The 72,089-nt window shown below is 39.6% G+C and overlaps 1 long non-coding RNA gene across 1 annotated transcript; it reads right to left on the minus strand.

Moving 5' to 3' along the window:
* Positions 1–29,139: 29,139 nt before the first annotated feature.
* Positions 29,140–36,008, minus strand: LOC116795781. Its single transcript, XR_004360156.1, has 3 exons — positions 35,968–36,008; positions 32,226–32,378; positions 29,140–29,488 (listed from the first exon to the last, which is right to left on the minus strand). It is a non-coding gene; the product is annotated as an uncharacterized LOC116795781 (long non-coding RNA).
* Between the last annotated feature and the right edge of the window lie 36,081 nt (positions 36,009–72,089).

Consider the following 72,089-nt stretch of genomic DNA (forward strand, 5'->3'; position numbering starts at 1 on the left):
TGAGCCACAAAGCCTTTGAGTCAACTCACAATAGCACCTGCTGCTCCAAAACATCTTTCCAGGTACTCTGAGTCCCTCTCATGAATAGCCGGGCACTCATGCACTTTATTTTCCTGTTGTGTTGTTGGGTACTATCTTCTCACAGAGCTAAGGCTAAAATTTGTTCCATGCTGGGGAAGCCCAGTCACTGAGCTAGAAATGCTGGTTAAGAAGGGACAGTGCACTTTGTTTGCATGGGCTTTCTGCTATTGCCAAAAGGGACAAGTTTTCAGAAATGACAAACATAATTTGCTTTGTTGCCTGAGCCTTTCAGAAAGTCCTTACTCTAAGAACTCCAAACTCTCTACTGTCTAAAAATAAAAGCCAGCTTTTGGCTCAGTTGCTTCTGAATCTTGCATATCTGAAATCAAACATTAGGCACCTCATGTTAACTACCATGTAAAACCACCATGATCTGGAAACCCAAGTAATGTCAGACACACCGGGAGATCCAGTTGGCCAAATGTCACATCTGTGCAGAGGCCAAGCTCCCAGAAAACCAGGCACACATTTCCATGGTTCATAAAGCTCAGTTTGAGAGTCTGTGTGATAGCAGATCTGGGCTTGCAGCTCCAAAAGATACAAATAAGTGGAAACTGGATTTAAAAGAAAAGCTTCCAAATTATCCCATGAAGCATTTGTCATATCCCAATGGCTGGAGCCACGAATTTTTCTCAGTAGCATATTGGAATCTATCTAGTAAATGACAATGACAGACTAATAATAATAATAAAACTAAAGAAAACCTTGTGCCCTATGAAGAAGTGACAACCAATTAAAGCAGATAGTTTTGCAGATGTCTGAGGAACACAGTTTTAATTTAAGAAAGAACTAATACTTTTAGTTACAAGATTCCACATAGATGCATTTGGAGCAATATTTCTTGATGCCCAGAACAACAGATTGTCCTCTGGTGCACTTCCAGCATGGTTCCATTCAAGGGACATAAGGCAATTCAGAGCACACTTGCAGTACTGAACAGGCAGTCAGAAGTTAACAGCAGATAAATCACTATTGGTAAATACCAATTTGTGCTCTCAGTTGCTGGCTGCAGGTGTTTTTCCTAACCCCCCTTCCATTCACATAAGAAAGAACAGATTTGATCCTTTTAATTCCAATAGAACTGCAATTTACTGGGAGTGGAGGGCACACAACACTTCTCAGCAGGGCCTCCCTTTTTCATCACATCAATACCTTTGTCTGCATCATCTTGTCTGGGAAGCATATAAGGCTCAGCTAACCTTGCTGGCAACATTTGCAGGATAACTGTACGGCTCTAGGGTTTGTCAGACATGTACTGAAACATTGCAAAATGTGGCACATTGAAAAATGCTTTCCTAAATATGCAATTGTAGTGATGACAGCTTCCTAGAGACATATTTTACAACATTATGATGTCTTTCTGCTGTGTACCAATCTTTTATGTGCACTAAACAAATTGTGATGGAAGAGTTTTAAGTATTCTTTGGAGAATAGGTCATTATAAGTACATCCATATTTATGACCAAGATCTATAGGACTGCATTGTTTCTGGCTGCATAGCTATTATTCATCTGTAATTGCAAAAATAAAGCCTGCCAGTTTTGAATTTCAGTTACAAACTGTAATGGAGCAACTCATCTGATTTACCTTTTAACAGCTGGGAACTCTGGAGTTGCATTAAATACTTTCTGTTAAATCCTTTTCTATTGGAAACATTTTTTCATGACAGTGACTTTTTCTGTAGATCACTGACAGAATATGAATTTTGAATAGTTTATTCAAACACCATTTATGCTCAGTGTGCTGTCCAAAAGTTTCTCTTTAAAATCTTCTGATTGACTGCGTAAATAAGTGTCCAATATGACTAGAAAACATATCTAATTATTTGTAACCCGATGACCTGTATATTATTCAAAATACTTCAGTAGTTAAGCTGAAAAGTAGAAATATAAATTTTACTTTAGGTCTTAAATTCATGATCTATTTCTATTTTCTTCAGGTATACAGTACCTTATAACCATAGACTAAGCTGTTTCTGAGTCCTGGAGAGATCTAACAACTCAAGTGTTTAGGTTTATATCAGCTAATTTTGACATTAGGAGTATGTACTCTCAAATAGTTGAGAACACATAAGTTTGTGTTTTCTGAGAATTCTAGTTGATTTAACTTTCTACTTTAAATGTCAGAAATAAATCTGGAGGGAACTGATAAATGTAATATAAAAGCTTTATCATCATGCTCAACCCTTCCTTTCACATTAAACTCTTAGATATAATGAAGCTGTATGCCTCTTAACATCCAGAGAGCTAAGGAACTTGGATCACATATAATATTTCTGCTGCTTATTTCATGTGCCGAGTGGTGAAATAAGTGGAAGGCATCTGTGTATATATGTACATATAGGCTATTAATGTATATATGTGTATCAGTAGTCATTAGACTTGAATGCTATTTCAAATAATATCTGTGTAATATAACTGGTAGTATTTGTTAATGTTAACTAAAGGCCAGCTTTATGAAACACTGAGATGCAGATCATGTGGTGCCTTTAAAAATGCATGACTGCAATTAATTGCTGTATGTACATGTGGTGTTAAATCTATGGGGGTGACAAAAGCAGCACTATTGAGAAAATTCTTGAAAACTTCAGTGTTTAGTTGGTGGAGTAGTCATTTTCTAACTAGAAATTATGACACTTCCTGACAGAATAGAAACATCCCAATGTTTTATTTGGAAGTACTGAATAATAGAGCAGAGGGTTATCCTATGTAGGCTGTTTCACGGCTGCTAATCTTTTAGAGGGGACATTGAATCTTCAAAAACATCTAAAGCAGACAATGTAATTGAGAGGAAATGGCAACCAGCTCCCCAAAGCCTGTGATCCTGGGCTAAGTTTCATCTGGCATGCAATTGAAGAGGACTTTCTTTGGGTCACTGAGCTTGTGAGACAAGCACTGATACTTGGAATCAGTCAGAAAACGTCAACAGTATCCTGGAAAACATGGCAGATGACTGGTTTTAAGTGGTATCAAAGAAAAGGCCACTCCCTCACCTTCTTTTGAAATCTTGCAAGATACCCTTTCAAGAGTACTGTTCTCTTCAGGAGTAACTGTGCTTTACAATGAATAAAATCCAGAAAAAAAGGGAAACCACTTGCCATATCACAGCTATCTCATATTTCCTCTGAAAGTCCCATGAGAGCAACTTCTGCAACGATATAGACTCATACAAAAGAAATTTCCATAGAGAAAGGGAAAATCTACCAGTTCTCCTCTGCCAAGTTTGAGCAATTACTGTTTGGAAGCTCCCACAGGTTGTGCAATAAAAAAACCCTGAGAAAGAGACCCTTAAGGCTGGAGCCAGAGGAATTCCTCATATTGAAAAAAAAATTGTGTGGAAAGTCCCTCCAGTGATGGGACTGGAAAGACTGATCTTTAGTTGAGAACTGGGGCTGAATTGCACTGAGATGGTAAAACCCTTCCCATTTATTCAAGTTCAAACAAGTTCCCAGATGGAGTCCATCAAATTGGAAAGTGGATACAGTTCAGAAGAAGGTGAGGAGTTATGGGACTTATAATTTTCTTTCCTGAAACTTCTGAAGTCTATTTTTTCCCCAAGGAACTCGTTTACTGCCTGTTGTTGGTTGATAAAGTTTGAAACAAAAGTGTGCCAGAGAAAAATAATGGGAGAATGGTAAACTGGAAAAAAAAAAAAAAATTAATCTCAAACTACATCTACTGATTTCCTCTTTTTCAGTCTTCCAGAGTGGTGTTGGGATGAGTTTGGGATTTGCTTATTCTACCTGTGTGATCACTTGCATATCTTTGAAAAGAGATTTGCACATGTTCTTGGAAAAGCCACTTCTCAAAACAATAATCAACAACTGTTTCCTCCATGGTATTGCTATTGCATGTGTGTACACACAACACACAGTCCCTGAGTAATCTCTATTGCCCATCTGTTTGGAAGATGACTGTCTGCCACTATGATACTGTCTACCTGTGTGCTTTGCTCCATGTTTGTGCTTGTGGAAAATGCTCAGCACTGATGGACACAGTGTTCTGTTTATCTGCACGACATAACACAAGCAAGAAGATGGGATTCCTCATTTTCCTAGGAAAACCTGGGAAAAACTGACTTAATGTAAAGACTAACCCCCAAATTGACAAGCAGTCTAGAATCTCCCATGACAGCTCAGAGCAGTGTCACCTACAGTGCAGTGTGTATACTATTATAAAGGGGTGTACATGTCTGTGTATGTAAACAGATAAAGGTGTGTGTAACCATCCATCCACAACTAGGGATTACCTACTGGATGCCAGGATTGAGATTTGAATGCCTCAGTACAGGCATTTAGTCTAATCTGAAATACTCTGCAATATCCTGATGTGATTGGCAGAAGGACAAATGTCCTCTGGACACTCAGTACCCCTCTGGGCCAGCAGCTAGAGGTCAGGTAGGAATCCTGTGGCCATATAAACCAGCATGATTAGTTGACTGAATTCTTCAGACTGTGACTGTAAAAAAGCCTGAGGTCTAATTATGACACTACTGAGGTAAAACTCCTAAACTCAGTGATATATCTCTAGCAAGTACAGATTTTTGTCTTCCGCCTCCTAATTTATGACATTGCATTCTCTGTCACTGCGCACTGCATTCAAAAGAACAAACACACCAACTTGGATTTAAATACTATTTCTGCCAAAATCCCTGTAGAGGACTAAGAGGAATAATGAAGGCTTGTCTACAATTGATTGTTTTTTACAAGACAATCCCAAATCCAAAGAGAAAATGAAAGCGAATAATAGTAGGAGAAATTCCTTGGGACAAAGGTTTTACCCATTTACCAACAATAAAAAACCCAAGTAAAGAAATACAAGAGTTCAGATCAGAATGTTTTCAAATAAGTATTCAATGACAGACCTGCAGCTTACTGGTAAATTACCATATCCATCAACATTGGGGTGGCTTGGAGATGTTTAAATTTCAAAATGATTGTGCCATGGAAGCCTATCAGAATGAGGGATGTGTAGTTGTTGCTACTGAGTATGAAGGGCCAATGTGTGATCTCAGCCCTGCCACCTTTGCTCCAGTAAAGGCAACTGTTGAGAATTCCACTTGCCAGGGCTATGTGAAGGTGAGGAACTCCCTCTGTGACTCACCTACTTACCAGTTATTACTTTACAAGTACTAATTAAGGCTTTGTGACCTGAGATTTATTCAGAAGTGCTTAGCTAAGGAAATAAGATCTCAGTGAGCATGCAAGTTGAGCTACAGCTGTGGTGACAGCTATGTAATTCGTAATGTTCTTTATTCTGTCAGCAATGTGCAGACATTTCTATTCACATAGCTACTGCCATTGTAATGCAATACAAGTTGCAAAAGCAAATAAAGCTTTTAAAGTGCTCCAGAGCCTGAAGAATTGTCCAGGAGAATTGAATCGTAATTCTGTTTCTCTGAGAAGAGTTTGCCACCCTCTATTTATTCAGAATAGTTTCAGGAGCCACAGCGTCTGTCACTCCCAAATCTGCAGTGTTCATGGAGTCCAAATGTCTGCTAACAACTTTCACAAGTTTGTGTTGGTGACGCCAGTGAAGTGGGCAACACTGATTATTCACCCCACAGAAACAGCCGTTGGTTTATCACTCATGCAAACTGTGGCAATGCGGAATGAGGAAGGGATACCATGTGTAGTCTTATGATGCTGTTGATATCTTTAAAAGTCATTACAGCTGTGATGGGAAGCCCTAGAAGAAGTACAGCATGTCATCAGAGAGGAGGAGTCACTGTAAGTGCGACATGCCAGACAATTCCACATTTCCTTCCCAACTGTTCAAGCCACCTGGGTGTTTCCATGCAGAATAACAAGATTTACTGGAAGTCTGTGGTCACACCACCCAAGAAAATTATAGTTTTTCATCTCTGAAAAAAATCCCATGTATAAGTTTTAGGGAATCTCGATTCTCAGATCTTCTTTTCCTACAGTGTTATAAGATTATATCTGAAAATTTATCACTTAGCAGACAGAAGATAAAAGAGAATTCCAGCCACCACTTTAACATCATCTGTTTAAGTTCATGAGTTGTGATCATTAACTCCTGTCGCTCCCAATAGGGTAACTCACTTTCAGAATTCCCAAGCTCTGATGGACTTCTAAGAGAAATTTGTTTTTTCTTTACCGAGATATCTTTAAATTTGACCTTCTTTTAAAGCCAACTGTAACAGGACCTGGTGCTGAGAGATGTCAGAAACTGACCACCTGCTCCCCATCTTTCTGTGTGGGAACTGGAAAAAAAATGAGTCTATCTACCAGAGCTGTAGAGTTTAGGATATGGTAAACTGGACACATCAAAGAGTAGTGCTTTTGCTTTCAGCTCTGAATAACAAAAAGGTGCTTAAAATTAAGATTCAAAGTCTTAAGACCTACAGAGATTATGACATTGCAGAACTAGGTGCTACTGCATCTTGACAGTGTGTGAAGATCAAAGCCAATTACTTCAGCAACCAAACAGGGATTTAGAAGTCCAGCTTTTGGCGTGTACTTCTGAAAAATCTTGGCCTGTGTTAAGTATAATTGAAAGGAATGTGGTTTTGTAACACAGAAGTCCTTGCACATGGGAATATTGTTTTCCACATGCAAACAATATGTGTACACAGACTGGTGCTTATATGTCTCATTACTTGATCAATGCAGGGATTTATTTTTTTTTTTTTTTTTTTTTTTTTTTTTGGTCAGAGCATCAGTAAATTTCATCCCAGCATTTATTAACCTAAGTATTATGTATTAGACACCAAAGGTAATTTTTTTCACTCTTTTTTGCACTAGTCATCTCTCAATTAAAGTTCTATATCCAATTTCCAAGCCCACGCTTCTATGAAGTGGACATATTGTAGACAATACACAGAAGAGGAGCAAAAATTATAACAGTCTTGAAAACCATGACCTTTGAAGGAAGGTTTAACTGGCGGAGTTTGTTTAGTCTAGAGGAGCAGAGCCTACAGGTGACATGATAACTGCTCTCTGATACGTATAAAGTTATTATGAAGAGGTGAGTGACAAATTGTTCTGTGAACATTTGGCAGCTGGACAAGAAACAACTGACCTTTCAGCAAAGAAGATTCAGGTGAGATTTTAGGAAAATATGTTTTATAAGCACAATTAAGCATTGCAACATGCTACTGAAAGAGACAATGAAATCTCCTCATGCAGATTTCATGACAAACAGCTGTTGGGAATGGTCTTGGCAAGCAGGAAACTTGGCATCCAAGTGAGGGGATTGTCTAAACGGCCTTTGAAGTCCTGTTCCGGTTTACTTTCCTGTGACTGTAAATTTTCTTTCTGCATGTCTTTTGTTGCACACTGTAAGAAATATGATGATATTAAAGCTGCTGATTTGAAGGTGTGTCTTTGGATAGCTTCAGTTTTGATGTGCTCAAAGTGTGCCGTGTTTCCTCATCTGGTTTTGAAGTCATTGGTGGACAAAGTGACCTAGCAGGAGTGTCTTAGTGTCCTAACAAGCCCCAGAGCATTTCTTGAAGGCCCCTGAGCCACCAGAGCCCTTAAGGCTAGGTGCTGACAAGACTTTTAAGGTAGTTTAAAGAAGTTTTTAAAGCCATCCTCTGCTTTCTTGTGTGCTCCCTATAACCTAGTGCAACAGATTGCAGGGTCTCTGGAGTGTGATTCCTACATAAAACCAACAGAAGTACTGCAGGATTTGCTATATCGAAAGAAAGCCCAAAAGTTTCATTTCTTCTTGTGGGAGAGTGTGATTTGAGAAAGATGGGGGGGGGGCTCAAATGCATAATGCTGTGGGGTTTTTTACCCTCTGTTAGGTTTCAATGGCTCTGTGACTTGCTAGCAACAAAGTACTAATGCAAATTGTTGCTTCCTGCTTTTTAGTTTGCTGAGGGGAATAGTGGAGGAAGATCAGCACTTATGTTGCTTTGACATTGTAAATGATTCTCTGAGGCTCTGAAAAGGTCAGTGACAAACAAATGCTGCTGGTTTGGTTTCACTTGAAGCTTCTGCAGAATTTGAATGGCGTAAGTCAGCAAAACAGCATATGTTTTTCATGAAAAATATGTTGTTCCTAATGTTTTCTTTTTAAGAAGAAAAATGACCCATTCAGGAAAATTTTCTGACATTTCTATGTCTTTGAAAATTTTACTGGAAAAAAATTCTAATTTTCTCAGTTTATTGTTCTGTAAGTGTTACTTTATCATTCTCTCCTTCTGTTTCCCTTTTCCCTCATGTTGTCATAGGCTTTTCGGACTCTGTGGTGATATGGGAATGGCTGGTGTGAGAGCACATGTGCACATAGGTGGTGCTTATAAGGATGTCACTTAATCCACTGAGTCCTTTAACTGGTGGGTTGTGGGTTTTTTTTTTTTAACCTTTGAAAACCTCTCTTGATTCTATTACTCCTCCTGATGTAGAACTCGATCATGTTGTTCTGTTGGAGGATGACTAGCCAAGGAAAACGTATCTTTTGCTCCAGTGGATTTTAGTTCCTTTAATGAGAGCACCTCTGTCTCAGTCCTCCCGGATCTGATCTTGGCTTTTTCATTCTCTGATTGTCCAACAACTGTGTTCATGTTTACCTCCATTAAGTCTGCAGTTATTTTGAATGACACGTGACAGTTGCACCTTGCCATTTCTCTGTAGCTGTATGAGGCAAGACTCAGAAACAGAAGCTGTGTGTCTGAGTCTACTCAGACATGAGTCACCTACATCATCCTAACTTTTGATAGACAATGCAGTAACTGGTCACAGCCAGCATACCTTCATGAGAGGAAAGTCCTGTTTATCAAACATGATTTCCTTTTATGACAAGGTAACCCACCCACTTAATCAAGGGAATCCAGCTGATGTAATCTTTTTGGATTTCAGTACAGGTTTCCATATTGTCTTACAGGATCCTTCCGGACAAAGTGTCCAGCTCACAGCTGGATAAACACATCATGCTGTGGATGATCAATTGGCTCCTGGGTTGAGCACAGAGGGTAATCGTGACTGGAGAAACATCAGAGTGGTGACCTGCCACTAGTGGGGTTCCACAGCGCTCCGTCTTGGGCCCTCTGCTCTTCAACATCTTCATAGATGACTTGGATGTAGGACTGGAAGGGATGTTGAGCAAGTTTGCAGATGACACAAAACTCGGAAGAGCTGTTGACTCCCTTGAAGGCAGGGAGGCCCTGCAAAGAGACCTCCACAAATTAGAGGGCTGGACAATCACCAACTGTATGAAGTGTCAGATTCTGCACCTGGAATTGGGCAACCCTGGATGTTTTTAGAGACTGGGGAATGAGATGCTGGAAAGAAGTGCCACGGAAAGGGACCTGGGGGTCTTGGTCAATGGCAAGTTGAATATGAGTCAGCAGTGCCCTGGCAGCCAGGAGAGCCAACTATGTCCTGGGGAGCATCAGGCAAAGCATCGCCAGCTGAGCGAGGGAGGAGATTGTTCCACTCTGTTCTGTACTGGGGCAGCCTCAACTTGAATATTGTGGCAGTTTTGGGCACCACAATATAAGAAAGATATTAAGCTCTTAGAGACTGTCCAAAGGAGTGCAACAAAGATGGTGAAGGGCCTTGAGGGGAAGCCATGTGAGGAGCACCTGGTCTGTTCAGCCTGGAGAAGAGGAGACTGAGGGGAGACCTCCCTGCAGTTACAACTTCCTCATGAGGGGAAGAAAAGGGGTAGACACTGATCTCTTCTCTGTGGTGACCAGTGACAGATCCCAAGGGAATGGCCTGAAGTTGTGTCAGGGCATGTTCAGATTAGATACTAGAAAAAGGTTCTTCACCCAGAGGGTGGTTGGATGCTGGAACAGGCTCCCCAGGGAAGTAGTCAGAGCACCAAGCCTGACAGAGCTCAAGAAGCATTTGGACTATACTCTCGGGCACATGGTGTCACTGTTGAGGAGGGTCCTGTGCAGGGCCAGGAGCTGAACGCAATGATCCTTGTGGGTCCCTTCCAACTCAGCATATTCTGTGATTCTGTGATATCTACTGTCGGTCATGGCTCTTTGAAACCTCACTGTCAGGTACTTAGGAGAGTGCATAGCAATACAAACCAGCTTTTTGTTTGTTTGTTTGTTTTGTAGTTTGTCTTTGCTGTTAGACTTTTTTTACTATGGTTTCTTCTTTCCACTAGCTTTGTTAGCCTTCTTTTGAGCTGAAATTCCCACTTGGCACTAGTGAGTTTAGTTTTTCTGTGTTGTTTTGTGGCCTCTTGCTGTTACAAAATAAGGTTACGAAGCTTGCTCTCAGTTTCCTGGCCACAGCTGATTCCTGCACACTGCCAACAGACCACTTTTCTGAATTAGAGCTGTAATCCACTGTAGCAATATTGCTCACGGACACAGAGAGAGAGTATTCAAATTCTCACAATATATTTTCTCACAATTTCTGTCTGAGGTTTCAGAACTCTGTCAAATCTTTGCTTTTACTGAAAAACCTCTTTGTTAATGCGTGATGTGTACGTGGTTTGCTTTAAACTGAGTATTCAAGACTACCGAGTATGCACATTCCTCTATTTTATGATGTCAAATCTTAAATTTGGTGAGATTACTGCTAAACCACCATGAAGTGAAATCTTGTTTTGCACATAAATCCTGGCACCATCTACATGGGGTAAAACATGAGTAGGTTTTCTTGTAAGATGGCCAGGCTCAGACTTTGAATTGTTGCAGTTTGTAGAACCCTGTACTGGAAAGAGCAAGGTTGCCCTAAGGCATTCAGCAGCAGCAGCTCTCAAAGGCACAAATCTGAATTCCTCTCCTGGCTGCACAGTCTCTGTAAAATGTGTTTGCCTGAAGATGCTTGTGATTGACTTTTATGAGTACTTTATAAAACTTATGCCATCCACCCAAAAATGAGTAAAGGGAATCTCTCCATTCTGAATATCGTAATGGATATCCTTATCCCAATATCTCTCTGAGTGTACCTCCTTTCTCTGTTGGTGGATGCTGTAAGCTGACTTTGCATAGCCACTGACTCTTTCTGAGGCATCACATTTTCATTCAAGCTGTTCTGTAAGGCTGTAGTGTTTTATGACAAATGCTTTCCTTTTGATCAGTTTTACTTTTCCAAGTGTCTGTTCTTTGGTCTATGATTTTCTCCATATTCCTTCACTTTGTTTTAACTGTCTGAAGGCACCTGCGTTTTTGATAAATGTGCACAAAGTCCATATGTTTAGCTGCTTCTGCTGGTTGCTGGATTTGTTTCACAGTTTCTCATCCAGGCTTTTCCCAATTGCTTATGTCTTTCAGAATTTCCTCAATCTTGAGTCTTGGTGACCTCAGTGCTGGTGGACTCCAACTCATTGTTCTTTATCCTGCCATTCACTCTCTGGTAGCTGGTATGGGTTTGTCATAGCTGGATACCATGATCTCCACTTGCCACAACATCACTTCATACATAACAGGCCAATTGTGAAGTCTGACTCTTCCCCATAGTCTATGTGATGTTTTCTCATTCTTTCACTCTTTTTCTGTGTGGTGGTTTTGGAAAAAAATTTTCAAAAAGCTAATTTCAAAAGTTTTTCTACAATTTGTTCAAATGTGAGAGAGAAGTTTTCAGACAGGCACAACTCAGTATGGGGGAAGAGAATTATATTACAATTTATTACTAACACAATAAATACTATAATACATATATATACATATATATAACAATTTTAACTATCTCTCCTATTCTGAAACAATATATATACATAGACCATCTCTCTTTTCCTTCAAAAAGTCCAGAAAGAAAGAAGTCTTCTTTTCACTTTCAGGTCACAGCTCTTCCAAATTAATTTCTGCAGCACTTGGAAGTGTCTCTTATCTTTAAGGCAGCAGTTTTGATTTGTCATAGCTGGAAAATCTCTTTTTCTCTTCATCAGAATGCAGGGGGACTCTCTTTCACCCCTATTCACTTACGATGATCAGTACCACGGAGTGTAGGGAGTTAAAGCTTAAAGTCTTTATCTTCCGTTCTGTGGAGGTCCCTATCCCTAGGGATCAAGCTCCCTGGGTCAGAACATTTTTTGGGGGAGTTTTCGGATTAGTTCTTACCCCGAAAACATTCCAGCAGACCTCTCTCTCTCCGTCTGCTCTGTTTCGTTCTCGGATTCAAGCACACTCTGGCTCGTCCGATTCATTGCTTCTGCCACCCCTTCGCAGGGGCCTCTCTACTCCAAGCTGCTGCGGGAGCTCGGGCTGCTCCTCCTCAGGGGTTTGCTCCATGGCTGCCTCTGCCTCAGGGTCTTAGCTGCTGCTTCGACCCGTCCCGGGCCACTCCATGGCTGTATGCTGCAGCCGCCTCTCCAAGGGTCGTGGCTACTCAGCCCGGCCAACTCAGGCCACCCCTCGACTCGCGCTGGCTCCGCTCCAGTGCCGTGTCTGCCCACTGGTTGCGGCCCTCCAGCTGGCTGATCGGGCACTGCGCCGCTGCCTCTCCCTGGCAGTGTGGAGGGGTGGCACGGTCTTAACTCAGCATCCTGGCCCAGCTACAAAGCCATGCCAGGTCCCACTGAGTTAGGGCCAGGGAAGGAAAGAAGCCCCCAGCGCCAACAGTCAGGACCAGGGGGGAAAGCCCCCCAGCTCGCCACTTAACACGTGGCATCTCAACTCATGGCTGCCTCTCTTCCAGCTATGCAATTAAAATTAACCTCTTCTCTTCCAGTTCTCTGAGTGTGTAATTTCCGCAGGGTGCACCAAGTTTTTAATTGGCCCAGTATCAAAAACACTACCCCTGGGGCAGACTATCACCAGCCCCAGGGGGGAAAGGTTTTTTCCAAACCACCACATTCTGGAAGAGTCCTTGATGGTGTCTGCATATTCACTAGGTATCACTATCTTTATCTGGATTGCTGGCCTGGAGACTGTGCATGACTCTTTACTGTCAACATTTTGTCCCTTAGCTTATTTTGGTTTACCTGCCCTTGCAGGTTGTATATATTTTTCCTAGAGCTAGATCTACTTGCTTCCCCAGTCTCTCCAGTTAAATAGATTGTGTCCTGTCTCTTTAAAGTGAGGGGGTTTATAACCAATTTTTGCAACATTTTACTAGGTATAACCGTAGTAAACATTTTTTCCTCTTTTAAGCACCAATAAGTCTCTAATTTCATTCTCTCTGTCTCAGGACTAAAGTTGAACAATGAATTTAATTACTGAAATGCTGCAGCCTTGATGGGCTTTGTTCCCTATGGACACAGATTCCCCATATCTTCTCCAAACTTTCTCCTCCTAAGGCACCTACTGTTTTCCCCAGTTTCCATGCAGGGGACTAACCAGTCCTGTTCACTTTCTAATGACTTCTCTAGTGGATGTAAATGAACCATTTCCTAAGGAAGGCTATGTGCATATTTTATGGAAAATAAGAACTGTGATAACCAACTGCATCAGCATTATAGGAGTCTCCTGTGGGAAGTGAAGAGTCAAAGTTGCATTGAGCTCTGAATTATTGCTTCGTTTGAGCATGATAATGCCCAGCTTCTCTCTGTCAAGTCAATCTTTCCTTCAGAATTCAATGTATCCTCCCACCCACTCTCTGGTCCCTCAAAAGGTGCCCCTATGCTATTTAATTCCTCTTATTTTTAATTTCCCTTTCAAATCTCAGTGATGAGAATGAAAACAAAACCTTTTTTAAAAAGAGAACATTACCCAACAATTTCTCAAGGGAGTCACTTGGGCTTGAGTTTGTCTCATTTCATCTGCAACTGAAGCCTAGAAAACTACTGTGGCTTCACATATCACTTGAGATTATGCTTAAATTTGAGCACAAATTTAAATGAGTCTTCAGAAAATCATTGCAGTTTTACATGAGGCAGGTGTCTACTATCTGTGTAGAAGAGCCATATGTTTAAGAAAAATGTACAGGGATGCCTATGCACCTCTAAAGGAATTTCATGGAGCAGATCCCAGAGCCCAAGTGAGGAACCCTTAGAGTCAGAAGGACTCCAGATAATTGAGGAGGTTTCCCACAAAGCACTTTCTGCAGGATTAGGGCCTAAATAAACAGCAGAATATTTTTTTCTGCATTTATGTCTCACAACAGCGTGTTCCCAAGAGTGGTTTCAGAGAGTGAACAGACCCAAAGAATGAAGCAAAGTATGCACTTGATGTTTCTTTGCTGATTGAAGACATGAGAATGCATGTCGATATTTTGGAAACTGTCAAGCATGCTTCCTAACCTGAATTGCTTCCTGATTCTTATGTGATCGGAAACGAGTAAGCAGATCATCTCTGCTGGTACTCCAGTGGTATTTAAATTACTGAAACTGCACAGGATGGTTTAAATTATCTCTGAACAATAGAGCCTATTTAGATTTTGGTGAATCTACTCAATACTTTTGGTCTGGTTATAAGTAGCTTATATTTGTAAATGAGTTGATTTTCCTGCCATTTTTGAAATGTTAATACCTGAAAATGTGTTGTAAGAGTGTATTTTACTACAGGGCTGTGGGAGTTTTATTCCAATTACGAACTGTCCATTAAATATTTTTACTAAAATTGTTTACCTTATTTTATATTCATGCTAATTAAATAAAATCTCAGAATCACCATCTTCTAAAGCAGCAGATATACTGTGGTGGAACAAAGTCTGGCAATATTCTGGACAGAATATTGCCATACGTATTCCTGGCTGGATTTGTGCACTTCTGTTGTTCAACAGGCTGCGGTGTGACTGCCTGTTCTGACGTAGTGGTATTAAAACTAAGAAACGGAAAGACTTCCTTGAATTATGGGTTCATTTCCTTATTCAGCCTCTTTCTCAGCTGAAGTGTAAGAAATGTGTACCATATGTTAGAGATAAATGAGCTCCTGTTTTTCAGCATGAGTATTTCACACCGATAACACCAATGTCTTATTTAAGTAAACTGACTGGTGCTAAAGGCAGTTGGCTATGTGATCATTTAATACATCTTAAAAGCCAAGAGTACACAGAGAAATAAAGGATATTTACACACAGTGGGTAATTCCTTATGCAAATTGCCAGTTTGTCACTAGAGTAATTGCTTTTATGTGAAATTATTTGAGTAATTTGAACTGAATTGAAAATGAAACAGTTGTTAAAATATATTTTCCCTGATCTTTTTGTCCTCTTCCCAAAGATGTAGCTGGTTGTGCAGCTGCTGTCCTTTGCCCCAAAGTTGGCTCTATTTCTGCTGTTGTTGGTTATATTTGGACAGTGCAGATACTGGAGGATTTCAGATTTGTACTTGGGATAGTTAATTAATATAGCAATGAAAAAAACAAATAACAATTGTCCTCCTTTTAAATCTCTCATTAGAGGAACCTATTGTGTCTGTTGTTGGTGCAGGAACATGAAGTGAGAACCCACATGGAGGTTGCAGTAGATATAAAATAGAGCCCCAGAAGATCTGGAAGAACCAACCAAATATCAAAAGCACTTTATATCACTTGTAATTTCACTGAGTTAGAAATATATTCTAGACCACTAGAATGCCCATTGCTTTTTGCCATGCTTTCAACCTGGAAGTCATTACCTACACAAAGAAGGACTCCCAGAAGCTCCTGAAGAGCTTCCAGTTTCTCTTTTACTTTTCCTTCATTTGCTGCTGCTGCTCTGAGAAGACAATCTTTCAAACTGCAGGTTTCATCACTCCTATTGTAACCACAGTGGGAGGTTTTCAGTGTTCAGCAGTGCTGAAATCATCAGTCTGTTTGAGAAGACCTTGGAGCACTTTGCAGCTGTGGGCAGAAAGCAGCTGGTGCGTTGCAGAGGCCAGGGCATGAGATGCTCCTGCCCAGCAGCTACTGCCATAAATTCCTACCCTGTCAGCAAAGCCTCCTGCTTGAGACATGGCTTATATGAGCAGAATTTGTTCTTTTATGTACTTTGTCACCTTCATAAATACATTTACTATGCTGCTAAAATGGTGTAGGTTTGGAAAGAGGGAGAGAGAAATTGTATTTACAGGTGTTTGTTGGTATGAATGTAGTGCTTTGAAATTGTGAATGTCTTTGCACTTCTAAGGGATGGATTTGAGCTGGCAAAAACACAATGTCACTGTCAGAGAATAGAAGGCATTAGTAGCCCAGGAGCTTTGATTTCAGGACTGGAAATAAATATACATACACATGTACACACACACATATATATGCATACATGTATATATGTTTTATAATAATGATATGCATATAAACATTTTATGTAATATATATGTGTGTTCTAAATCAAAGTCCATCTTTGCTGTGACTTCCTTGAGACCATTCAGAAATCTCAACATATCATGAAAGCAGAGAAATGACGTATAACAATGTAAGTTATATGTGCATGTACAGCTTCACATCGTGTCTAAATCTTGGAGGTGCAGATAAGCATTCTGGTCATGCAGAAACACAAGACTATTGTTTGCAAAAGCAAATGTTGAGCCTAGCCCCATTCTTGCTAGAAAGGATATGTAGCAAGGACAGATCTTTTAAAACAGTTAATTTTTTTCTTAGTTGGAGGTAGCCAAATGGGTCGATTCCCATTCAGACACCAAAGTAATGGAAAAAAAATCAGAAGTTTGGGAAGTCTATTTGTATGTGTTACAGTTGGAGGCTGGCTTGGAGCTTTTGGGATTTTGTCCTTTATGTAGATTGACTTTCTACACAGTGTGGTCTTCTGGGATTTAAAATGGCTATGAGAAATTTGTGTTTTCTACTGACCCCTTTATGAACTAAAAGAACATTCAGCGTTATATTTTGACATGACTGTCTTGTTACACAGCCAGGGAATGAAGGGAATTTCTGCCTTAGAGAGGGCAGGGTGAGATTTTAAATACGGATGCATGGGTGAGCTACTCTTAATTAGTTTCTGTTTGTTGCGTGACCTGGCTGGGAACATTAATAGTTGTGCTGAGCTGCAATGTAACTCAGTGAGACTGAAAGCTGTCTTATCTTCCCACTACTACCAATTCTTTGACACTGACTGACATCCTGAAACAAGGAGCAGAATGGCCAGACAAGAAAGTTGCTTATTGAAACAATGAGTTTCCTGAAATAAACAGAGCGGTTTTGCATCAGCAGGCCTGTTCCCTCCCTGGAACAATGCTGGCCATTTGCATTGGCTAAATGAGGTTAGTGTTTTGCAAAGTCTTCTGGAAGTCTGTATGTCACTATGGGCACTAGTAGATAAAGCCAATGTGATAAAGACTGAGGTCATGGAGAAGAAAAGGGAAGGAAAGTGAGATCTGAACCAGATATTTAAACGACTGTGATAGTTAATTAAAATGATGTAATTGTCCAATATTAATTTCCCTTTCCCTTGCCCTGAAATTTACCTCAAAATAGCTCTTTGTTATCTAGTGCTTTTACTCATTTTCTTGTACCAATAGAGTAGCTGCAGTAACACCCTGAAGCTACTCCAGCTGTCCTCAGAGTGGAAACAAACATCTCCAGTCTTTAAAAGGAAAGCCAAAGGCATGGCAGGAAGAAAAAGAACAAATTGGGGAATCATGTTGGGTTCCTTCCAAAGACAGACTCCAAATTAAAATTGTTTTATGCAACACAGTGTGGCAGAGAACAGATAAACCTTTTTAGTTTTGTCTCATGGTTGAACTGAGTTGTTCCTGATGACTTCCAAACTATAACCTTTAGTTACTTTCAAGACAGAACAAATTCAATTAGTTTTCTTCCTTTGTCAAATAATAATGAAATTTTGTCTCCTTTTTGGTCAATTGTATTTATTGTCGATGGCTGCTGATTATTGGTCACATGTATCCCAGACTAATGATGCTTGAGAAGAGTCCTTTGGTGGCATAGGTTTCCCATTCATGTCCTGCTCCCCCTGGCCTGTGCACATGAGCACAGACATGCATATCTTGACATAAACTTCTGTTCTTCTGAACAATCACACAAGCCAAGGCATTCACCCTCCATACCTTTGAGCAGGAGAAGGAAGAAAAAGCCCTGTGAGATATCCCTCCAAAGCTTAGAAGGGGCTGTTTGCAGGTTCATTTTCTGAACACTTCTATCTTGCTCATTTCCATGACATGAGCAAAGGCATCACCTGAGAGATTTGGTTGTCTTTTTCACTGGCCAAGCACATTTGACATTTGATCCACTGCTGAAACATCTTTCCACTGTGCTAAATTTGGGAAGGTGGTAGCATCAGGTAATGTATAAACTACATTTGCCTAAAGCAGTTAGCACATACAGTGTATAAACACAGTTTAGTTTGGTGAATCTTGTGCAAATTTCTTTGGGGTTTTGTTTGTTTGGTTTTTGTTTTGTTTTGGGTTTTTTGGGGGTTTTTTTTTGTTCGTTTTTTTAATATAAGAGCTGGATGTGATAGTCAAGAAAGTGCAACAGTGTCAGGAATTAATTTGCTCTCTTCAAGAGGCAATTGGCCTTAATTACCAGATCCAAAGAAATGAAGTTAATGTGGTGCAACAAGGAAATGCCATGCCCCATTAACAAAGGATGTTTTCAGTTAAATCAATGTTGTGGTGGCACAGTTGTGTGTGCTTACGTGAATAAACACTACTCAGGAAGAAAAACTTGGTTAAGAAATCCTAAAATCCTTATTGGAATAAGTTATGTTACTCTGATCTAAACTGTTCCTACAGGTAAGATTTGTGCAAGTACCTGTGGCTGAGAGGTGGTATTCAGGTAGTGAGATGGAGTTCAGGTAGCAGTGACATCTTTCAGCCCTCATTCTGTATTTCATCATTATTAAGCAGACCATTTTTGAAAATGGTTCTTTTCAGCTACACATGTAAAACTTCTTGAAGTGATTGCATCATAAAACACAAAGCTATACATAAGCTTTGTTCTAGGCTGGATAAGTATTTTTGAAAGTGTACTTAAATGCTTTTTCATAAATTTGTAAGCAAATTTATACAATGCATACATCTGTACTGGTAATTAATATTTTATATATATTAGATAGTGTGGACATGATCACTGTATGCTTTTATATAAGTAAATATAAATATTTTGATACCTATATAAACATTTTAAAATGTGGAAAGTTCATGTTTCTTTTATGATGAAAAAGCCAAGTAATGGTAAAAATGAAACCTACTTTGACAAGTAATTGAGTTACATAAATGATTCCCATTTGATTATCCTTAATCTTTTGCCTTGAACTGTAGAAAGCTAATAAACACAAAATAAAGGCCATCATCAGGCTACAGAATCATAGCAGACAATATATTCTATTAATTGGGTACCTTTTCTTCCTATTTAGCTGTATAGGATATGTAAGTGCAAAATTGGTGCCTTCCAAACATATTGGAATAGTCTATAAAAATAGACCATGTAGGCCAGTCAGCCTCACCTCTTTTGCTTGGAAGGTAATGGAGCAAATTATTCTGGAAACCATTTCAAAACATATGAAGTACAAGATGACTGAGAGTAGTCAGTTTCCCTACTGACTGGGGGAACGAGAAATCCTGCTCACTAAATCTGATAACCTTCTGTGATGACATTACTGTCTCAGTAGGTCAGGAGAGAGCAGGGGATGTTGTTTAAATTGACGTTAACCAGATTTTAACAATGTCTCCCATAACATCCTCATAGGCAAACTGATAAAGGACAGGGTAAGTAGCTGTACAGTGAGGTGATTGAAAAATTAGTTGAGTTTCAAGGATTAAAGGATTGTGATCAGCAACACAAAGTCCAGCTAGAAGCCAGTCACTAGTGATGTATCCCAGTGGTCACTACTGCCAATATTCTTTAACTTTTTCACTAATGACCTGGATGATAGGATAGCACACACCTTCAGCAGGTTTACAGATAATACAAAACTGAGAGCAGAGGCTGACACGTCAGAAAGCTGTGCTGCCATTTAAGGGACCTCAGCAGGATAGAGAAATGGGCTGACAGGAACCCCAGGAAGCTCAGCAAAGGAAAAAGCCAAATCCTGTTCCTGGAGAGGAATAACCCTCCTCAGACCGGCTGGAAAGCAGCTCTTCAGAATAGGTCTGAGGATTCTGGTGAACAACTCTTTGAGCAGCAATGTGTCACAGAATCACAATATGCTGAATTGGAAGGGACCCACAAGGATCACTGAGTACAACCTTTAGTCCTGAATAGGACTGTCCCCAACAGTCACACCATGTCCCTGAGAGTATTGTCCAAATGCTCCTTGAACTCAATCAGGCTTGGCACTGTGACCACTTCCCTGGGAAGCCTGTTCCAACATCCAACCACCCTCTGGGCGAAGAACCTTTTTCTAGTATCCAATCTAAACCTACCCTGACACAACTTCAGGCCATTCCCTCGGATCCTGTCACTGGTCACCACAGAGAAGAGATAAGTGCCTGCCCCTCCTCTTCCCCTCATGAGGAAGTTGTACCTGCAATGAGGTCTCCCCTCAGTCTCCTCCAGGCTGAACAGACCAGGTGCCCTCAGCCGCTCCTCATACGGCTTCCCCTCAAGGCCCTCCACCATCTTCACTACCCTCCTTTGGATTCTCTCTAATGGCTTTCTTATATTGTGGTGCCCAAAACTGCACTTAATATTCAAGGTGAGGGTGTACCTGTGCAGAGTAGTGTCCTTGTGCCAAAAGTGACCAACAGTCACAGGTGGCCCAGAGGGTTTATGGATTCTCTATCCTTGGAGCTGTGAAGCTGAACACTGAGAATACACAGCATGCTCCATAATTGTAGGGGAACAGTGAGGACAGGAAACCTCACTAGCCACTAGAGAACCTCACCTAGTCACTGAGAAAATTTCCTTTCAAGAGGTGTATTGAGCAGATTTCTTGAGCTGGTATGACAGTATGGTGCAGGGTAGATCTCTATGTGTCTTAAAGCATAAGCATTACATTATTTGTTGCAGTCCTAACCACCTGAACCTGTACATGTGGAGGACAGAGATTAATGTGCAGCTTCTGTATTCGTCCTGAATCTTACTTCCTTTTCTTGCATGAGCTGTATAAAAAGTAGGCATGTGTCCTGTTTTTGGCTGGGATAGAGTTAATTTTCTTCCTAGTAGCTGGTACAGTTCTGTGGTTTGGATGTAGGATAAGAATAATGTTGATAACAGACTGATATTTCAGTTGTTGCTGAGCAGTGCTTTCATTAATTCAGGGACTTTTCAGCTTCTAATACCATCCCATCCACCCCAGTGAGGAAACTGAGGGTGCACAAGAGTCTGGGAGGGGATACAACCAGGACAGCTGTCCCCAGCTGACTAAAGGGATATTCCACACTATATGGTGTCATACTGAAAAACAAAATGGGGGAATTGCCTGAGGATGGTGACCTGCTGCTCAGGGACTATCTGGGCATCAGTCAGTGGGTGGTGAGCAATTCCATTGTACTTCACTTGTTTTGTATGTTCTATTATTATTATTATTTCCCTTTCTTTTCTGTCCTATTAAATTGTCTTTGTCTCAACCTTTTTTGCCTTTTTTTGTATTCTCTCCCCCATCTCACTGGGGTAGTGAATGAATGTCTGTGGGGTTTAGTTGCCTGCTGAGTTAAACCACAACAGCATCATCCCTCATATTCCAGTCTGGTCTTTAAGAAAGAAGGATTTATCATACTAAACTATAAATATACTTCCCTGAGTGTACAGTCTATACACAGAAACTGGTGGTGTAATGTTAAAACCACAGAGTTTACCTTTCCTGTAAGGATTAACTCTGTTCAACTGGCTTGTCACACCAGAGTAAAGTTTACTGTTTACTTCATTACCTGCTTAAAGCATAAGGTCAAGTTTAAGCCTAAGAAGGTAATAGTTTGAAACGCCTTTTCCAATGAAAACAATGAGACCTTTCATATTGATTTCAGTAAAGCTAAGATTTTACTCTGTATGTGGCATAGCAGTTTATAGGACCTTTAAAAGGATTCTCTCTAACACAGCAGTGATATCAACAGGACTCCAGAGGAGATTTAGAGTCTAATTTTATGCTAACACTATTTTACTATAGTTCTATGACACCAGTGACAGAGCTCTTTCATAACTACAATAACTGGGCCATCCCTTTTTCCCCCCTTTGCTTACTTTATGCACATTTATAGATGTCAGCAGCTATGCAAAAATATATTTTTGGACAATAACAAAACTGTTTTCAGTTAGTGAAACAGCAAAAACTTACGTTTCTGAGAAGGGCACTGTACTGTCACATTTATGTATTCCCTGGGTAAAGTGTGGCTCTATCACTCTCTTGTTTTCTGGTATGGTTTTTGTTTGTTTGTTTGTTTGTTTGTTTTTGTTTGTTTATTGTTGTTGTTGTTGTTGTTGTTTTAATATCCATTCTGTGAAATAAAGTTGGCTGCATGCTGAGAATACACCGATTAATTTCAAACCAAAGTGAATTTATTCAGCTTATTTACAAATCTGTCAAGATCAAAAACTGTGAAGAGAAAAATTATTCAGCTGATGCTACATTATGGTATAGCTTCAGGCAAAACGGAGTTGGTAGGATTGCAATCAGATTTGGGAAGGGGCTATGCTATGTCCTTGGATTTTCTTCTTCCTTTTGAGCTTTCTACAAGTAGATCTTTATCCCCTTTAAATAGGGTCTCTGCCACAATCTCCAGCTTAGCTGTAACTCTAGCTTCTTTGTAGACTCCTAAGGGCCTCAGGAGAGTCTTAAGTTTTTGTCTGCCAGCGCTTCCCTGCAGTTTTCTTCCTCCGGGCCCATTTCTTAGGCTACTTCCTTTGACCAATTGCAATTGTTACAGAAGGTTTAAATTCATCTTAACAGCTGCAGTTCTCTTCTTCAGGATTAAATGGAGGCTAATCATTTCATCTTAGGTTGGGAACCATGAACTCAGAACAGAGGAATTTGAGAGAAAATATGGATCAAAGAACAAGTGATAAGCACAATTGGCTCCCCCAGGTAGTCACCCAGCTCTGTCCAAACAAGCTATCATGGACAACCAAGAGTTTGCCAACTCTTGGATTTATGCCATTTTTCATTTCTCACTTCTCTCTGTCCTTGGAGTCTTTCATCATTGTGTCCTACTGAGTTGTACTGTCTTAGTTTCCTCTGCTGAGCAGCTAAGCTTTGAGAGATTTGTTACTTTGCATTGGGTATTTACAGTAGTCTGTATGCTGACAAGTGAGGAAGGTATCACTTAAACTGCCCAGCAGGCCAAGCATGTGGTCATGAGCCAACTCATAAAGATTCACAGTGGGATTCCAGCATATAGGAAGGAATGCCTGAGTTGTCCATGCTTCCATGGCATCCTTCACATCGTTATCTCACATCACCATCACAGAAAATTAGTCTATTGCAAAATGCTGACTGAGAATGGAATTATCCCTTCTGCGGAGGGATTAGACTCCATATCCTTCTGGGAAAGGCCCATCTTAGTACATTCGACCTGCAGGTAAGTACATCATGACTTCTACATTTTAATGCAATATCAATCAATTGATAATGCCTCAAGGTATGTCTTCAGATCTACGTAGTCCAGGGACTTGTTCTCAGTAGAAATCCACTTGGCAAATTTATCCTTTTGTACTGCTAATTTTGTACTATAATAATAACAATAATTTTGTACTCTTTGGTCAGAAGCTCTTTTTTTGATGTGCTTTTCTCAGTTTTGCCACTGTGCCCAACCCTCACCCAGCCCACAGATAACAGCTGTGTCTGCATAGACTTGCCTTTCTTTATGTGATTGTGAATGTGCTTTGTATTTACAGAAGACCAACACAGCATAGCTGTAGCCAAAGCATATTTGTTTTGCTGTGTTCAGATGATCTGGGCAGCAGGATATTGCTACCTGAGCAAGAGCAACCCCTTTATAATTTCTGAGATCAGCAGAATTTAAGGTATTTCATATATGGGTGAAAGACTGACTGTATGGAAAAAAATACAGTTCCCTCTGCTTTGGGAAAGTATTTAATGGCAGGCAAAAACCCTCTTGCAAAAATGAGTTAAGAGTTTCCATGAACTTTGTTCCGTGCTCTCGGTCTTGCTGTAGGTTTCGCCTTTATGGGACAGTGTTATCTTGTGTCACCACTCGGTTCCGGCCTGAGCTGGCCCCTGGTGACACAGTGGAGGAGGCAGCCTGATCCCTCGCCTCCATATCACCTCGCACTCTGTCTCACGCTTTGTTTATGCCATCTTAGAGATACCACTATATGTTTCCATTCATTACTACTCCCACTCACTTTTGTAACACTGCTGAGCACTTCAATTTTTGTCATGCATCCTCTTGAGAGGACAGAAAGGGTTTTTCCCTGGACATGTTTTGCTGCATTTTGACAGAGAACATACAAAATGTAATACTCCAAACAGGAAATACTGGGCATGTAAAAGTAGCATATCTTGGCAATACCCACATAAAGGTTTTCACTGTAAATGTCAGTTCTGTTGCCTAGCTTTTGCTTATTTCACACTGACCCAGGGTTCCACTGCATGTTGGTGTCTTTTGCAGTGCAGTGTTTCAGAGGCAGAGGTTGAAAGACCTTGGTTCCCATTACCACTTCTACCCTGACTTTGCTGCAGGTTAATAGAGCAGTTTCACACAGATGATACCTAATACACTTACATGACTAGCACACTTGATTTGCTGTTAGGGCTTTTTTGAACCCTATTGATGATACGGGCACTCAGATGTGTTCTGGTGTAGAGTTAGGTTTCCTTTTGGGCTGGAGAACCTACAGGTCCCTAAACTTGCTTCATGTGGAAAGTCAACATATTCTCCATCATCATTAAGATAGAGATAACATTTATTTGTCATTATTTTAGGACTGTAGTTGGATATATCAATATATATTTTTATATGTATAAAGCACTTAAAATTTTCTGTGAAGTTCTTGAGAGGTGCCATACAGCGCATGTTACTAAAGAGTAATTTGTGTGCCAAAATCCAGGATTGTTGTGTTGAAATCAGAAAATTGGTGTTTCTGCTGTTTTCTGGTGCCCTTGGCAGGGATCTCCTCGAAAACTTGAAGCATGAGGAAGCCAGTAGCAACCCTTACCAGCTTGAGCTGTGGCAATGCCGTGCTCCACACATTTTACAGCAATGGGTCTATGTGAGTTGCCAGAAGCCCTATTCCAAAGGGACTCTTACAACTGAATGTGCTAAGTATAAAACTCTGGTCATCAGTTGGCCCTCATTTTTGGGATCTTAAGAAGGGTGCTGTCAAGGATGGTAGAGCATCTGCAGGTTTTCTAGGGAAGTTCTAAGAATGAAATTAAGGCAACCCTCAGTGATCCAGGAGCTAGTTTGTTCCTGCTTTGTATGTGGGTGAAGGACACCCCACCAACCATAGAAGCAAGTATTTGCTATAGAAAATATTTGTGCTATGCTACGTTTGTAGTTTACCACTGCTATTCAGTCAGGATGGATAGGAATTTTCCCCAAATGAGAACTGATGAATGGAGATATCTTAAGTATCATGTGATCCAGAATCCTCAGATTTCATCCCCTTCTTGTCATCATTACCCTTCCCACAAATGTTTGATTTTGTAAGATTGGGGAGATCATGCATTAAGTATTCAGTTCTATTCAAATTTTATTCATGTGAGTACCGGTGTGATCTTCTTATCTGAAGCATGGATAATTGAATATTTCAGATACAGCAAATCTGGAAAATTAAGATTTTGTGGAGTGTTTATCTGAATTTCATTATTTTGTTGTGATGTGTTTTGATTTCATGAGGTATAGCTGAGACATCTCTTTCTGCATAAATGCATTAATCTGTATATATTGGTAGCTGGCTGGCATGTTGAACAGTTTTTTAATGACGAGGTTTCAAAGACATGAAGAAACAGACTTTTTAAACATGTTTGTTTTTCCTTTTATAGTTGCCTCATGACAGTGGTTCTGAGCATACAGTCTGTGTAAGGTAATACCAGCAAAATACTCCTGTGAGCAGACAGCTGAGGAATGGCCCCACACAGCCAAAGGAGTGATAAGTTAGTAAAACTCAACCTTTACCAGAATTTGCAGGTAGTTTGTGGGATATGTGAACAATGACATACAGAAAGTGCTTGAAAACTGTGAGTTCAGATATCAGACTGGAGTCAGATCTAAGAATTTCCAGCCTGTTGATCCAGCCTTTGAATCTGTTTTGCTTCCCTGTTGCTGGGAAGCAGATGTAGAGGGCATGTTTACACTATCAGATAACGTCTCTGCCTAGTTTACACCTGGTCCCCTGCCTAAATATTAGTTCATTCCTGAGCTTTCTTTTCCGGTCAACCAGCCTTCTTCAAAACAAAACACAGATTGCTTCTGTGGAGAGTTTCTCCTGGTGCCTATTTTCAATAGACTCTGTGAGTCACACCTGGACTCCCTTTGCACTGTGCAAACATCCAGCACCTCCTACAGGTTTCGTTCCCCAGTCTGCTCCTTTGAGCTCCCATGAGGGTACCCTCACATTACTGTCCCACACTATTTTAGATACTTAGAGATTATTTCCTCTTTCTCTCACTCCATTGTGACTTGGTGTCCAAAGCACATGCTCAGTCAGACGCTGTGCAATATGGACATAATATTGGCACAATAGGCAAAGATAGCCCTTGGGAATGGGATGTAGACACAGCCAGCTACCTGTGTCCATACGTGTTATCAGGGGTTGTTTTAATCTTTTTCATACTAACATCAAAACAATGCTTGTCTTAAACATCACCCATCTGGGAAAATATCCACAACACCTCTTGGAGGGTGAGCAGCGTGGATCAACAGGACTGAGAATGGGCAGTGAATTTCAAAGTTCTGTGACAGCTCTAGGTAAATTTAATGTGGATTTTATAATTGCTGGGTTCATAAACATCACTTTGGACCACTCACAATGTGGAATCTAATCATGTGTGTGATCTTAAAAGATGCTCCTACTTCAGTCAGGAGTGAAACACTACGTTTCACTCATAAATGCCTTCTGTTTGTACTGCAGCAAAGACCAGATGCCTGAAATGAATTCAAGGACCCATTGGGACCCATTGGGTTCCACAAGGGCAGCCAGTGGCACCAAACCACAATTCCCCTTTCCAGAAAAACTCTCTGTTATAAGAGTACTAATAAAAAAAAAAAAAAGGAAAGTGAACTCTATACACTGCAATTAAAACGTGTTTCATGTTTCACGAGTGAACACACTTTTTTTTCTATCTGGGCCTGTTATAGTGAGTGCTCAGTTTTTAAAACAGTGAATTTATTGTTTTCATCTTTGGGTACTAGAAGAGGAATCCTCCTACCTAGAGCAGTACCTCAACCCATTGTATGAGCTGAGAGTGTACCATCAGATACCTCTCAAGATTGCTTGAATAAAGTGCCAGTTCTGGAAGAATGCAACTGAAATCTGTGCTGACCTGGGCAAAAATTCAAGAAGTCAGTCTAACTGTGTTTATGTCTGTTCCCCTCTTAATAAGTCTTGAAAGTAATGTGTGAGAACTGGCATAGAAAATACAAATGGAACATGGTTTGAAAAACAAATTGCATAATTCCTTGTAAGATTTGAAGGGTGCATTTTAACTTTGCAGGGAAGCTCCCACTTAGAACATAATGTCATAGCTATAATGTCATCATATGCACTGATAATTACTTAGTCAAAAAGAATTGGAAGAACTGAGGAAGAACAAAGATTAGTTGAAACCAGTTCAAATGGAAATTCTTATAGGTTTTGTTCTCAGTGTTTTAATGCAGCTATAACAAATCAGAAAGTGAGAAGTGTTAAATTGCTGCCTAAATAAATAAGTAGATAGAGTGTGTGAGCTGGCGAGGAAGCTGCTACTCAGACTCTGGATTAAAATCACACAGATACTGTGTCTCAAGTTTGTCTCTCTTCACCCTGTTAGTCTTTGCAAGCTTTTCCTCCCTGCTTTCTGAGAACACCCTTTGTTCTTACTCTGGCCCTCCTGTCAATGCTATTGTGCTGTCTCATGTGCTGGCCTAAATGCTGGCAGGAAAGTAAGACTCGGTGGAATTACAGTCTTGGTGCTACCTGGATGGGCAGTACTTGGCATCACCCTTCTGGTCCTGTCTTGTTTCCCTAGAAGTAAATTCCTCTCCACCATGCGATGAGGTGGACGGGTATGGGAAGGGGATACAGAAACAGCACATCGCTATGGATAACAGACCACCACTCAGCTGACAAAGAGGTTGTGAACTATTGAGGATTACAACTTTCTTGATTGTTTAGTTGCCAGATTTGTGGTCAAAAATACAGGGTTTGTGGTTTAACTATTCAGAGCATGGAATACACTTTTAGATATTGCTATTGTTCATTTGTTCATTGATTGCTCTATTATACGCACAAGACAAAGTACAGACAAAGTATATACAAAGTAAAGACATACACAGAGGGCAAAATGATATATGTGTGCGTGTCCATGTACATATGTAGATAGACATAGCTATGGATATATCTATATCTATGTGCATGTATACATAAGCATACAAAGGGAGACAGAAAAAAAAATAAAATGACCATAAACATTTCTTGCCTTAATTCTGCACTACTAGTGTTTTCACTTCTTGTTTCATGGCTTGAGACTGTGATAGAACTTGGGCTGTATCTTTTGGCAATGTTTTTCCTTATGGAGGCCAGGCTGAAGAAATACAGTAAAAGATTATTCTGGGTAACAGGAAGCAATAATTCACACCAATGTGAAGTTAAAGAAACTTCAGCCAGACTTGCTCCCATGAAATCTTACTCTGTCTTTATTCCTGGCAATCAGAGAGATTTGGCTAGCAAGCCACAATATCTTGTAAAGTGTTTAGTGCTTCTGAAAGCTTCTGAAAGCAAAAAAATGTGAATGTTCTGTAGGTAAAAAGGGGAATGAAGAGCTGTCCCATGGATCCAGTTATGTCAACACGGGAAACTGTTGGTATGATTCTACATAATGATTTTACAGGGGATTTCCTTAGTCTTTTTCTACAGTAAATCACATGAAAGCTCTCTTTAGCATATTTAGAAGAAGAGAAAACCTGCATTATAAAGGTTATGAAATCAAAAACTAAGAGAAGGTCAGAATTTATGTTGCTGTCATTAATTATGTTCTGTTGGGCTGAAGTGGGCAAATCTTTTTTTGTTTTTGTTTTTGTTTTTGTTTTTGTTTGTTTTGTTTTTTTTTTTTCTTTACTTTTGGCAAACCTGTTGTGTATCAAAGTCTCACATCACTGTAGAGGCTGAAAGTCTTGCGAATTCACCCAATGTGATTAATACTATGACTGAAGCATATCTGGAGAAAAAAAATCAACCCAGTTCATTAAAGCATTTGGAAATGGAAAATCTTGTTGGGTCAGTTGGTACTCAAAGTAGACACCATTTCCTAAACTGGGCACAGAAATGTTGGTTTCCTCTTTTTTCTGTTTCTTCATTCTGGTGTGCAGGAAAGCCACAGTCCAAACTCCTTTTAGGTCCCAGGAATGAGGAACTGGACACAACATGAGTTCAAGGAAGCCAAAGAGTGAGGTGACTTTCTGAGCAACTCCCCTCTCTCATGGTTTGATAGTTCCAAGCAGGATGACAGAAGATCCTCTCCCAGCTGGAGGATGGTGTAGAAGTCTCCTTGTGAAGGTAGACCCAAGATTTGTAATTCTCCTTTCAGCAAGGAAAATGCCTGCAAATAAATAATATAACCTCTGATTTAGCAAAATATTTCAAATAAACTAAACTTCTTTTTAACTTTTCTCATTAAGTACCTCATTCTTTCCAAATTAGTTTTTGACTATTTCAGAACGTATTTAAACTGAGGTTTTCATGTTATTTTTTATTTATTTTTTTTATTATTTTTTTGTAGAATATGTCTCTCATTGCTAGGAAAATGTGGTGGAGAGCCAAAGAAAAGTATGTGAATCCTCCTGGGGTAAGGAACAAGGAGTCCTCAGCCAAAGCAGACAGAAGACATGAACTGAAGAGAATCTGGAAGGCTCTGTCCTTAAATATTTCTTTTGTATACAGCCAAGCTCCCTGGGAACATGCAGAGAGAAGGTAAAAAATTATAAATATGGCAAAGTGGGGAGATAAGCGTGTGGGCTAAACCCTCAGCCTGACCTTGGTGAGGTAAGGATGTCAAGCGCTGCCCTTTTGACAGTAGGTAGAGTTGCATAGCAACTTTGTTTGGGTTGCCGTGCAAACTGTAAGCAAAAACAGCTCTTGTTCACTCAAGCATTAGCCTTGTTACCCTTTCTCTTCCCACGAGAACGGATGTCTCCCAGCTTGGGTAAGTTATCCCCTCCTATTGTAAAACCCTTGGGGCTTTTACATCTCCAGGGCTTTGGCCTGTAGGCCGGTCTGATATTGCCTCATCCTCAGTTACAAGTCTCTGTGTACAGAGTCTATTCAAGAACACAAGTCTGCTTGAGATAAGCATGCTCTGGAAGCACATTCCCTCCTTTCACTCCACTGCTATGTGAGGGGACATGGGCCCCCTGTAGACCCTGGATTTTCATTCGTAATTCCTCCAGTCTGTGGAGGGGAAGGGAGATGGACTTCTACGAAGATATTTCCCTATTGCCAAAAATGATCTGATAGAGTGTGCATATGTTATATTGTTGTAACCATGGAAACAGACAAAATTTAGTTGATTGGATACAACCAGACTGTTTTCATTTTCTGGAAGGGCAAAAGGCTTCCTTTAATCCTTGGTTTGGAATTGACAGTACTGCAACTGACATGGGTCAAAGTTAGGTTTACTGCATGGAATATTTTTACCACGATACTAGATCCTGAAATTCACAGGAAAGTTTGCCACTCTTGACTTGTGAATTTCCTTTCTTTTATTTGTTTGTTACAACCTCACATATTTAGCCCTCCTGAGTATTGTATGTGCCTTATTAAAATCACAACCTGCCTATGACATCATTATTGCATACATGTGGATAGAGCATTATGAACACGCTCCAAGAAGCCTAGAGTGCAATACATGAGAATCGCTTTGTAATTTTTGTATTTTATATTAATTTTATATTATTGTAAGGAAACGACATGTGACATAAATTATAAGCCTTGTGCAAATTGTGCTAGTAACTCTTAGATATGTTTGCTTGTAGGTGTATTCATTTGTAAGGGTTCAGACCATGAATCAGTCTGTACTTTAAAATCGATGGCGGGAGTTCTAACAACTGAAAACTTCCATCTAGACAACTAAATATGCCTTATGGTATATGTACAACTTTGTTTAGGAGTCCTTATCTTGGGATTAGACTACATTAAAAAGTACAGAGACATCTGTATCCATCACAGCAAGGTTCTGGTCTGTGGTGGAAGGTCAAAAATTCCATAAAATCATTCCAAAAGCCCACACTGGGTGATGTGTCCAAGCAGACACAAGGTTCAAGGAAATTCACTTTTTTCCCGCAACAGTTTCAGAGCTGCAGATGAGACTCAGCTGTATTGTGGTCAAACCGAAACAATCTTCAGTTGCTGTCACTCATGGAATCCAGCCCAGGACTTTCTACAGGCTCCACCTCGGCCAAGAATCTCCAGAGGGCTGCAGTCTGTAGCCATGTCCTGTCTGCTGTGATGAGCCCTTACACAACTTCCAGCTCTTTCTCCTGTGCTTTGGGAATGTGTGGAAAAAATAGAGTGAAGCTGTGCATGTCAGCCTCTCTGTCACTGTCATCATCAATCATTTTTGACTCTGCAACTCATGACTATGATTGATAATGTCTAGAACTAGGTCTATGACATGCAGATGCCGAAGGGGAGGGACAGCACACCTTGCTCTGTCATTCTGCATATTCCAATCCCAAAACATCACTGTCATGCAATGCAAAGTTATTATGTTCTGGAAGGAGCATTAAACATAATATATATATATATTTACACATATACACATGTACAGTAGGTATGTGTATATATAAATGAGTGAATATATACACGTATACGAGTGGATATATACACATATATGTATATGTGCATATATATTTGTATATATGGATTGTATCTATGTGTTTATATGTCTAAGTATATTTATAAATTATTATATTTTATTTATTATTATGTACATTATTATTTATATACACATTTATGTATTATATATTATTTATATATTTTTATATTATATTATGTATATATGTATATCTTAGTACATTTATATATTGCAGGGAAATTACAGCAAACTACTTCTTGGTTGTATCTGTTTCCCTCAATCCTCTCAGCCTGTGTGTTTTATCTTGGTATTCCAATTTTGTGGCACATCAGAAATCTTCTTGACTGTTTACCCAGTCAAAACTCATAATGTAATTGCTGTCAGAGCCTGGCTGCTTGCAAGGAGTCACTTGGAAACTCTCTGCTCCTGACTGTGAGTTCAGAAAGTGAACTCTAATGAGCCCTTTCCTCCTCAATTAACTCACCATGGAAAGAAGTCTTGTTCTGGCTGCCTTGTCTGCAATTCTGCAGTCATAGAGAGGGTTGAAGGCTGAAAGATGTGCATTGTGTCAGCACAAATGCAGTGCTCTTTTCAGGATAAGCAAATGCTCAGGATATCCATCAAGGTTATCTTCCCCCTGTAGATATGTGTATTTCTTAATTCCAACAGTCACTCTCCCCTAATAGGGGTAGTAAATGCCTCTAAGCTTCTACTGCTTATTTTGGGTGCCCTGCTTCCAACAGAAGAGGGAAAAAAGTCTCAGAAACTTGGCAAGAAGAAAAGTTGTTAGTTACTAAATGAATGTGGTGGATTTAGCACTAATGGGATTTGCTGTCTAGGCAAAGGTCAGAAGCAAATAAGTATTGGAACCTTCTGAAATACAACAAATTTCTTTACTTTGTTGAATTCTGTCTATTCTCAGCATGACAGAAATGGCATGAAACAGAGAATCAGAGTCATGGAATGGTTTGGGTTGGAAAGGACCTCAAAGATCATCTAGTTCCAATCCTTCTGCCATGGGCAGGTACACTTTTCACTGGACCAGATTTCTCAGGGTCTCATCCAACCTGGATTTGTACACTTTTGGGGATTGGGCATTCATAACTTCTCTGGGACTCCTGTTCCAATTCCTCAGCACCCTCACAGGAAAGAATGCCTTCCTAACATCATAGAATCATAGAATGGCCTGAGTTGGAAGGGACCTTAAAATCATCTAGTTATAACTCCCCAGTTGTGGACTAATCTAAATCTAAATCTAAATCTAAATCTAAATCTAAATCTAAATCTAAATCTAAATCTAAATCTAAATCTAAATCTAAATCTAAATCTAAATCTACTCTCTTTCAGTTTAAAGCCATTACTCCTTGTCCTGCCACATGCCCTTGTAAAAAGTCCCTGTCCAGCTCCCTTGTAGCCCCCCTTTACGTACTGGAAGGTGATATAAGGTCATCCCAGAGCACTCTCTTCTGCAGGCTGAACAGTCCCAGCTCTCTCAGCCTGTGCTCATGTGGGAGGTTCTCCAACCCCCTGATAATCTTTGTAGCCTTCTGGATCTGCTTCAACAGGTCCATGTCTTTCTTATGTTGAGGACCCCAGAGCTGGAGGCAGCGCTCTAGGTGAGGTCTCACAAAGGCAGAGTAGAGCAGCAAAATCACCTCCCTCAACCTACTGGCCACACTTCTTTTGATTCAGCCCAGGCTGCCAGTTGGCTTTCTGGGCTGCAAGCACACACTGCCAGGTCATGTTCAGGTTTTCAGCCACCAGTACCCCCAAAGAATTCTCCACAGGGCTCTTCACAATTCACTTTTTGCCGAGCCTGAATCCATATTTGGGATGGCCCTGACACAGGTGAAGATCCTCTTCCATAGGAAAAGGAAGACTATTTGAAATTAGCAGTTGGCTGGTAATTTCTTTTTTTTTTTTAACTGTCTAAAGATGTGGACAGAGATGTAAGTTATCATGAGATCTTTCCTAATCTTACTCTTTTCCTTAGTGTCAGGGTCAGCCAAACGTATACAATTTCTGACAAATGTTGTCCAGTCTGTGATGAACAACTTCAGTTGTGGAGAGTCTACAGTTCCTCCAGGCAGCTTATTCCAGTATTAACTTTACCAAGAGAAAATTTTCTTTACTATTTAGTCTTACTTTCCCACTTTTTTTTTTTCTGACCATACCAGATGCAGAGAACAGTTGATTCCCTGCTCATTTTCAATAGCCTTTTATGTACTTATGTCAACAAGCCTTTTGTTGCCTGGAGAAAACATAATCTTCTTTCAAAACACGAAGATGCAATGGTGTAGAACAGCAGCTATAACACTGTGGATGTCTGAGAAGCTCTGCGGACTGTCATGAACTCATCTGCTCCTCAACATGGTTTCACAGGCCAGGTGTGGATCACTTGCTACTGATGAAACACCCATTGTCTGTTCATTGGCCACAATTTGGAAACCATTGATATAGATTACTTTTCAGTGAGAACTCCTTGGTGAGACAGCTTATTCTGGTAGTCTGTTAGTATTGATATTTGATGTGCATAATACTTCCCACCATGTACCAGATAGTGGAGACAGTTTCTTTTCTGTAGTTTGCAAAGATTTTTTTTTTTGTTTGGGTGGTTTTTGTTTTTTTTTTTTTTTTTTACTGCAGGCACATGGGAGCCTAACCACTATAGGACAGGTGAGAGGATGAGGCACTTTGAGATTTGCGTGAATGGCTATTCTTCAAAAACAGGATTCGCAGTTAGAGGAATATATATGGAATTAGTTTAGACTAAGCCTTACTGTACAAAACATTTTAATCTTGTATTTAAACAGAGAGCAGAGGTTAAACTCTGCCTGTGTTAAGAAATCATCCAGGTGCCTTACATTTGGTGAATTATGGATCACAGATCTGAAATATGAAATTATGTACAGATAGTAACATAATTGAGAAGGTATTTAAATGAGTTTGAGTGCACACTTTTGTTTTGCTTGAACATAGATGTTTTCTTTGAGTGGTCTTAATCAGCTGCTGAAGAGTATCTCTATTACCATCATACTATCCTCAGAGCTTCATTTGGATGTTTTATTTTCGGTCAATGAGTTGTTAAGTCAATTTATGTTGTGTTCTTTCTTTGTGTTCCAAATGCCCACATATTTGGGGTTAACACATGGATAAAAGCTAGATGACTGGTCTAAACTCTCTGCATCCTGTGTTCTTGTTAACACTCTGTGACAGGACAGCCATTGAGCCCTCTTTGCTTTGCTTCTGGACACTGATCTTTGTTCAGCTGCGGGTCCTTGTATTCATCATTCATTATTCAGCTATCAACTAACTTTGTGACAATTATTCCTGAACAAGGACTCTCTCAAATACTGAAAAGTTTTTAAAATTCCCCAGGTATCTTACGACTGCAATGCTTTGTGACTTTTACCCTTTTAACAACCACCCAACATGTTCCATGCTTACTGCATAGGGAATTATTTCTGTAAGAGAAACGTGATCCTAATATGTTTTATCTGAAGATAGAAGAATACTGGCTGAGGTACAGTGAAAAACAGCATCACATAGCATCAAATTAAGTGGGAATTAAAATTCATCTGTTTTTCATGCTTGATTGACTTCTGAAATCATTGAAAACTCTGACATGTTAAAAGGCAAGGGCCATGTGCCATAATGAGTCTCAATCACTTGACTTTAACAGTCAGATTGAAAATCTTTCCTCTTTCCATATTAAATTTTATTAGGAATATTAGACTAATAAATGCAGGTTTTGCCGCTCATAGCAAGGATCATTTTCAAATTCAATTTGATTGTGCAGAGTGCAGTACTGTAAAAGTGGATAAGGATATAGGTAAAGCTGGCTAAACATTGTTAAAGCATAAATGTTTAACCGGGAAAAAGCCTAGTGACTCTGAACAGGGTGCCTGGATTCACCACAGAATCAGCTAGGAAGAATCTACTATAGAATACCAAAATATGAAATTTGAATCTATCTAAAATGCATCTGTACAGTGCTCTAACTCTCACAGCTAAAGAAATTTCTCTCTTGGGTCAATATGAACAATTTTTTACCTATATGACAGAAATAGGTCTACAGTTAAATCTGTCATTTTAAGAACTGTTAAGGGGATTTTCAGGGCAGTACTAGAGCTGTGACAATTGAAACATGCTTACTTCCAGGCCTTTTAGTGGTATGGAAATTTGATTATATATTTCTGCAAACATAAGTCTACATTTATGGTCACCTACTGTAAGTGCTGCTTTAGCAGGAGGGTCGCACTTGGTGATCTTCAGAGGTTCCTTCCAACCCCAATCATTCCATAAATCTATGTGATTGTGACATCACTTACAGCTAACCAAAGGCCTTGTGCTATTTGCTCTGGGATGGCTTATGTTAGGGCTGATCCTGTCCAATATATTCAATAAGGATCTAGAAAGGGGTTGATGTGACAAGTTGCTAATATAAGCAGCAAAAAAGAATTATAGAAGGATCTCATGGCACTAAATTACTGGACGATGAAATGATAGAAAAAATTCCATGCAACATAAAGTGATTCACAAGAGAAAAAAAATCTTGTATTTATGCATCCAGTGATGAACTTTGAACTGCTATTGCTGTGCAAAAATGAGGTTGTTGGGTTATCACAACCAATTTTATATACTCAGAGCAGTAATCAAACCTGAGAAAGACAATGAAGTCTAAGGATTTTTTAGCATGGATTAACAAACAAAATAGGCATCATTATGCCTCTGTACAAATCCATGATCATAGAATCATAGAATCATAGAATCAGACGGGTTGGAAAGGACCTCTGAGATCATCAAGTCCAACCCTTGATCCACTACCACCGCAGTTGCTAGAACATGGCACTAAGTGCCATGTCCAGCCTCATCTTAAAAACCTCCAGGGACAGAGAATCCACCATTATGATGTGCCCTCATAATGAATACACTATATAATTTCTCATTCCTTCACCCTATTTCATTAGATAAATAGAGATAGTAAAAGAAATTTTTAAAAGAGGTACAAAAAAAGGCATTAGAAACAGTCAAAAATAGTCAAAGATAGGGATATTCTTCTCTAGGAGAAACAAATAAGCAGACTAAGATTTATCAGCCTGGAAACTCCTCAGAGGAGTCTATAAAATCATGAAATGTGAAGAATGGTGATATAAAATTATCTCTTGTAAGATGATCAATAGAAGCTATTGAAAGAAGCTTGGAGATGTCTGGTCCAAAATAAGGTGTTCAAAAAGTGTGGAAGTGTCCCCAAACCATGCAGATATGGCACTTGAACATGATGGTGATTTTGGTTTGATGGTTGGACTTGATGATCTTAGAGGTCTTTTCCAAACTTAACAATTCTATAATTAAATACAAAGAAAGCTCCGATATCCAGAACAGTCATTTTAGCTGCACCAGAAAGCACTACCTTTATTATATATATCTGCTCAACAGAAGCAATTCACTTAACATGTAAACGGCCTTTTTAAACCAGGAATTTCTTGTTCCTGTGTGGCTGCTTTTTTCAACATGCCTGCTTTTCCAGCTGCCTAACAGCAGTTAATGGACTTGCGAATTGTTATCAGCTTGATATTATCATAGAGCCAGCTTACACAAATACCTGATAAGCACTGTAACATATTTCAGTGGATGAAAATTCATTGTACAGCATGGTTTCCTTTTACATTAATGTGTTCCAGACTACTTGGACAGCTCACTTAATGAATCCCATTTTGCAGAGGACAGCCGTGTTTGACAGGCAACCACCCTGAGATGCTGATGTCCATATAGTGAAGACCCAGGTGAGATCCTTTGACAGCTGACAGGGCTGGGCTGTCTTATAATAGAGTGAAAACAGACACTGGAGGGATGATGGTTGTGACGGGGATGAGGTGCTTAAGAGTTCTATGTTTTGTCAGGCTCCTGTGCACAGTGTGGTGTTACAGAAAGTGCTTCTGCAGCAGCTGCAGGGGCTGCTGGTCTGCTGTTTGGACTGTTATCTGTGTGTCTTACCTTGCAGCAGCACAGGGACAGTGACAGTGACAGCAACATAGTGACAGATATACTATTTTATGTTCTGAAGTATTGCAATATATGTATGGAGTTTTCTTCATGTATCCCAAGTGGGATAGAAGGTTATCTCTGTTTTACTGGTAGGGAGCTGAGATGGAGGGACCTTAACAGGATCCAGCCACCTCAAAATCAGTCTTCAAAGCTTAGCTGTTTTTCCAGCCTATCTATGGAAAGTCACAGGCTTTCCCCCATGATAGTATAGACATCTACTTTGATGGGATTCATCGTCTTCTGACTGCACTTCTCTCCCTGTTGATTACAGCTGAAGTCGGTTGGGATGAACACAGGGACGCTAAGAGATCTAGTTATTTTCTGAAGGCATTTAGCCATCCAAAGATGCAGACCAGGTACTTAGGAAGGCTTTAAAAATGTCTTCTGTGAGTCCAGCTCCCAGGAGAATGAGTGCTCCAGCAAGTCCCAGAGGAGCTGTGAACTGTGCTGGTCTGGGCCAAGTCCAGGATGCCCATCCTCCCTGTCCACGGAAATGGTCTGAGTGACTATGGAAGACATCAAGGCCCAACCCTGTGCTCGCTCATCCTAACTTCATCAAATAGTCTCTGAGGGAAAAGGGTCCTTCTCTTGGACAGAAGGAGATGGGTCCACAAGCTTTTTCTCCAAAGGTGGGAAGACATTCCTGGGATTGGGGTAGACACTTTTAAAAGATGTAGAATACAATTCTAAAATTTGTAGTAGTTTTGAGATGGTTTCAGGGTTTTCCGAAAAGAGCCAAAAGTTCTGATAACTTGGAGCTTTTGAAAGTAGCCTGGACAAATTGCTGTAAAAATACGATTTGGGAAAACAGCCAGCATTGGCAGAGAAAAGAAGTGCTGTTTCCAATCATGTGACTCTAGGATTAATTATTTTCTGCCAATTCAAATCTTTTTGTAGTTTTAATTGCCTTCTATTACAAACTTTTTGTTCATGCATAATGTGTATGATGGTTCAAGTGTTAAACAGTATCAACATTTCACTTCAGATATGGCAGTTCTCCTGGGGAAGCAATGTGACTCCTGTAGAGCTGTAGGGAAAAAATACGAAGATAAGAAAGAAACCTGGCACGACTTACACAGGCTTTCCTCCATGGTAGGGTTTCTATGTGACCTTTTTGCCTTTGAAACTTTTCCTTCACTGTTGCTGAAATTAGTCTGTAAATAGCTAAAATAGATATGCTTGGTTCTACTGTTAGAATAATACTATTAATTTGTTTTCTCTTTTTAGGAACTGTACAGAGAATCAGATTCTGATGCCATTCCTGGACTGCAGCTATTTCCTGGACCACCCTTCGTTTTTATTTGTACATCACCCAGCACTAAAAAGACTTACTTTCCCTTTAGCCCTCAAATTGTATAAATACATGCAAACAGTAATAACTGGCCACCAGTGTACTTCAAAGTGAACCACAGAGATCAGCAGAGGTCAGATGCTCTTTACCTACATGAAAACAGCAGCGATACTCTTGAAAATTAGTAATGGTGGAAAGTGATAGATATTTATTCCTGAGAACCGACTGTCTGCTTCCAGAGTAGAAATCAACTCATACTTTGTAAAAGAAATACATCACTTCTCTAAATTTAAATTTAAAAGTGTCAGCCTCTCTACTCCTGAAAGTGTGCATTCATTGCAAAGGTACACAGTGGCCATATGAAAATTTCCCTGTCATTAAGTTGGTATTTAATTTACCTCTCTCTTGCAAGTCACTTAAAATTAACATTCAGTAAATTGTTTTTAGGGGAGATGTGGTAGAGACAAACTGAGTATCTAAGTTAAGTAAACCCTGCTTGTCCCTTGCCTGAATAAATTAGGACTATTAAAAAGACAGTAAGACCTTTAATGGTGAATGCGTAATAAAAATAATAAATAGTATCTAACATTTTAAACATTTCACCCATCTGTTCTTTATGGAACATCTGTATGTTATTCATTTGCTGAGATTTGACTCAACTGGTTTTTTAATGACTTTTGACATACGTCCCCTATAGATGGAAGCACCAGGACTACAAGAGAGAGAAACAGGAGAGACCTCACCACAGTTTATCAGTGCAGTCAGTAGGAAAAAATTATAATGACATATGAAGTTGGGGCTAGAAAGTTCAGGTGTGGGAGACAGGAATCACAGTGGGTAGGTTGGACAGGTTGTAGTTTCACACAGCAATGCAGCATGTGTCTTTTGGTTTGTGTTTTTTGTTTGGTTGGTTGGTTTGGGTTTTTTTTCAGGTCCTGCAGTCAGTCTCAGAGGGTTGAAGCCACATGCCAGTGAGATGATGTGAAGAGGTGAGATGGTGTTCAGCTGTGTCAGTGCCTAATAGCCAAGTATTACACAGCAATGCTCTCAAGCATGTACCTTTTGATTTTGCAGGTGATGTGTGGACAGCCTTTGAAATCCGATGAGCATTTGAGGTGAGCCAGGACAGTAATAAGGAGAAGCATGGAAATGATTTTTCTAAAGCACAATGGTAGTTTTCTCTCTTAGTATCTCAGATACCACAAGCCTTGGCAGCTGCAGCACCAGAGTCTGGAACAAGCTGGTGAGCGCAGAGCCATGGCACTTCTGAGGGAAAGGGGTATCCGTTTTGCATCATGCAATGCTTTTTGCTATCCCTGTCTAAATTTTGGTGTTGGTCTGTGCCTTTTACAGCTGCCAAAGCAGAAAATAGCAACCGCAGGAACATCCTATCCAGCCCACATATTCTTTTTTGTTGAGGGTAGATTTGGATCTTTTCTTTCTGAAAGCTAAGTTGTGAGACCAGGGGCTGGGAGAAGGGCAAAAGGTGCAGAACTGCAGGGAGGGAATTTAAAGCTAGTGTAGGGTAGAGGGCCATAGTGGGACAGGTCCCTTGATCAGGTAAGGGGAGGGGTTCCTTTCAGTATCACATAAGCCTTTGCCAGGCAGAGCAGTTCCAACCTGTGTCTTTGGTGTTGTGTAGTTCGTGCCATCAGTCTTCTGCATTGTAGGCCTTCTCATGCCTACAGTGGCCTTGATGCCACTGTGGCTCTTTGCCCAGGGAGCACATCTTCAGGCTCAGCAGGCAGTCCTAGGGTCTCAAATGTCCACACTCATTGGCGTAGTGCATCCTGTGTGCCTCTTTTCATGCACAGCATGCACACACATGTCTTTTGTCTCAGAGGTTTTTGGTCAGTCATCTTTCATGTGTCATTTTAGGCTGCATCAGCAGCTGCGGTCTCGAGCCATCGACCAGGACTCCTGCTCTGCATCCTTATGATCTTCATGAAACCAGGCTTCTCATCCATCTTTCTTCCTGGTTTTGGCATTGAATACTTGTAACAAGCTGTAATGTTTGACTCTTATCTGGGGCTGCCATAGAGCCTTTTCAGCTCAGCACCACAGCCCTGCAGGTCATATTGCCTGACAGCATCTCAGGTTCAAGAATTGTTCTTGCTGAGGGTTTGCTCTCATCATTGTGTCACATTTATTTGTATTGCTCTGTGAAATGTTCATCTGTGTGTGTATTAGGCTTGGAGCTGCTCTACCCTGGGGAGGACAGTACGTGGAGCTAGGCACATCTCTTCTTTGGAATTACTTGACCCAGAGGAAGGAAACTGGAGGTGGAGGGATAAAGTGTTTATCTGGAAGGGGAGGTTGCCTTCTGGTGAGCATAAGCAGCATTTGTAGGGTTTTTGACACCATATTTTACAGAAAAGCGACACTAACAGTACTTAGTACACTTTGGTATTTCAGAAAATGATACTCCAGCTAAATAAAAAGGAACCAACCAGGTAAACCAGTCAAACTTGCGTATATCTACTGTGGTATTTCCTGGGATGCTTCTTCAAAAGTTCTTAAAGCGCCAGAACATGTTCCTGGCTTCTGGGTACAACTGCCTGTATTCGTAACTTTTTATTCCAGTTGATCTCACACTGGTCAATTCACACTTTCAGACAGCTCTCAGATGTGTCTTAGAGTTAGCACAGACAGGGAACCTTTCTCATCCTTATTTTGGGTGTGACAACCCTGTTTTGGGTGGTAAGAAGGTTTGGTGGTTAAGGTGGAGCCTGACTGTCTGACCTCAGCATCAGAGAGGGATTCCTGCTCGGTGTGCAAGTACAGGTGTAACCTCAAAGCTGCTGGCGTCATGAATGTATTTTTCTAATCTCTTGAAAATACTACTGGGTGAAAATCTTGCAGGTGTCCATTACTATGTATCTGCAGATTCTGGGAGATGGATTTTAATGTGTAGTGTAAACAGCATGTTCATCAGTGTTGGCTAGAATTTGTGGTGTTTTGGACAGCTTTTCAGCCTTTTGCTTCCTGAAGAACTGCTCTTGGAAGGGGATCTGCTTGATGAGTTTGTTCCTCCCCTGCATGGACATACCTGCACAGACACACAGAGACACGTGGAAGGAAAAGGGATGGTACAAAAATGAACTTAGCTCTGTTTCATTTTCTCTTCTTGCCAACTTTTCACTGTATTGTTCTTCCCACATATACTTTCTTCCCAATTTTTACTGACTTTGGGAAAGATCTGTGGGAAGAAATGCCCTTCTGTCAGATATTAGGAAAATTCAGTCTTGCTGTCCCACTTGTACATAGGCTGTGTGAAAGCATGGAACAGGTATTAGGTTCTGTAGTGGCCTAAAGTAGGGTAACTAGAAGTGCAGCTGTGTTTGAATTAATTCATGGTGTATTTCACAGTGGTTGCAATTAAGTTTGAATGAAGCAGTTCATAAATCAACATTTTTTTACTTCTTTTTTAAATCATAATTGTTGGACAAGTTAATCTGTTGTAAATTCTTTCAGAATTCTTCCAGAATTAGGCCATGGCCATGGGACATGGCCAAATATGCACCACCTGTGACAAATGGGATCAGTGTTATGGCTTTTGTAAAATGATTCCTAATGTAAGGTGACTAACATTCAGGACTCCGCTACAGTATCCAGTAAGCACAAGGAACTCTTGCAATTAGGAGATGAAGATGGTAGCATTTATTTGAAGACTCTTTTGTATGCTAATAATCTTCCATTTCCATCTCCTTCAAACTGGGACAGAAGCAGGGAGGAGTTTACTCTTTATTGGAGAGTCTGTTACCCAGATGTAAGCCATGACCTTAATGTGTGCAACTTCCCACCATACCCTGATGCTGACATCTGAGCCTGTATCAAAGCTGTACCTTAATGTTTGCAGCTGGTATTCATCTCATCTAGTGTGTACCATACTTATACTTGCCAGGACTTGACTTTTTGTTGTATTTTCAGAAACACCAGGGCTGCAAATCTGTATTAGAAATCAGCATGTTGGCATTTGACATATTAACATTATGACACGAAGAATGATCTATTCAAAATTTGCTCTGACTCAGAAAAACTGTTATTTTCCAGGTCTCTGAACATATGCACTTGTTAAACATGTTTTATTTGTGTATATATACACATAAATGAAAAAGTGCACATATAGAATTAATCCAGCTGATCCTGGAGTAGCTGTTGAGCTAGTTATAGAAGTTACTCTCTATGCTGTCTTGAAGGAGAGAAGTAACTTCTGTTCACTCCAGCTCAGAAGCCATTTATGTGATTTCTATATTTCTAGAATTGGTTCTTCAATGTTTCTTATAATACTAAATTTATGTATGTAGAAATCAATATGGAAAGTTAACATTGTTAATATTAGAATCAAATAAATAGTGTTACAAACCCTGATCTTGTCATCAATTTTTTAGCATTTTCTTCTGTGTTTATACGGTTAAGGGGACACAATCTACAACCACGTGTGCTCCAACAACTATGTGCCAGGCCTTTGCCAACTGGTCCTGCAAGGTTCTAACAAACTACTGTGCCAGTCAAGTTTATATTGAACCAAAAAGTCAATCGACAACATAAGTCCTTGCCTGTGTTGTAAAATCACGTTTCATAGAATCATAGAATTGTTAAGGTTGGAAAAGTCTTTTAAAATCATCAGATACAATGGTCTACTTAGTGCCACCATCACGTTCAGTGTTAAACCATAGGATGACAAGATCTTTTAAGTAGGAGTAGATTTGTCAAGGCTTTATTGAAGTTACGTGGTTGGTACAATGGTCACAGCCATACATGTATCTGCTATATTTATGCTCTACACTGTAGTATTAGGCTTTCCTCTCTGGAATGCTTTTGAAAGAGCTCATCTAAAGTTTCTATCTGTCTGTGGAGTTGCATCCAACCAGTCTGAGCTGGTCTAGTGGTCTACTTTGGTTAGAACCAGCCTTTCACAGAGGATACCTCTAGACCCTAAAGTCTAACTCAGTGTCATTGAATTCTTGCAGCTGGGTACTTGAAAGGCAGGCATAGAACTGTTAAGAACCATTACACACCCAAGTATCTTTTCAGTCTGGCCCTAAGTGTTATGTGATGTGACCAAGAAAATGTGAGGCAGAACAAGCAGAACAAGGTTCTGCTCCACAGTATTACAAAGTGCTGTTGTAACCACTGGAGCACTTTTCTTCTTTACACCAGACCTTTCTTCTTTACACCATGTGTAAAAGACATACAGTCTATTGGATAAAGTACCTGACCTCTTACTCGATCCTTTGGATTACGCATTCATCCTGAAGCAAAGGAAGCCTCTTTTGTGTTTTGGTATACAGAGTTTAAAAGTCCTGGGAATGGAGAACCTGAGAAATTAATTGTAATGTCTGCTTGACATCTTGTTTCCCCTAACTTGGCACCGGAAATGGTTAAGCTGAAAACAAATCATGTTTACAGTGAATTGAATGGCACTCACATTTCAGCGTACAGCAATTTCTTCTAGTATTATGAATTTATTACATTAAATGAAAATAATTTTCACCCAACAGATGCTAAAGCAATTACAACACCCTTGTTTAATCTTTAATTTACTTTAGGAGTTTTCCAGAGCTCTATCTCTAAGTTTGTTTTTTCTAGTGAAGAGTTTGGATTACTTGCCATTGTCACTATTTTAGATTGGAGTCAGGGATAAAATGCTGGACAGCTCAACAAATTATTTGTTCCAAAAATTACGCCTGTATCTATGATGAGTATAATAAAGCCTGTGTGTGTAGTTACAAAATGTATAATATGTTTTGGTTCACCTCTTGCTTTGGCTATGTGTTATCACAACCTCTGTCAGGCTATTCACAGCAACAAATCCTACTGCTGAAATACTGAAATTGAAGTTGTTTACCCTTGTTTTACAGGGGTGGATTAAACAGAAATATCACTGTCTCACCATGCTTCCACAGATATACTGAATCTTTCTTTAGATAAAAAAAGATTCAAGTTGAGAGGTACAGCACAAAAGGAATCAACTCCCTGATTTTTTTCCTAACGTACTCATTTTCATGTTAAATAGAATACTGAAAACACGATGTTGACTGTGAGTAGTTGACTGCATAATGACTGTAAGCAGAAATTTTATTATATACAGAGGCAAAGAGTTATACTCAGAAAATTGATCAGACTAAAACCAACACTACAGGTTTTGAAATGTTCCTAGGGTGAAAAATGTGTTGGTTTCTGTTGGTGTACAACCTGATATGTCCTTAGAATGACATGATTTTCTGAAACTAAAGTCTCTGTCATATCACTAGTCACTTTTTGAAACTTTGGAACAAATGTTAAGGTATTTTGGCTTGGTACCAAATTGTGCAGTTCCCATGGAAAGTATTACAAGCTCTAGCATTATATGATGAATGTGTTAAGATTTCCATCTTAACATCCATGCAGCAGGAGCCTTGCCATTTTAAAACTTTGTGCTCTCAGCTCAAGGGATTTTATGCCATGGAAAACTTCAGTGATGGAATGAATCAAATATTTTATCTTAATATAACTTTAATTTTTCTTTGCTTGCAATCTTCTGGGCCTTCCTGACATTTTCAGCAGCAAGCGTTTGGAAGCTGCACAGGAGCTGGAATAACTCCCAATTTGGTGTCCTTCCCTGGTTCTTTCTCTTGTAGTTGTATGCCAGCCTTGAAAGGAGAGACAAAACTTGCCCCTTAGAAGGCCTTATGTAAAGAACAAGGACTCCAGCATAACTGAGCTGGACATAGAGTCCATTTCTAAATACAGACATCTTTCATGGCTTGTTCAGGATGATCCTCAAGATCCAAATTAAGGTACACTGTTCTTCTGACAACCTCTCTGAGTGGGATGCAAATCATCCCTGCTGAGTTCAACTTGAATGAGAAGATAAGACAGAGAGTGGGTGAAGCAATAAGACAGTAAAAGTATAATCCATTGCTTAGGAATTTGCAATAGATTTTTCAGAGCTTGAAGTTTGGACTAGTGATAATTAAAATTTGGGTTTCTATAAAAAGTTATTTTAGGAGTGCTTTATGGGACTACAGTTAGACCTCCTCTCTTGTTTTGTAATCAACATCCATGTCACCAACAGACAACTCATAAGATCATGGGCAATGAAATTCTGTTCCATAATTTATACATGGTGAAAAATTCACCTTTTGAATTCCAAGTGCTGAACTGTCTTTAAGTTGGTGAATTTTGATACTGAATGGAAAAAGATGCTGACTGACATTTCAAAACATTTGTATTTTGAATGGCTCAGTATTCCCAAAACCTCCTTGTTTTTATTTCAATTATGGCTGCCATCAAGAAGCTTAGAAATTGCACTGCATATTTAATGAGAGCTAAATATTCCTTACTGTCTTGAGAGTTCTTCAAGGAAAATGGGTACACTTGTTTAATTTAAAGAAATGTTTAAAGTTAATTCTGACCATATTTGGTTGGAGAAATCCCTGTGATGGAACTTGGTTAATGTCTTGTTTGGTTTTTGGCATCTTCTTGTTCATCTACAGATTATTGCAGTTCCTATAACACAAGGGGTGTTTTATTGGGAAATTTTTTGATGCAACATGCCTGCCACCTCTGCATATGTTAGATTTTTTTCCAGGACAAGCTCAGTCTTTCCTCAAGCATGAGAAACTCATTGTTAAAGATGCCAAAAATCCTCTCTGACCAACACTTGTTTATATTTTCTGAGTCTCATTAGTCTTTCTTTGGCCATCCATGTATGCATTAACATATGGTATCAATATATAATACAAGTGTTCACAGTTCATGCCATCCTGTGAAGCACATACAATGGGATGTAAATTACACTGAGATAAAACTGCATGAATTATCTTTATGGACAACCAGAATCATCATCGTTTGGCCAGCTGCTGGCAGTTTTCAACTCTGAGTTTTGACTGGGTGTAGTGCTATTCAGTCAGGGGCAGGGCCATAGCCTAGCATTGGACATATCCAAGCACATAGTTTTTTGGGTTGGCTTGTGGCAGTTAAAGGCACTTTAGTCCTAGTCAGCCTGCTACTATTTCATGGCTGTATAAGACTCTGGTTAAAAGTAAGCTGTTAATTTTTATTTTCATATAAAACATTTAAATCATAGAGGCACTATTTCATCTTGGGATGCTGTTGGTACCACATGTGGATGTTACCTCACCAATCGAGTTCTGAGTTAGGTTAGTACTATCAAAAAGACAACCCTGAGCTAGTGAGGCCTTTTGGGTCTTGAGGTCTGTTGGAGATGGGCAAACGTTCTCCATCCAGCAGCGAGTGGAGAAAACAAGGGGCTCTTGCTCAGCCTGTGTGGGCTGTTGGTTCTCACCAGAAGCTGAAAACTGAATGAAACTCAAAGTGACAACTGACCACTGTATCTTGTCTTTCTCCTGGTTCAACTGTGAAATACATTAATGAGACAGCTTGGGGAGGTGGAAATAAATGGCCAAACTATGTCCATTCTATAAAGCCTTAGGTGATTATTGCATCCTGAACTACTCATACTTGCTTATACTAATGTTATTGAATTCAACACAGAAACAGCAACCTGTCTCAAAACATGGCTGATGGTGGTACCGCCTTTTATAAAGTAATTTGGAACAGTCAGATCCATGATGGCAGAAACTTGGATACCTCCATCAGCTGAATGGCCTCATCAGTATGTTATTGCACAGGCTATATAGACCAACACTAATGATTTAGGCAACTAATTTTTGGAGAAGGTTTTAGGCTACTACTCCACATTTTACCTACACCCTTTATTTCAAAGGTGCAAGAAATCAAACTTCTAGAAATATTAACTTTCCTCTAGTAAAAGCAACAGGAATATTCTTTAGTAGAAGTTGTCAGTTTTCAAAATGAAAATAATCTCTTTAGATGAAAATTCACTACCTCTTGTTTTAAAAGTAGTACTGTTCTGCATTCCTGATGGTTCTGTGCTTTCTAGATTCCTTTTTTATCCTTGATTTTCTGAGGGGGTGAGGGTGTTAGTAGGGTGTTAAATGGGAATTCATGGAGACTCAAGCAGTAACCTAAAAGATATTTTTCTTCAAGGAACAGATTTACCCTCTACTTTCTCTACTAGCCCACTCTACTAGAACTCATCCTTTATTACCCATTAATATGTCTTTAGATAAGAAGATATTATCCTCCTCATTCAGATGGGGCTAATATGCTATACTAAACTTTATGTATAGGTTTTTGCTGCAGTAGAAATATAAGTCTCAGTAAATCTGTAAGTGTTTTGGAGAAGTGGCCACAATAGACTCCAAGTTTCTCATGAAAACTCTGAAGAAAACAATATGATTTTTTTTCTCATCCTCATTACAAGACGATTTGAACAGTGTTAAGACAACAGAGCTTGAAAATTTTCCAAGTATCTACGGAAAGATTACAAGAATTTAGAAACTGCTAGGTCCCCATCAAAGCAGTATAAATGAGCTCCAATAAAGTGGCCAAAGGCTTTTCCATCCTTGCATGCAGCTTTTCTTTGCCTAGCTCCATCTCTTGGACATATTTGCCAGGTATGTTCATGTTATTTTGGCCCAAAGCATCAAACCTGTTAAGATGATGCAGTACAGATTCAGATACTGCCTTAAGCACTGTAAGTCTTAGGACTTCAGTATTTAAGTATTGGGCTCTGATGTCACAACTGGAACTCATATTCTTGTGTCATGTGCACTGAACGGGCTTCCAAAAGTATGATTTACAAGAAGCATGAAGCTAAAGGCATATACCTTTGCCAGTTGGTAGGAAATTATGCAGAAATATCTCCATCTTAAATTTGGTCTACCTGCCTGAAATAGGGATGAAGGAGACAGAAATGCTTTTCTGGCCTTTGTATATAATTGATGTAACTTAGAAGGTGTATAAAACTGCAGCTTAGTGGGCATGGGAAAGGAGAAAATTGATTTCTGAGCCTTCTTCCTGGACTGTTTATGTTTTGGCTTTGTTTGTTTGTTTGTTTTTTATTTATTTTTTACATTAAAGAGTCACAGAATAAAAGAAATAGAACCACTTTAGGGAAAAAAGCTCACTGACCTCTCTGACTGGAATGACAAAAAATCACTTCTACCTTCAAGTTGTGTCTTGTATCCTTGTTTTAGCCTAGATTGGGAGGGTGCTTCTGAACACTTCAGTTCACAGTGCAAAGCAGTCTTGGAGATCATGGCCTAGACACTTTTGATTGAATTGAAATAAAAGGTAGTTCTTTACTTGCATGCCAGATGCTCTTTAGAACCATAGCATAGCAAATCCCTGGACTTCAGGAGAACAGAACCTGTTCAGGCACCTGAATAAAAGAATCTCATGGGATTCAGACCTGGAGAAAGCAGGTGTCCAGGAGAGCTGTTTGATTTTCAAGGATTACCTCCTCCAAGTTCAACAAAGGTATATCTGGCTGTGCAGGAAGTCAGGCAAAGGTGGCAGGAGGCCAGCATGGATGAACAAGTTGCTCGTGACAAAATTTGAACATGAAAGGAAAGCCTGCCAGAGATGGAAGCAGTGCAGTGACACCCGGAAGGAATACATAGACACTGTCTCAGCAGGCAGGGATAGGATAAGAAATTCCAAAGCCCACCTGGAGTTCACTCTGGTGTGGGCCATTAAGGGCAATAAGAAAGGCAGGTGCACGAGTAGTAAAAGAAAGACTAGGGAAAATGTCTGTCTGCATTGATGGAGTTGGAAGGGAAGAGCCTTTTTCTTTCTCTGAAACTACATACCTCTGAGAGCATGGACCACTTAGGAGGTTTAGACCAATAAGGATGGGAGATATTTGTGTAGTGAGGGGGCCTGATGCTATTGCAAGGCTGACAGTTTTATTGCTGGTTACTGAGTCTAACGATAGCAGCAAATGATTATTGCTTTCTGAAAGAGCTTTGATTGTGCTATCAGCCTAACAGCCATCAGAGGCTGAAAGACCATCTTGGTCTAATTAAGTGGTCAGTAGGACACAGTAATACCAGGTGGGAGATTACAAAAAGCCAACAAAACTGCAGGCCAAAGGCAAATGTTTAGGAATCAAAAAGGCAGGTAGAATTTAGGTTTTTCGCACACAATGCTAATATCCTTAAGAAGTAACAGAAAAAAAAAAAGAATATTTACAGACAGGGATGAGGATTATATTATAAGGATATAGCACTCAGATATAATGAGTTAGTATTAGAGTCCATGAGAGAAGAGTGAGAAGGACAGAGAGGTTCAAGTATCTAATGTACTGAGTGAGCGACAAGTCACTATTGAAAAGTGAGAAGGGATGGATCACCCCGTGGAGGTGCCTCTCCCTCCTGACATTGGAGGGAACAAAGTATGAGTGGATTCCTGCCTTTGAAATCTCAGTTCAGTAAGTAAAACTCAGAAAAAGCTGTTCCAAGTGCCTCAGGTCTGACTGTGCCAAAACCAGATACCTGAGGAACAATACAAGAACTGGGGCTACGTAAGCTGCTATTTTCCCATGGTACCTTCCCAGACTTTGACAATTTGAAACATTGTGACTTTCTAGGCCTGACATCATATTTAATATTTTTCAATAGATCTTTGTTCTATGAATCAGTTTAACTACTTTTTGCATCCATGCAAACTTTTAGCACCCACAGTGTCCTGTTTCAAATCTTCAGCTGGCTGATTTGATTTGAGGTCCCCTAGTGCATGTGTCAGGATAAAAGGCAAATAGCTGTTCTCTACTGATTCATTCCTCAAAAGATAAAAACCATGGATATTTTTTAAGGATTTCCATCCAGGAAAAGGTAATATTGGCATGATAGTGTTATTAGATTTTTGATCTTTGAGATTTTTGACCTTTGTATCCCCAAACCTGAGAAATTAGAGCTGAGGGATTATGGTACCTAATGTGCCTTCATCATATCATGAAAATTTAATTTTAGATTTTTCAAGGACTTAAAAGGCAACTTAAATTTAATTTTATACATTGTGTTTCTGAAAACTCTCCTGCTTGGCTTTCTATCCAGGTCACACAGAAGATGGAAAATGGTTAAATTGTTTACTCCAGATGCAAAAGAATGCATTTTTTATGATCAACTAAAAGGAAGATATTCAGTAAAATTTACTACATCTGGTAATATGAAAACCGTTTTAGTAATCTTTTCATTGTGAACGATGTAATTTTGTTGTAAAGTTGTGGGGTTTGTGTTTAAGTCATAAAAAGCTTTGTTGTGTTTTGGGTCTTACTATTGTACAGTATGAGTGGTTCCATTTCAGTGATAATGAAACAAGTTCATATATGAAAGTAGTGGCTAGTCCAATCATATTTTGACTGACATATTCTCTTAAATCACTTCCAGATACAAAGATCTTTCTGAAATGAAATAGTTTAGCATACTATAATCAGATTTATTACACTTCACTGATTCTGGATTGGATACTAAACGAGGATGATATTGCCTGGGATCAGGTACTTGGAGGGCCTAGCTTTCTTTTGTTTGGTTTAGAAAGTAAGCATAGTGGAGAAAATGAAGAAAACTCCTCTGAGATAAAATATAAGGACACTACAACATGGAAATTGTATGTGCAAACAAATTTATCATTATAGGTTCCTGAAAAAATAGTATCAAACACTGACACTAAAATAAGAATTAATGTAACTTTGTGGTCTTGGTTTCTAAACTAACTTTCATCTTCTTGTCAAGAAGAATATGCTGATGTAAACCATGACCATGGAAAGCACTTCAGATTTAAAGTGTTGCAAGCACAACTTAATTTGAGACACTTGCATTCTCATGAAAAACATCCATACCTGACCCTGGCTTCACAGAAAAAGAGGTCTCTATTTGGATTTTGAATAAAAGCCATTACTCTCCATAGTGAACATTTTGTGCGACACAAAATAAAAATTATCCCAACCTTGAATAAGTAAAAATTATAATGTTTTTGTGATTGCTGTGCACTGTCTGCTCTTGTCCATTTTCTTAACATTTCAGGTTGTCACTGGCAGAGTAAGAGTCCAAATTCTTACCCAATGCAAGCTATAATTGCTCAGTCTGGGTGGTAGGTAATCTGTCAATGCTAAGAGAGTTTACTTTGATTGAAGATGCTACTTGGTGTCTTGAGGTCTATTACACAACTTGTTGATGTAGTGCCTGCATTTGTATGCATGGACAATGAAGGGAGATAAATACTGGAGGCCCACTTGACTCGATTCCCTTAAAGGATCCAGCTTGTTCAGCTGAGGTCTAGGCCTTGTGATGAATGGTGGGACCCCCACACATCCTTCCCTATTCCCTTACACCATGCAGGTACAACTGCCCTCCTTGTGCAGCTTGTGGTCAGGTCTGGTACTCACTGCCTTGGGAAGAGAAATTAAAATATCCCATTAAAATTCCCATACACTGACATCAACTGCCTTAGAGTGAGAAGAAGATGAGAAAGATTTGGATGAAATTACTGTATGAAATACATATTTTTTTCAGGTTATGCTGAAGCAGTAAAATAAGAAAGATAAAGATTTGACTTTTCTCACTTTACAGAATTCTTTACAGAATACCATGAAAACCTGATATTGGCAACTAGATACACAGATTAATTTAAGCTGCATGACCATAGCAGTACACAAAAGCCTTCATTTCTTCTCTGTCTTCAGATAAATAAAAACTGGGTTCAGGTTACAGTAGGGGTGAATGGATGAGACAAGACAAAGAGGCACTTCTCTAAGCCCTATAAACTTAATTCTCATTAGAAACCAAGGTTTTTTGCAAAAGCTTGAGCTTTTTTTTTAGCTACCAGAAGCATGACTACAAAAATATTTCAAGTAAGCTGATTTCAATGGCATTTCTGCAGGTATGACAGAAATTAGTTATTAAGAATCTGTAGCTTCAAAATGAAAAAGCTACTTTAAATCAGTACTAAATACATTTCAACATTTTATCAAGTCTAAAATGCTAAGAAGTTTAATTTGACTCAGCATCATTTTACTAAAACATATTGATTATTATTATTGATTTTTCTCATGTGATAACAATTTCATATTGCATCAAAGAGTGGGTGTTTGATTATATGTCCAAATCAGACAGCTGAATAGTGTCCAAGGTCTCTGGCTATGGTCTCGAGTCTCTCAAGCTGAGGTTGATGGTTGCATTCATCTCAGAAACAACATTTCAAGGAGACCTTTAAATCTGCAGATTTCTGTAGTTTCAAAGTTTGTAGAGTATTTTTCTATACAATGAGGATGTAAATGATGGAGGATAAGAGGGATTAAAGAAAATGCAACTCAAACATTGATGTGGCCAGGACAGATATCGCACAGAGTTAAAAGTGTCCTTGGAGATGAATGAGATTTTATGGAAATCATATGTGAAATTGCAATGAGATTTTCCTGAAAAATAGCAGATGTTTTTAAAGTTACTTTTTTTTTTTTTTTTCAAATCTCAATCCCTTGTGGAGAAAAAGAAAAATGGTAAAATAACTTGTTAAACTGCACTGTGCTCTCCACATTGCTTAGAAGCATGACAGAATACTCCAATTTCAAATATGATACAACAGTTTTTCTCAGAACAATGATTTAGAGCTGCTCTGAAGTTTTGTATGGGAGATAAACTTACATGATGCTACATGAAAGAAGATTTATTTTTTTTTCATTTTGAATCATAGCTAACATTATCCAACATCCAAAACCCTGAAATACTTTATGCTTGCAAAAGCAAAGGTTACTGAGCTCATACAAAGTAAGTAGAAAACGGTGATCCATACAGAAATCCTGTAAAGAAAATACTCTTTCAGGAGCTGCTGATTTCATCTTTATTAACTTCAGTATGTTCATTCAAATAAACTCCATTCTATCTTCTGGGCTCCCGAGTGGGGATTTATCCAACAGCCATTATGCAAAGCTCCAGCTACTAATATTTCTTTAACTCAGTAGAAGACGGAAGAGTTAGACATGATCTGAATATAGAATCACGGAATATGCCAAGTTGGAAGGGACCCACAAGGATCATCGAGTCCAACCCTTAGCCCTGCACAGGACCATCTCCAACAGTCACACCAGGTGCCTGAGAGTATCGTCCAAACGCTTCTCGAACTCTGTCAGGTTTGGTGCTGTGACCGCCTCTCTGGGGAGCCTGTTCTAGTACCCAGTCACTCTCTTAAATCATGCTCTTGCAGACATTTGAGTAGAAAAATACCCAGTCCTAAACAGGTTTTGTCAGGAGACTGGTACTGGAGTAGGTGTTTTGGAAAAGACCAGTATATGACTGCACATTATTAATATATCTTTATTACACCTTTAGCTACCTGAGGAATTTTCTGCCTGAAGTGTTGTGCATCTAAATTCAGGCACATAAACCTATACTTTCCTAGGTTTTATTTCCTAATTTTGGCTTGCATAGTAATCTGGCTATCTAAATGGTTTCCTGAGAAACCTGTCCATGCAGTCAGCATGAATGCAATCTATTCACTGATTTTATATGGAAACAGGCATTTTTAGAACAAAATTTCCAATCATCTCTCTCAGGACAGTGCACCTAGAATGTTTTTGAGATTCTCATTGGCAGATTTTGGTTAGCTGTGAATCCATGGACTGTAGAAGCTCATCTTGGGTTGCTCATAGCATCTGCACTTGGTGTGGTGGTCAGAGGCATGATGCTGCTTGCAGTCTCAAGACTTCCAGTATAGCTGACTTCATTGCTTATTGACAAATGGTTTTATTTCAGAGAGTCACTTTGTCAGAATTTCTAATTTCAAGAAAAAAATGTTGACGATCTAAAGCAATTAAAGAAATTATGTGTCTTTTGGATGTGAAAACTTTTCACTTTTTTAGTTCCTCCAGTAATAAGCTTTTTGCTTTAGTTCTTCTTTTGATATTTAAGAGAGATTGACGATGAATATATAAGAACTTAATTGGCAGGATTTTGTTATATTCCTTTATTCCCCCTCTGTTTTTGGTATGTTTTTTTTTTCATTTCTGTGACTCATTGTTTGAATGACAAGGTAATAGCAAGTTCTTGACTTTCTTATCTCAGAAGTGGGTTATGCATTTCTGTGATTTAATGTTTCTCTGAACTGGGAAGAAAGAAGATGAGGATTTTTTTATGTGAACAGGTTTATTGAAGTCTTTAGAAACAAAACTAGAAATTGAACCCTTCTCAGAGCTCTTTCAAGTGTGCTCAGACATGCTGAAGATATCAAACCCACTCCATCCAGTTATTTTTATTGACAGACATTAACAATAAAATAAAACCTGGTTATTTTAAATAGAAGTCTTGTAACAAAGCATCAGGTTCAACTAGGCAGACTCAAATTGCATTTCTAAGTAAATCAAAATTTCTAACTTGATGAAACTGTTCAGAGAGAATTCCCAAATCCAATGCCTATACATAAACCAGCTTTACTTGGCAAGAACATTGTGTTTTTCATGTAAGATTTCTTGTTAGTGTGAACATTTCATAACATGTCCTGCCTTACATATGTATCCTAACTATTTTTTGTGTCCTAATGGTTATTCAGAAAAAAACAGTTATTGCTAGAAAGTGTCACAGAGATCTACAAAATAAGAACTGTCATTAGGAAGAATATATTTGCTGTACATGGACCTGGCAGATAAGGCATTGGTAAGGAATCATCAGAATTCACTGTTTAAGTATGTAAGGTGAAAAGTTCTGGAATTAAAAAATAATAATTAAAAAAGAATAAAACAATTCTAAGAGCTTCAAATTGCAATCAGCTATAAATATTAGGGAAAGAATCATATTTTTACCATGTTTCTGACAAGATAATTTGTAATTATAGTTCAGTTCACACAATAAAGTTTATAGTTTTCAGTTTTAAGTATACTGGAGTGAGACAGACACTTGACTTGTGTGTCCACGTTCCTTCTAGGTAGCTATCAGGTGTTATAATTATCAAGACTCATTACTACACTTTTCCGAATCACAGTTATCATATATTTACATCAATTAAAACAGAAGCTCCTTGCCAAAGTAAAACACTCAAAAGGTGCATGAAAGCACATCTGGTGTTGTGCAACTTCCAGAATTTTGGTTCCTATGCAAGAGAACTTTATAAGAACAGTTTGTGATTTTATACTGTCTGGACCAAGAACTGAGTCAAGAAAGACTTTTAAATAGCTGATGAAGTCTCTGATAGTAAGTTCTACACCAGACGCAGCAGTTGAAGGGGCCTTAGAGACAGAATTTTGGAGGGGTGGTGAGATTTCACTGTTGAAATAATTGGAAGGAAGATGTCTTTTGCAATAGGTGAGCTTCTGAAAAGCCCAGGTTGCAACTGAGTAAAGGTATAAGATTTCCATTCCTAATGTTCATACCAGTAATCCATGTTGGCTGTCAAATGGATAGAAGAAGAAAAACTGCTGATTTTCAGTGAAAATGTCTCAAAAGGTCTGAAGGTGGTTTTAGGAGCGTGACCATTCACAAGAAGATTAGTGTAATATGGACCCTTCCTTAACTTAGTCTTCCCTCTTTTGCAAGTCCTCTTCACTTTAAATAATTTCCTGTCATTCTGGATAAAATGAGCTGTAGATACCAGCACTCAGGGATTCATTTGTATGAGTTTCATTGCGTTTTGTATTTGTACCCAATTTATTCCCCTAAATCTAAATAGACTTCTTGTCCAACAAGTTACTTTTTGTAAATCCTTGAGTCCTTCCTGTAACTGGTATGGTTTGGAGTTGTTTCACAGCCCTGCTTACTTTAATTACTGGCAATAGGTTTTTTTCACTTACAGATAAGGTATGCCAGAAATGTAGTTGCTTACTTTGCCTATACATGGCTTCCTCTATGTAACTCATGTCATTCCTGCTCATTCAATCCACATTTTTGAGCTCTTTTTACCATATTATTATGTCATCTCAACCATGCTCTAACCTCCTTCCCCGCTCCCTCCCAGAAACATGTCCTCCAGCCTGATGTACCCGTACCCAGAAAGTGAGGGCCACGTCTCCTTTCCCCTTCCCAGTAATTCTGTGGCTGGAAATGTCACTTTCAAGCCCACCCTCCTGTTTTTTGTTTTTCCTACTTCTCTAAGAGCAACTGTCTCTAGAGATCTACCAGGTAAAATACTTGTAAAGTAATCTGCTTTTAGTGGCAAGCCATGTTGCTTGTAACGTCTCCATTATTGCCCATGGTTTTGAATGGAGAGAGGGCAAGGAGTCTTCTCCTGAGCAGAGCAAGAAAGCTGCTGGAAAATATGTTCAACAAGAAGGAGCCTCTTCCAAGACTCAGACATTTGCAAAGAACAAGGGCTCATAAAACAACGACAATTGCTAAAAGGAGAGCTGGGTTGAAAACATATAGAAAGGAGTGTTTGGTTGCTCTGCTTCTGTTTAGGCCATCCCAAAGCTATCATCTTATTTCCAATCTCTCGCTGAGTTCTGTCATATAATTTTCCATTTTTCAAGTATTAAACCCATAGCCACCCAGCACCACCTCAGAGTAAAACCTAAGGAAAATTATTAGCCAACCTGAAATCTTCCAACCCAACCCGTCTCCTGGTTTTCTGTAGCCTGCAGGCCCTGAGGGTTACCCAAGCTCTGAGTTTTCTTCCCTTTTGCAAATAAAATAAATTAGTTCTTTTGTCAAAATATTTCTAGAAACTGAAATAGAGTTTTCATTTTAATTCAACGTATTATTTTCAAATGAAAAAAAAAGAAAAAAAAAGGTTTGTAGGTTTTTTGAAATTTTGCTGAAAACACTGGGTTTTTCCTAAAACTGAGTTGAGAACAAAACAACCCAACAACCAAGTGAGAAGAAGATTTTACCTTCTCTCTTTCTTTGTTGAATTTCCCCCCCCTTTGTCCTCACACCCCTTATTTGCTTGCACCAAAAAGAAAGTGGGTTATTCAAGCAGGTAGCTTTTAAAAATGGAGTCAAAAAGCTAAGCAAAGCCAGCCAAGCTGATAGAATTCAGATAAACTCAGCTTTCCTTTCTCAATGAGTTATAGTGTTGTTGTGTTGATTTCTTCTGTGTCTGGTCTGAGTTCAAGAACTGGTGAGGCTCAGGGTTGGTAGCTTGTTTTTATTCTTCTATTTGGCAACTGATTCTCCTTTAGACCAAATCCTTTCTGGATATTAAGATCTGATATGAAGATCATTCCATTCCATGTCAATGCAGACTATTTCCTTGAGTGGGCTGAAGAAAAGTTTTGGAAGGAAAATAAATCTCTTTTTCAATTCTTTGGCCTGCTGGATATGTATACATACATGAACTTCTAAAGCAAGAGCTCTTCTACCTGCTTCTAGAGGATAAAAAGTGCTCTAACTGACAGCCAGCAGAGGTTGATATAGGGCACATGAGATGATCCACAGCGGAAATAGAGATATTTAGGTTTTATTGAAGACTGTTGGATGCTTGTAAGCTTAGCACCATGAAAACCTGTATTTTAGCTGTGATTTTTGTGGAAGAGTCTAGTTCTCCCAGACATTTCTAGCTGCAGTAGTAATAGCAAGGGTTTAGGATTATACTGATGAGATCCTTAGGTTAAAGAGAAAAGGAAGCACTTCAGTGCTTTTTTACTGTGTTCTTTGTAGTTTCATGCTCCTCTGTCCTGTCTGAACTACTTTCGCATCATCAGTGAAAATGTTGTTTAGACAGTAATACAAAAAAATTACCAAAACAAGAAAAGTAAAGCTGTAGGTCAGCTGATGAATGACACAAAAAGGTGCTAGACAGATGTCTAGGTACTTGGAGTCAAGTGTTTTTCTGAAGGAATTTTAATAATACAGAATTTTGCCAGTAATGTGCATAAAGCCTCATTTCAGCCTGAGGGGCTGTCTCCGTTAAGTAGCCATTTAATGCGCTTTCAATCACAGTCCAGGATCAGAAGGAACTTGAAGTTTTTAGCAACTGGAAAGTGGTTATTGACTGACTGTGGATCAAATATGTTGGTGGTCTTCTGTTCCTAGTAGAGAAGTTTTCACATCACACACATATATTCCAGGTCACGCACACATGCCCACCACCACCTCTGCTACCTCTAACTATCAGAGCAGACACTAACCAGCTTTTTCTCGATAGCCTCAGTGGAAAGAGGCATTGAGGTTTATCAGGGGATTCTTGCAAGGAAAGAGTAACTGTGAAAACAAGAGTGTTAAAAGAGGAATGTCCCTTGTGCAAAGGAAAGGAAAGAATATATTCTTTCTTCCCCTGTCAGCTGTCCAACTTGGTCACTGCTAGCATTTCACTTTCACCCTGAAGAGCAGCTAATTGTTTATGAAATGACCTTGTTATTCCTGCCCCAGTAACCTTGCCAGGAAGGCCACCATATGCCCTTATTATTCTCCAAAGGAAAACAGTGCTTTTTGACATCTGTTCTGCATTTGTTTTCCTTTAATTTCCTCTACCTTCCATCATCCCCTCCCCAGATTGCTCATCTGTGCTTCTCTGCACAGAGTGACATGAGCTCTGCTAGTCCTACAACCCTGCCTGTCCTCAACTTTATCTTTTTCTGTGGTTCTGCTGTCCTGCACAGTAGTCTGGTAAAAAAGGAAAGAGAAGGGCACTGTGAAATTACCTTCTTCCCCAACCCCTCCCAGGACAGGCTTTACATCCCCTGAATTATGTATTCCAATTTGGGTTTGTAAGAATGAACTCTAACATTGAGACTATATTGCAGACAGAGGTTCCTTCTCTCCTAACCTGTCCTGGGAATTCATTCTTCTCTTGTTCCTAGTGCCAGAGAGTGCAAAAGCACTGGCAAACCACAGTCTCTTTCCCATGTCATTTTTTCAGCAAACAATACTGGGCATCTACAGCATCAGTTACTGAGGTTCTAAAAGCATTAAAAAGGTTTTGCAAGAACTGTAAGTGTCCCAAATGTCCTTCTCAGTAAAGGAGCTTTATTGTTGGCCATGATTGCTTTCAGCCCTTTCAGATTTCTTGTGATAAGCAATCTAAGAGAATGGCCTGGCGGTTCCCCAAGGAGGCTTTGGGCATCTATAAAGTAAGTGACATTTCTTCAGCAATACTAGTTAAGCGACTGCCAGGGTTGCCTGCCCTCTCCCAGAAGTCTGAGCTCCAGCCCTGGCCATCCTCTGCCCTGTGCTAATGTGTTTGAATGGTTATGCCTTGAGTCTGATTTGGGAGGGCTTTCGGCGCAGGAAGAGAGTGTCAGAGGAAGGATTTACAGAAGATCTGGATCAATAAGTGGTGACTTAAACTCCCACGCTTGCATTTCGAAGTGAGTGGTGTGTAAATGGGAACACACAGCACACAGTGGCAACAGTTTCTACCAGCAGGACCTCCTAGTATTACAGGATGAATTCTGGGTATACTGCAGCTTAAATGGACAGCTACAGATTTGAGAGGAAAGGAGAAGTGCCTTTATCACTCAGTCTTGCTACAAGAGAGAAATAACGACATGTAAAACAGCAAAGGAAGATATACATACATTGTGTCTGTCTGTTTCATGAGATTATTCACAGTCTCATGAATCCAGGTTATCTCCAGGAGACTACAGTCACACTCACAGGAATCTTGACTCTTCACTCTAGCCTTTAAGTATAAATGTCTAAAGTATAAAGACATGTCAGACATGTCTTTTGGGTTCAGCCTTCCCAAGGTCGCTCAAAGGTCATGTCCATGAAACTGAAGGAGGAGTGACTGTGGAAGATATCTACTGTGAAGAAAAGTTTCAAATGTGGAAACAGTAATTACAGAATAACCTGACTGAAGCTGCAGAAGAAGAAAGCTTGTTATAAACTGGTCTGATACAACATTACTGACACAGAGACTGTTTGACTAAAAGAAGTTGATAGTTGCTGTTAATGCATGTTTAAATATGTTTTACCCGCATGTTTTTATTGAGTTTTATAATGTCTCCTCCCTCATGTTTATTCCCTATTTTCCTATTGATTAAAATTTGGTTATTGACTATTGGTTAAAATTTGCCGCAGCGCAGAATCCTCATGTTTGATTGTAGTCCTTCCCTTATTGGTCCTTGTCAGTCCCGTGGTCCGCCATTGCTTCCCTTATTGGTTAATCTACCTCTCTTTCCAGAACCTTCCCTGCTCTCCCTATAAATAGGAGAGCCATCTTTAATAAAGTAGACCTTCCACTCTTCTTGAACCTGAAGCTCGTTGAATCCTTTCCCTCACAAACTGCGGCAAGTGACCGTTTCTCCTGCCTAACTCACACCTTGTCTAGTGATGAGAGCTGTAGTGGCTCTGAAGTTAGTCTCTGCCTCCAGTTTTTATGAATTCTTGAGGGCAGGTTTTAGCAACAAAGACCACGTTCACAAGAAGTGAGTAGCCTTTCTTCTTTTGCACAGCCAATGAGTCAGGTTAAGTAGTCAAGTAGTTTTACTTCAGAACATGTACCTTCAAAATCTTTCTACCCTTAGGGAATAACAGAGAATCTTCCAAATGATTCCAGAATTGTTTCATAATCTCTTATTTGTGAATGCACTATACATCTGGCTATACATTATTGAGATATTTGTAAAAATGCTACTTTACTTTTGTCATGATTTAGGCTGGTAGCTCTAGTAGGCTGTATAAAATGACAATATTTTTTTATTTGCTTGTTTGTTTTGGCTGACATCTATTTTGCTTGCTGTGATATAGCTATGGGACTTGGCAATGCAGGGTCAGTTGATGTCCCAAATATCTTAAATTATGTGAGACAGCACCTGGATGATTTTATATGTTTTTAATAGTGCACTATTGACAAATAAATGGGGTGACATGGAGAGAACTATAGCATTCCAGCTCTCCGGACAGGTTCCTTATGAGCAGGATACACAAGGTTTCAAAGGAAAAGTTCTCTACATCCATCATAAAGACATTTTTGAGACAAATTCTGTGTCTCCCTGAGGCCCCTTCCAGGTTCTTTTTGCTTTTTGTTGCTTTGCTTCATTTCATCTTCTGGGCTGTTTACTGCTGCATAAGGCATATCCTCAATTATGTTTGTCAATGCAGAGTTTTATTTACTGCATAGCAGCCTGATTTCAGAGGAAACTCAGTTCCTTTTTCTGCTCACTCACTTGATATAATCAGTGAATGCAGCTTGCATGGTGTTTTCCATCTATCTCAGTCATTTATATAGATTAAAACCAGCAGAGGTCCAAGTAATGGCTTTGTGGGGAGGATTCTCCACAGTGGGGTAGCTTGCTTTACAAGTCCTCAGATTTCACTTTTTTTGTTTGCTTTTTCTACTCTGTGTGTTCACCACTTGCATATTAATAGATTTGAAGAAGATTCCTCTCCAACATCCACACAACCTCATCTGAAATATCAGACAGTCTTGTTTGATAATTACCTTCTAAAACTCAGTAATTTTTGTTTCATGAAAAAGCATCATCCTTGGTTCTTTTCTTGGACAGAAATTCTCTTATGGGATTATAATAAATTGATTTCACTTCATTCCTAAAGCACACCTTTAAGGCTATTTTGATGTTATAATAATTGGAGATAATGAATATTACTGTTAAAATATCTACTCTATAAACACTTTACCTCTTCGAGATCCTTGCAGCTGTACAGTTATGTCATTTCAGTAACAATTCCCTCACATTAGTGAATACACTTTATAATTTCTTCAAGTTCCTGGTGTCAGAGGTTATGGGCTATAGTTTCTGACATTTGCCTAGACTTTATGCTTCAAGTGTCTACCCTATTATTTTCTGTAAATATAAAACTTGATTTGAAATAGCAGAGGAATTATTAGTCTAGGTCATCTCATTATCACAGGAACTACTTCCTCCTCCATCAGCAATTCAATAAGAAGAAACAGGTTAATCTAAATTAAAGCCGAAAATTTCGTCCCTTTGCTTGAGTGCCAAAACTGCTTATGATTTCAGAAAATCGTGTCATAAAAATGACAGATTTCAGAAAATTTTTCATAAAAGCATCCTACTTTGTGTCTTACCTCTGTTACAGGTGCTTAGAATAACTACATGTCCTAGATGTCTAGGTATTCAGATTGAAGACCTGCCTTTGATTGATGATTATTCTTTTCTTTTTCACCATTTCCTGTTGATTAAATTGAATGTGTTAACACTTTCTTCATGTGAAGCCTAAATATTGTTGTGACTCTTAAGGTAGTCATCATGGCTAGGCTTCATGAATGAAGATTTGGGAAAGGCTCTGTGCTGGTTTAAAGGTAAACCAGCAAGGGAAATGAACTCAACTCAAAAGAGAGATTATAAGTCAGAATAACAATTTAATAAAATAATACAATAAGTATGATTATACAGACAAACAAGTGGTTTTAACCCACAAAACCCAAATGTATAACCCAGCACCCTGGGGCATGAATAGAGTGGTGTTCTTTGGGCCCCGAGTCCAGAGTAAAAGGAGAGGGGAAAACCTGCTGCAGTCTGGTTGAAAAGTGGTTGTTGCAGTCCAGTCGAGAGCGGTGGTCTGCAGTCTGGTTGAGAGTGGTGATCTGCAGTCTTCCTCTGGATCCCATGAGTGGTTAAAAAGGTCCCAAGACTCCAAGATTATATATCTTCCAGTTCAGGCAGGAATGTTCAGTACCTCCCTCAGGGCGGGGGGTTCCTTAATGGATGTGAGGACAACAGCAACTCCTGTCTAGCAGGCCTCTTAGCACCCAGTTTATAGCCTGAGGAGTCAGGCTCTGTGTGCAGAGAGTGTAAATGGTTCATTGATAACAGTTTCTGGGAAATGGCATGGATGGCTATAGAATATACAGTTTTGGGTTACACCCATCCAGTGATGAACTGGTCTCAGCTGTCCTAACTAGGACAGGCTCTATCCACATTTGTAACAAACACACTGGTGGCTAATAAAGCCAATACGAGATAGACATGTCCAGTTGCAAAAGGCACAGCAGAAAGACTCCTTAGGTGGTATATTCTGCAAGGCACGGTTCTTTCTGCGTTGTCTTTTCTCCTTGAGAGTGATCCTGTATGCGTTCTCAAAGGAAACAGCTGTGTTATAGGTGGTGTGTCTCCAGACCTCCTGATTAGAGGCCAGAGTAGACCAGTTATAATGATCAAAATGGCCAAGGCTGAGATGTTGTTTCAGGGAGTCCTTGAATCTTCTCTTCAGGGCTCCTCTCTTGTGGCAGCCAGTGGTAAGTTCACCATAAAGTGAGATCTTAGGGAGATGGTGGTCCTTCATCCTTGATCTTAAGGCAGTACAGCAGCAATATTAGATGGTTGAGAAACACTGGCAAGCTGAGTGGTGCCTGGAACCACAGAGGTGTGAGGAAAGAGAAAGATGAGACTTAAGCAAGTTGCATGCTGGTAGGGTTGTATGTGTGTGAGAAACATCCGTTTTTGAAACAGCAGCGAAGACGTGTGTTCCCACTGCAGAGGAGAAATATTCACATACTTAGGGTATAGTGGGGTTAAATATCAAAATTATAACATTACCACATGAACTAGCTAGGTCTGCCCTCATTTAAAACTTAGAAGCATAGAATTGTTAATGTTGGAAAATACCTTTAAGATGATCAGGTCCCACCATTAACCTGACACAGCCAAGTCCCCCACTAAACTATATCCTCAAGTGCCACATCTATATGCCTTCTAAGTAACCCCCAGGAATGGTGACTCCACCACTCCCTTGGGCAGTCTGTTCCAGTGCTTAACAACCCTTTCTGCAAAGAAATTTTTCCTGATATTCAACCTAAACCTCCCCTGATGCAACTTAAGGCCATTTCCTCTCATCCTGTCACTTTTTACCTGGAAGAAGTAACTGACCCCCACCTCACTACAACCTCCTTTCAGGCAATTGTAGAGTCATAAGATCTCCCCTGAGCCTCCTCTTCTCCAGGCTAACCATCTACAGCTCCCTCAGCCTTTCCTTGTAAGACTTGTGCTCCAGACCCTACACCAACTTCATTGCCCTTCTCTAGACATGCTCTAGTACCTCAATGTCTTTATTGCAGTGAGGGGCTCAAAACTTAACCCAGGAATCAACGCGTGGTCTCAAAACTTAACCCAGGAATCAACGCGTGGTCTCACTAGTGCTGAGTACAGGGGGACAATCACTTCCCTAATCCTGCTGGTCACACTATTTCTGATACAATCCAGGATGCCATTGACCTCCTTGGCCACCTGGGCACACTGCTGGCTCATATTCAGTTGCTATTGACCAGCACCCCCAGGTCCTTTTCCAACAGACATCTTTCCACCTGCTGCAGCACTGCATGGGGTTGTTGTGACCCAAGTCAAGTGACCAAGTGCCAAGACCTGGCACTTCACCTTATCAAACATCATACAATTAGCCTTGGCCCATTGATCCGGCTTGTCCAGATCTCTCTGCTGAGCCTTCCTACCCTTCAGCAGAATAACACTCCCACCTGACTTGGTGTCATCTGCAAACTTACTGAAGAATGAATGCTCCCAGACATCTTAGTCTATGGGCAGTAAAACAATCATTAAAACAGACCATCTTCAGGACCTTGCTGGTTTTGGTAGAATATTCGAGGAATTCACAGGTGTGTAAATTTGAGTACAGCTTCAAGGTTCATCACTGTAACTGAACATTGTGGTGGCAAAAGCAGATAACTTTTCTCTGTGTAGGAATATATCTATGGATACGTTACCAATGCAATGGAAAAGTGCATCTATAACACACAAGTGAATAAGATATTTTATACTAGCTGTTGCCTTAAGTCTCCCAAGGCCCTTTACGAAAACAAAACACCAATATTTGATCATCACCAGGCTATCTAGTTTCTAACAGGAGTTACTACAAACTAAAAACTTCTTCTAGCATGTGAAAAACCTGGCAGTGTCTGCTCTGAAAAGGATCATCATAATTTATTGCTCTTGAATAGATCAACTCTTAAAGCATTTTAGTAGATCAAGGAGAGGTCTTTCAGTCAACTATCAACTATTCTTTGAAGACCTGTTACAGTGTCTATAAATCTGTTTCTTAGTAATTCAGTTAGAGCTGTAATCAGTTACCATAATAGATGAACTCTGAAGCCAGCAGATCAGTTGCGCATTCCCAAGAGGATTTTTTCTGTCTTATCTTTTCTATACCTCTAAAAGACCTAGATGATTTCACATATTCAAAACTTATATTTGTCTCAGCACCTACTGTATCAAATAAAATAAGCTAGGGAAGATAATGAAGCACGGTTTGGTTTATACTTATTAATCTGGTTTTTTCGTAACTGAAATCAACTCCCTGTGGAAACAAAGACTTGTTCCTCTTCAATAAAGAGATTTTTGCTGTTATGGACAATATATTATGTCCCAAAGATTATCAGGAAATGCCGCCATGCCACTGTGTTTCATTCATTCTCCATTGAAATGAATCTCATACAGAAGAGAGAACCTGCAGAAGTGGCATACTGGCCTAAAAGTAGTGTGGAAGATCCTTGAGCACGTAAGAGGTATCAGAGAGTGTGTGAATAATTTGTAAACCTATGTTTCATGTTCTGTAACCAAAACATTGATGAAACTGTCAAACCAAGCATGGCACCATTCTACCAATCCAGTCTGACCTTGCATATAACCAGAGGACAAACCTTACAAAGATACAGACAAAGCAGTGAGCACCTAAGAACGACTAGAATCTCTTCAAAGCATTGAAATAAATGCCTAGACTGTGCAATGTAAGCTTCACAAGAGACAATAACTCTAATAACAACAAAAGCATACTGCAATACATTCAACAGAATGATGTGGTTGAAATATTAAGAAATTGCAGAACCTAGTAGCTTAGACACTGGATCCTGTCAAGAACCCTCAGTATGTTTCAGATGACACCAGCTGGGGGAAGGCAGCTGACATGCTGGAGGAGAGAGCTGCTCTTCAGATGGATCTAGAGAGGCTGAAGAAATGGGCTGATGGAAAACTCATGAAGTTCATCAAAAACATGAGGGAAGTCCTGCACATGGCAGGGAATAAAACCACGCAATAAAGCAGTCTGGGAAAGGAACTTTGCAAGAAAGGACCTGGGGTTCCTGGTGGCCAACTGCTTGAACTTGGACTGGATGAGTGCACAGTGAGGTGGCTTGAGAACTGGCTGAACAGCAGATCCCAGAGGGTCATAATCAGCGGCACACGCTCTGTGAAATGTGCTCTAGGATGACCCTGCTTGAGCAGGGAGACTGGACCAGATAACCCAACGTGGTCCTGTCCAACCTGATCCATTCTGAGGTTCTGTGATTCTATGAACTTGAAACAGTAGTGTGTGCCTGCTGCAGGGAAGAGCAATGACATACTGGAAAGAATGCAGCCAGCAAGTCAGGTTAATATTCCCTTGTTTGGCACTTGTGAGACCACATCTGTAGTACTACATCCAGTTTTGGGCTCTTCATTACAAGAATTACAGTGACAGGCTGGATTGGGTCCCACGAAGGACCACGAAGAGGGTCATGAAGTCAGAACACACGATGTATAAGGAGAGGTTGAAAGATTCAGCCTAGCTTAGGCTGGAGGAGAGACAGCTCAGGGGATCTTACTGCCATCTGCAACTACCTAATGGGAGGGTATGGAGAAGATGAAGTTAATCTCAGGGACAGACAGTGAAAGGATATGAAGCAATGGACACAAGTTGCAGTGAAGAATGTTCTGACTCCTTATAAGGAAAACATTCTTCGTTCTTCACCATAAGGGCAATCAAACGTTGGAACGAGTGTCCAGAGAGACTGAAGGTTCCCCGTCCTTACAGATTCTCAGGCTGAACTAGACATGGCTCTGAACAATGTGCTCAAAAACAAGCCCTGATCTGAGCAGAGTATGGTACCATATGACCTCCAGGGTTTCCTCTGAAGCTAATTCATTCTATGATTTTGTGTTTGTCAGAAGAGCTGTGCTGGCCTGATTTGTAGGAGGGATCTTCCATTGTTATCTGTACTTGTAACCTGTATTGTAGGTGAAGTCTTTGAAGGATTCCCCAGGATGTTGTCTTACTGTCAGGTCAGTGTGAGCAGGTTCTGTACAAAAGAAACATTTTTGGTTTGTTTTACTTTATGTTCCTAGTCAGTCTTTGTATATCTACACTCTGGGCAAAAGAAAGAGAGAAGAACTTAATGATCCTGGGGTACAAGACTCTCTTACTTCTAACTCACACTTCTTGAGTGATGCTGAGGCAGTTAATGTGACTGAGATTTTCAAGTGATGAGTAATTTTAGGCTACTTTTATGGAAAAATAATGATCAGTCCTGATTTTCAGATGTTAAAAGCTGGGCTCTCCAAAATCCCAAACCTTACAAAAAATCATTGATCACTTTGAAAAATCCTTCTTTAATCTCCTCTTGGCTTCTTCTGCATAATAGAAAAGGTGGAGAAGGGTTTTTCCTTTTTTTTTTTTTTTTTTTTTCTCCCTTGTATTTTCCTTTGTAAGCCATAAAAATTGTGGATTTCTACACTAGGTTCCAATTGCAGATTTGGACTTCATTTGAAGTGGATCAACTCCAGAGAGGCAATGAGAGGCAATTCAGCATGGGAAAATCTCTCCTCCTTCCCATTCTTCAGGGATAGGTTCCAAAAACACATGGCTTCTGGCTGTCAGCTCGTTTTTGGCATCTGTACTCCAGCTGAGAGCTTGTTTGGCCTTGCATGCTTTGATGCAGTAACAACACAGCCCACATTTCTGCTGATTAATCATTTGGTCATTCTGTATATTAACCAGCTGTGATCATGAGCTATTTTACCCTGCAAAGATTAGAGATGTCACTGTTCATCATCTTCATATTCTTCACTCCCTTTGTATGATCGATAAAGGTTCTCATCCTAGCAGGTGCTGAGGGTCCACATGCCCAATGAAGACAGAGAGGGGTGCAGATGTCTGGCTCCACTCAAAATCAAATATTATCCCCTTACCCTTCAAAGATCATAACAAGCAATTGTTTAATCCAGCTCATGAGAAATTATGCTCTGAGTCCAATTTTATTCTAGGAGAAGGAATCCCCATGTCTCTATTTTGTGCTTCAGTTTTGGTATTTGGGGGCTGCAACCCACTGTGGGCAGATGGGAGATGTCAACCAAATGGCACTCCCTGTATGACTCATGCACCCTCTGGAGCATGTCACAAGTAAACTCTGCACAGAACATTTACGTTGAAGAGGAAGACTATGCTGATAAACTGTTGCAGCTTTTTCTTGTTTCTTCATAACTGTTTCAGTAATTCTCACTACTTGTTTAGTCACTGGGGTGGAGGGTGCTGGCAGTGTTACCTTAAAACAGAGAAGTTAAAGCTTCCTCCATGGAAATGACAGCGTGGTCTTCAAGCAATTCCCCTTGAACCAAATGAATGTTGAATACACGATGAAGTATTTCTAATCCAATGGCTGATTCAATTGAAATCACCTAACAATGGGTGAATTCTGACATAGGTAGTATTATTTTCATAAATGAAAACACCCACTATGTGTCATCTCTTTGTTCCTTTATTCATCACAATGATCTTTCCTCTTCAGGAATGCACAGGTTAATTTTTTATCTTCTGTTATGTCCAAAGTGACTAGTCTAGCTCTTGAAAAAAGAGTTAGTTAAATTATTTTTCTAAGGAGAAACAGGGTCTGTAAATCTGTAAATAATATAAAAACTACTTAGCATATTCTGGGTGCAAAGTAGAAAAGTACGTATGAAAATACTCTGTCCCTCCCAGAGCATCTATAAAGAGCTGTGCTTCTAATCATCTGTCATGAGAACAACATTTTTCCTCTGAGAAGAACAGAAAAATGCCCATCACTAAATGTCATTCACTTGGAGTTTTTATTTAATATTTTGGCTAGTTTTAGACAATCACTTCCATTGGAGTATGTTTTTTTTTTTTGCTTTTTTCACACAGAGAGAGAGCTCCTTTCTTCATTGAAGGAGCAATGATATAGGAGGGTAGCTGTAAATATAACCTAAATTAGCTAAAGACCTTGATGATATAGTTTTGTTGGGTAGATAGGTGAGGGAGGGGCGAACATGGGTTTGAGAGGAGAGGCAAGGGAGGAGTTTGAGAACTGCAGATTTCGTTCTACTTTGCACTTGGAATTGCTCAGGATTTATGCTCTGCAGTCACCAGTCAGCCTGCCACAAAGTTGGTGATTGCTGGCCATGTGTACAAGAGCCAACCTAGGCATCAGCTCTGATGAGCATAGCAGCTGAATGTGTTTCAAAGAGACGACATGGCTGGTGGGCTACCTGTTTTCCTAGATCAGAGATATTTCTGTGCTGAGTAGGAAGCCCTCCTTGCCTGCTAAACCTGGGGTAGGAGGAAGTGCTGGAGGAGACACCCCATGTTGCCTTCTCTAAGAATGAGCAATAAAAAGCTAAATTACTAACCTTGCCTCCTTAACAATTTTTTTAGTGATTTGTAAGCAACCCAAACCATTTTGGAAGACATAGCCATGGCTATAAAGGCCTTGGCAAGGGTTTGGAAAGATATTTAGTTCTTTCATCTCCCTAAGAGAAAATAAATCTTCTAGGGACATTAAAGCAACAAGTTTAATTTTTAGTCAATATTCTCATGTTTTCTGTCTGTTATAGCAGTGAAACAGCAGGAAAAAATGACCTTTTTTACATGGTTGTCTTTGGAGAACCTCCCTCAGAGTGCTCCTAAGGGACCACAGTCAGCATTTTGGGATTTTATGGAGCCATGGACACAAAAAAGTGTAGTAAAGAAGCTGAACAACAGGCCTTCCTGTACAGACTGAGGGCAAGAAAGCAGAAGGACAGACTTGTTACTTAGCTCATGCAGTTTTGCCTTCCATGATTTCTTTGCTGTTATTTTTGAACAAGGGAGGGGGCATTAAAATAGCACAAAAGAAGGCACCAGAAAGGAGCCTGCAGAAGGAAAGATCAATGAACAACGTGCACATCTGGATAGTGATAAATTTGCCTGTGCTTGTATTTACCTGTAGTAGTACTCAAAGTGTTTCTTCCCTCCGTTTCAAATGAGCTGTACATAACCATACACATATAAAGGAACGATTCTGTGTCTAACTATATATTCTGACACTTGTTATTTACATTTTGTTTTATATGACAATTGATGAGAGTGAATATTCTAAAACAAGGTTAAAATTAACTATTCTCTTTGAAAAATAAAAGACCGTTGAAGAGCGCTTTGAGTCTACTTTTGACAATATCCGTGTTGTTTGAATGGTTTCCCATTTTATACTATAGATATAGGGATGACATGTTCCCATTTGATCTGTCTATAAAGTAGATCAGTAAAACAACATATTATGTATATATACTTCATTTTTATCAATAAACAGAATATAGGTTGGTAGAAGAGGGCTAGTTCTGGATAACTTACGAAAACTGTTATAACTTCTCAGCTCTAGTATATGAGTTTACAACATTTTTCTTGGAAATATGGTGGATGTGCATGCTGTTATATTTAAACAAAGGAATCATTACAGTCTAATATATCAAGGAACTTCAGATGAATGAAACTGATAACTTAAGCAATCTGCTTGTGCCCACTGCACTTCATAAAAAGAGCCTAAGTTTATACCTGTAGTATTTTCCTGGGATGTACAGTAGCTTCTACTCTAACTGGAATTATTTAACCATTTGAAGTAATTATAAGTGACTATGGTACAAGGAGTAGTGAATGATTAAAACCATCTCACATGTGCTGTGCCTCAGCCTGCTCCCTTCCTGCACGCCCAGAGACTAGAGTGTAGGTGGTGATAGAAATGTTTAGTCCATGCTCTTCAGAAGAACTTTATAATTTTTTATGACTGAGTAATTTTATTTTTCCATGAAAAAGACCGGTTAGTATGATTTCTTCTGACATAAAAGATAATCCAATAAGTACAAAACCATTTAGTTTGATATTTTCAAAATAAAGCCTGGGTCTCTTTGCTTCATTACCAAGGACTCTGTGAGTATCCTTCAGTGCTCTGAGTCCTACATTCACCCTGCTGATGATGGCAAGACATTACATAAAGCCAGCAGACATGGTTGTTGATCTCTCAGTTACCTTCTGAAAGAGATGTTGTTAGTGGTTAGGTTGGGGGATAGCAAAAATGGCTTGGGAAGAAGCCTGGGTGAAGGCATGTTTGCAAAGGAGAAGACCAAGCTTGTATCCTTAAGACTGAATAAACCTGGTTCTCTCAGCTACATCTCATATATTCTGTGCTCCACTGATGGTCCTGCAATGACCTTGCTCTAGTATGTCTTTATCTGTCTTGTGCAGGGGACCCCAACAG

The sequence above is a fragment of the Chiroxiphia lanceolata genome, chromosome 1 (assembly GCF_009829145.1).
Source record: "Chiroxiphia lanceolata isolate bChiLan1 chromosome 1, bChiLan1.pri, whole genome shotgun sequence".
NCBI lineage: Eukaryota > Metazoa > Chordata > Aves > Passeriformes > Pipridae > Chiroxiphia > Chiroxiphia lanceolata.